Below are 68,845 nucleotides of genomic sequence, written 5' to 3' on the forward strand. Positions count from 1 at the left end.
TGGAGGGTGAATGTGGAGGCCAAAGAGCTTAGATTTGTTGTCTATTATTAGATCAATAGAGCAATTGCAGGTGAGCGTTTTAGTTGCGACTCCAGTGCCATCCACTCCTTCTCCTATTCCAAATTGATGAACTCCCGCCATCTGAAAATGGGATTTTTAGTTATGTAATTAATTATTTATTATGTGTGTGTGTGTGTGTGTGTGTGTGTGTCATTTACTCCATACATACAAAATTCTTACAATCTCCTCCCTGTGATTAGTTATGTATACAAATATATAGAGAAACAACGTTTTCAAAGCAAGGAAAGATTTCCATTAGAGACCGTAAGTAAAGGCCACTGTAATTATGGGCCCAATAAAAGGCCGACTTTTAGTTCAAAGCCCAAAGTCGGAAACGAAAGCTCAACTAAAATATGTACCTTGATGGAAATCTTTGGCGGTGGAGGCTTCGAAGCCATGCAAAAAAGAAGCAATGCAACTCCCAAACTCAGCAAAAGCTTCCAACTTATTCGGAAACAAATCAACAAACACTTATGAATACTCCCGTGATACCACCCATCGCCATCATCATCATGAGGATCAACAATGATCAGACGGTTCTGGGTAGCCTCACCCGCAGGGAGCTCATCATGCAAGAAAGAGTTACTATTGTTGGATCCGCGAGAAGAGGAGTAGGGTGAGAGAGTAGTGAATCGTGAGAGTACTTCTGTTTCGGAGCAAGAAGGGGAGCGGGAGTGGATTGCCGACGATTCATGATCATTAATGGTGGTGTTTGCATGGGAGTTTGTGGAGGGGCGTTTTACGTAGTAACCACAAACTACAGGGCATGTGTTCAACATATTTTTTGGTTTCTTGCTCTTCGCGCTACAATGCAATCTTTCAATGTGATTAATTCGGTTGATTTGTGAGTTCTTAATGGGGGGTTTTCAGAGGTTTTTAAACTGAACAAAAAGATAAAATGGAGGGGACTTTAGTCAATTGCTAGCTAATAATTATTCATGATTTTTTTGTACAAAATAATTATTCATTATTAATTGGCTTAAGTGACTTTCATAAAACAAGCCATAGTCTATAGCCAAATGTCGATACTACATATGAGGGATGAAATTACTTTATTATACATAAAATTAATAATAATGGTATGGATCTTAACATTTGAGTCTCAATGATATGTGTTACTCATTTATAACTTGTAAAGTTATTTAACCGTTATCCAATGAAAAAATGCTACATTATTTAGGATTTAAATTATGGTTTAGATATTGGGTTGCCTAGAATTGCTCTAAAATTGATCCCTTTATATTGATTCTAAATGTGGGGGCTAGTAGTTAAGCTTAACCTCTAATAAAAACTCTTATGGTGGTATTATAAGATTTGTTTTAGTTCAGATCTTGCTCACATAAACATAAATGAAATTGGATTGCATTGTATATAATTTCTTTTAAAAAAAATAAAATTGTTTTGGATATACTGTGAAAGATGCATGCGACAAGAGGGATTTTCAGCTCCAAATAGTTTAGAATTTGCTTTTGTGGAGAGGATATTACCTAAATCTTCTCGAACACATGTAATTCGCCTGTAAAAACACACATATTCTCCTGGATAAGAAGAGGTAAATTTGTCTTTTTATTTATCCTTTTGCTGTCTATTCAAAGAACATAAAAGTACTGGTATGAAAATAATTGAAACATTATGGAAAATGGGTGATTTCAACAAACATCGAAATGTAATTTTTAACATTTTCTCATTCCAAGGTAGAAATATTGGTTAACATTATCGATAGGAAAAATATGGACCGAGAATTTCGGGCGAGCTCGAGATATTCTCATCTTAGCCTTAGGCAGCCCTAACCCTTTACGTTTGCTTTACATCGAATAGTCTTTTGTCTTTTACATCTTAGGAATGATGGAAAACTAAGCACGCTTTGGCATGCATTTCTGTTAATTAATTAAATCCCTCTTTTAGTTTGTATTATTTTTACTTTAATATATAAAAAAAAAGTTCATATCTTAGCCAAAAAGGATCCAGAAAAAGTAATTTGCAGTTGGAAGTTATATGACGATACGGTAGTTAGTGCCCACAGACATTATTGTTCTGAGCAATTGATGTAATTATATCTCTTTGCATTTACAAAATCAATTTCATCACTATATGTAATAACATAAATGAGTAACATCTCTTTTTGATGAGAAAGATTTAAGTGGGTTTTAAATCCAATTGTGGGCGTTGTGAATCTTTTTCTTTCTTAGCTATGAAAATAAGTCAATATTGATTAAATTCAATCTCATGATTACCTCTGGGTGATTTTAGAAAATGTATGTGTGAAGCATAAATAATTAGTCTTAAGAGTGAGAGATTAGAATTGAGCAATCGCCCTGCAAAACTTGTAGGACATTACTTCCTTTAGAAGAGAAGATTGATAGGAAAAATACAAAAGAATTTAGCTACAGTCATGACGCATAAGATTAATATATATATATATATATATATATATATATATAATATCCGAATTGATTGGAGCAGCTTTTGCTTTTACACCAAAACATAATAATGATATAGTTTGCACTACTTACTAGTATTGCAATTAGTTAATTCAATTTCCATTTCTTGACATTTATATCTTATTTCGATCTTCGCATAAATTTGTTTAGGAGATAATCTCCAGTCCATCAATAATAAAACTTAAATATGGATAAATTAATTTGAGATTAAGTCTTACCTTTTGAGCATGAGTTAAATTTATAAATTTTTATATTGTATCTGATTGAACTCACGGATAAACTTGAGAGATAATCTCGCTTTGATTAATAAATCAAGTTAAATATAAATAATCTCGCTTTGAGACAAGTCTTGCCCCTTAAGTTATTTTTTGATAATGTATAAATGTCAATGGGCTAATTCATACTCAAAATCTAATGTTAAAGTTGAAATTTACCCAATCTTAACTATATATTTACTCTTAGATTTATTGTAATTTAGGATTTTAAAGTGCATTCTTTTTTTGTTAATAATATCCTCAACAAATTTGAATTTAATTTTTGTAAAGTGCATTTGAATTTAATTTAATTAGTGTACACAATCTTTAATTAGTGTAAAGTGTAGTTATTGAAAAAGAACATATATCTCAAGTAAGTACGGTGAGGTTTTCACTCAAGCATTTATGATTATTATTTATTGTGCTCGTGGTAAATTGTAGAGGAAAAGGGGAGGTTTCCGTTACTACTATTATTAAGAGAATGAAATACAAATGTTTCTAATTTAAATTAATGTGCCAAATAAATCTGCTTGAAAATCACTAGTCAAATCTTTAAACGGTAAAAATATCAGCAATCTTCATCTCACGTACAAACAATCAAGATTAAGAAATAGTAATGCAAGTGCTATTGTACACTTGAGTTCGATGTTTCTTGTCATACTTTCTATTGAGGAGCAATAGGCACTCAGCTTCGTGATGAAACTCAGGTTTTATGAGGTCCCAAACAACCCTGTAATTTGTTCTGAAGCTCATTCGAATGATCAAAGGCAACCCTTTTCCCAACTCAAGTAAATCTTGCATGTTTCTTCCAGCTCCGTACATTGGCTTGTTTCTCGTTCCCACATATAATCGAAACAGGCTTGAATCATGACTCGCAGCATATAATTTTGGACCCTAGGACAAATTAATTAACATGTTATCTATCAATAAGTATGTGATTATTTTGATGTTTAAATGAAATAAAATATTAGTCTTGGTTAACTCTTACGTGTGATGATGCGATGGGGAGGCGGCCAAAGGACATATCGATGACTGGGGGGCTAATGTGAAGGCCGAAGAGCTTGGATTTGTTGTCTACTAATAGATCAACTGAGCAGTTGCTTGTGAGGATTTTAGTTGCCACTCCAGTGCTATCCACTCCTTCTCCTAGTCCAAATTGGCGAATTCCTGCAATCTGAAATGGGGTTTACTTAATTGAATGAAGTTTTAGAGGATGGCATTATAATTTGTTTGTTTCATATACAAAGTGTGATTAAATATTAAAATACTAGATCCCGTATTCGAACCTAAGATCAATCTTATAATAATAATATCTCTCGGGAATAGTTTGATTGGTTAGTCTTTTGAAAACTAAAAAGAAGTTCTACAAGGATGAATTTTAGGGAGGAAAGTTCTTTAATTTGTGCTTGTGCTAAGAGGAATAGCGTGGAATAAATGTTTGGAAAAGAAAAAAAAAATGGTAAATGACTGTTGAGACACTCAACCAAAACGAAAGCCCATTATAGGCCCACTTGTAGTTCAAAGCCCAAACTTGGGACAGCAATATAAACACAACCTTTGGACTTTTTCAACTGCGGTTGTACATTCAGGCACGAAAGCCGTAGGATTACTGGAAAGAAAGAACAAAGCCATTGCAACCCCACTAACTAATTTCATGCAATGGAAGGATTTTACCTTGATAGTAGTGATGTTTTCTTAGGTAATTAAGGGAGCATCACTAGCCACTACTCAAAGGACTGAAACTAGTCCAGTTAGCAAGAGATTTAACTGATTAAGCGAAGCAAATTGATCAACTCAAAATCAAAGAAGAACGAATTAATAGTACAGAGCTACTCAAAGCCGAGAGATGAAATTAAGTACCTTGATAGAAATCAAAGGAGGCGGTGGCTTAGAAGCCATGTAAAAAACAAGCAATGCAACTCCCAAACTCAGCAAAAGTCTCCAACTTATTTGCAAACAAATCCAAGCACATGAATTAGACCTCTTGAAAGAAAAATACCTCCACCAAAGACCCTTTTTAGCGCTACTCCAATTCCCATAGTGATGGTACCACCCATCATCATTCCCATAGTGATGGTACCACCCATCGTCATCATCATCATCATCATCATCATCATTGTAAACAATTATCAGACGGTTCTGGGGAGCCTCAGCCTCAGCTGCATGTGCATGGAGCTCCTCATCGTCGTCTGCACTAGTTGTAATGACCTTCTTGACGTCATGGGAGAAAGAGCTGTTGGATCCTCGAGAAGAGGAGCCACGAGAGAGAGTAGTGAGTCTTGAGATCGCTTGGAGGTTGTTTTTGGTGGTGGCTGACGCTGTTAATTCGGAGCGAGTCCGGGAGTGGAAAGCCGCCGAATCATAATCATTATTAATAATATTAAATGTGTTTGCATGCGATATTGTTGAGGGGCTCTGAACATAGTAAGCACAAGCTGGGTATGCGTGATTGTGAACATGGAACATTTGCGTTTCTTCCTCTCCACACTCACCCATTGATCTTTCAGTGATCTCATGACTCGACATCATGACTCAGAGAGTAAATTAAGTGATGATGATTCTGATTCTGATTTCTTACTTCTGATATTGGGGTCTTCAGAAGTTTTTAAACTGAAAAAAATAAAAATAAAAATAGAAAGAAACCGTCGATTGCTTTTGTTGCGGCGGAAACTTGATTATTAATTGGCCATCCGGCTTCATAATAACATGACGCACAGGCCATAGCCAAATGTAAATACAACGGATAAAAAGACGTGACTTCATTAAATATTCCATGCATAAAATTAATTCTATTGTGTTCAAGAAAACGAGTTTGAATGGTAAATAAGGATAAATATCATGAAAAAATTTATTGGCTCAAATAGTGTAAATTTTGTTTTTACCATGAGAAACTTTATCTCAGCCTTATTGAACATTTGCAAAATTCACTTTTTGAAAAAATATATGTTATCGGTCTCCTCATAAAAAAAGGGAAAGAAATTTATCTTTTTATTTACCTTTTTTGTTATCCATTCAAAGCGCAAAAAAAATAAACTGTTACTGGTAATTCCAAGCTAAAAACATTGTTTCTTGGGAGCCGTGGGAGACAAATGAAATTCTGGACCGACAATTGCGGGAGAGATTCTCTTCTTAGGTAACCCTAAGTCCCTATGCCTAGCATTTGCTTTACACCGAATTCTCTTTTATCTTTTACATCGTAGGAATGATAGCAAAGCAAGCACATTTGCATTAATTAATTCCCTCTTTTACGTGCATTGTTTTTATTAATTTTATCTTTAGCCAAAAAGAAGGAGAAAAGGTGTTTTTTCAATGAGAAAGGTTTATGACAATACAGTCGTTTGTCCCAACAGGCATTATTGCTCTTAGATAATGCATTTATATCTCTCACACATAATTTCCAAATCAAATTCACTCGTATAAATGAGTAGCATCTTTTTATGTGTAAGATATATGCGTATAAATGGATTCCAATTAACTGTGGGTACCCGGAGGATTTCTATGAAAAGACCCCCAAAAAAAAAAAAAAAAAAAGTCTTTACAAGATAGATCCCAAAGTAAATAATTGATTGGTTAAAATTCAATCACATGATTACTAAGTGGGATTTTATTTTTCTTTAATTGAATTTAAGATTTGAGAGATTAGTATTGAACTATAGGGGTAGCGAATTTATTAGATATATTGCTTACTTTTGAAGAGAAGATGGATTGAAATACAAGTGAAGAATCCATATATACTCATGATGGAAAAGAATAAAGAAATATAATCTGCTAATAGATCGGACCAGCTTTTGCTTTTATATCAAGACCGACATAATGATATAATTTCCACCTCTCACTACTATCATCATCACAAAAAATACAGTATCCATTTCTTCGCAAAACCTAGATCTCATTTAGGAATTGGTATAAATTCTTTTAAAAATGGATATCCCATAGTATTGCCCGTCAACTCACTAATTACCTTTCGCTTGAAAGCGATCACTTAATTTGATTGTCTAGATTAATAAAAGCCTCGTAAGGCTCTTTCTGTTTTTTAATTTTCTAAATTAAAATTGACCATCAACGGGATGTAGTTAATATTTCTTTTATATGATTTTCTTTGAGATTATTTTCTTTTGGATATTCAGGTGAGCTTTTAAATTATAAAATTTATAAAGAGGTAATGATTTGTGGGGCTTATAAGTATAGTAACAAAATAATATTAGAAAGCCCTATTTGGTAGCGCTATTGGATAATTACAGCTTTCTCACTTTATAGTTTAGAAATTGAGTTAATTTAGTTTTATACTTATACGTGAAAACATATAATATCTTTGTAATTTTTATGAAAATTATTATTTAAAAATTATATTTATCATACACTATCAATTTTTATTTTATATTTATAACTTCTTTTTTTCTCATTTACAGCCCCTTTTAACACCAAATAGAGCTTAACTCAATCCTTTCAAAATGAATATGCCATATACTTAACTTGCCCATCAACACATAATTACCTTTTCACTTGAAAGCAATCGCTCTAAACATTTGACCATCAAGATCAGCAAAAGCCTCAAAAGGTTGTTTCTGTTTTTCAATTTACCGGACTAACAATTGACCATCCGGATGTAGTTTAGATTTTATTTTATTTTTTTATGGTTCTCTTTGAGATTAATTCCTGTGGATTTTTAGGTGAGCTGTGAAATTACAAAAATTTATGAAGTGGCAATGGTTGCGGGGCATATATAGATAGTAACAAAATGATGTGAAGGTCATATTGATAGTGTAATTGGAGAGTTGTATAATATAATTTGAAAGACCGCACATTACTAACTTTTATTTCATAATTATTTTCTTTTACTATTCACATATCTCAGCACCAAACAGGATTTAACTCAATCATTTCAAAACGAGTATGCTATATACTTTCACATCAACACATTAATTACCTTTCACCTGAAAGTGATCACTTTAAAGATTTGACCATCAAGATCAACAAAAGCCTCACAAGATTCTTTGTGTTTTCAAATTTACTAGACGAAAATTGACCGTGAACGGGCTTGTAGTTAGGTTTTATTTTTTATTTTTTATGTAGTTTCTTTAAGATTAATTCCTATGGATATTTTAGGGGAGCTATTAAATTATAGAAATTTATGAAGAGGTAATAACTTGCAGGACTTTTAAAGATAGCACCAAAATGATATTAAGTCCTTATTTGATAGTGTAATTGGATAGTTATAGCTTTTTTAACGTGTGATTTGAAAGTTGAGTTGATTTAATCTCATGCATATGTGTAAAAAATTTATAATATTTTTTTTATTAAAATTATTATTTAAAAGACATTTACCATACACTATCAATTTTTATTTTATTACTATAAATTTTTTTTCATTCACAACACCTCAACACCAAACAGTATTTAACTCAATTATAATTGATCTTTCATGTAAATTTAAATAGAGATAGATTTATAAATGTAAAAGCCTAAAAGGTGGCGTCTTATAGGAAATTTGGAGGGGTGCCAGTAGTATCCTATTTTATATAGTTTTTGCAGATGCAATGGATCAGTCCACCTTCAAACTATTCCAATGAACGAAATCGGGCTGTGTTTCCGGAGTCTCTTGTAAATTTAAAAGAAATATTAAAAACAGCAACCATGGTTAACAACGACGCTTTGGCCGAGTGGTTAAGGCGTGTGCCTGCTAAGTACATGGGGTTTCCCCGCGAGAGTTCGAATCTCTCAGGCGTCGTCCGTCATTTCTTTTCCATTTTTACAAATTTGACTTTTGAGAGGCTACCATTTTTCCTTGCGCATTCTTTTTGCATGAAACTCACGAGTTGCCTATTAATTATGCACTCAGCAATTATACTTCTCCTAAGAAGAGTCAAGATAAGTAAATTTTTTTTCAATGAGTTTTGAATACTGTAATAGTAAGCCAAGAGACAGAGAGAGGGCCAGGAATTTCAATTTACTTCTTTATTATGATCATCTGGTTACAGTGCAAAGTGCATGCGTTACAAGTATAATCCTCCTCATCTCCCACTTACAACTTATTTCCGACATGTACACGAAACTACAACTCATGATCAACTAAGCTTTATTATTCAACTCTACAATTTCTACACCACTACTCGCATTTCCCTCTTCTCAGGAACTATGACTATATGTTTCAACAACGATCCCACTGCTCCTGAAATAATGACCGGAGTGCCTCAAATTGAAACTGAAATTTACATACAAGAAATTATGCTAGCTGGGTAGTCACGGCGCCTTGCAGCATTTATTGATTGCAGAAATTTTTTGCTGTTTGAATGAACAAAAAGAGGAGATTTTGAGAGAACAAAGAGGACACATATAAAGATGAAAGAAGTTCGAATTTGGTGTTTTCTTTTTAAAAGAATTTTCGCCCAAAATTTCCTAGGCTTTATTGGGTCCAAACTAAAAGGGTGGCCAATTATTCAACTTGGAAATCAAGAAAAGGAAAGGAGGAAATGTTATCCATGAAGCCCTCAAGATCCCATTCTCCAACTCTTAAGTTTTCTCCTTGCCAATTATTTTCCAACCCCAACATGTCCCCTACTTTAATTCCTTGATCAATTGTATTATTGAAGCAAGAATTATTAGTGTAGTGGTTGTTGTTATTGCCTTTCAAATCAACATTGTAGTTGTGGTTGTTTTTGGCGGCATTAGAATTGTTTTCTTCAATACTTCTACTCTCTAGTGGAGGAAGAGAAAGGTCACCTTCTAATCCCATTTTACTAGGCTCTAAAATCCCGTAATCCTCGTAGAATAATCCATCCCCCGTATGATCAACTTGAGCTATGCATGTAGGCATATTATTGAATAAACATGACGCACTTGTCATGTCATAGCGGGTATCAAGCATCGAGAAAGGATCAATTAACTGGCTATTATTGGATGTGACCATAGTTTGTATGGAAGTCGATGACGAGGAAGACGAGTCCATGCACATGGTCATGATGTCATGATCATTAGGCATGGGCATGATCCCTGCTATCACACCTCTTGGCTCTGATGAATCACTATTGTTTGGTGAAGGTGTAGGTGCATTGGGGTTGGTTTTTAATATTTTCTTCAATGTGGAATTCCAAAAATTCTTTATTTCATTGTCAGTTCTTCCTGGAAGACGGGCCGCAATTTGAGACCACCTAAATTGTTTGAAACAAATGAAGGTAATTAAAAAATTGCAGACAATGTATATTAACTATAAGCGAAGAGTTTTATTGTACTTTTATTAAAGCAGGCTTTGCATGGATACTTGAGGTCTAAAACTAGAGAAAGCTTGCCTTGATCAATTGTATTATTAATGCATGCTTTGCATGTAGGCACATTGTTGAACAAAGGGAGGATTGTACACGTATGGATGCTTTACATGTTTCATTGTCTGTGTGGATGAAGATTCAAAGTTCGAAATTTTATTTTTCAGACCAAAAAGGGGCAAAAACTCAAATTTGCAGAAAGAGAAAGGTGGGGTTGTAGGGGGAGAGTTAAAAAAAGATAGAGCAAGCAAGCATATATACATTGTAATAATATCATAATTAATGGACCTGGGTATCTCCTGAGCTGTTTCAGAGAATTTTGCCTGGGATGCACACTTTTCGTTTTACATCTCCCATTAAATAATTAAGGAAATTGCTTGATAAAAGTATGAAAAGGTAGAGACTAAATAAAATGCAAAGATGGATCACATTTCATTAATTTGAGAATAAAAAATGTAAAAAACCAATAATATGGGATCAAAATCCGGGATAAGAATGAGCAGCAAATTAATGAGCAATGGTTATAACAAGTTAGCTTAATAAGGATAGTTAAATGCAAGGTGCTTCCTAGCATGAAAATATGTAGCCTCTTGTGATTAGGCGATTATGCTTCTCTAAGCAAAAGAAAGAAGACAATTCACTTTCAAGCAGTTCTCTCGATATTTATTCTATTATTTACTTAGTTTTTAAATTTTAACTATATTTTTAAGGTATGCAATCACAACTAATAATCTCACTCACATAAAAAATAATTAAACAAATTCTCTAGAACAAGAGAAATATATTATTATAATGAGCAAAAGATTGATTCAGTTTATTCAAAAAAAAAAAAAATTATAGCAGTCACAAACTAATTCATGCTGGCAATTGCTAAAGCTCAATGTATACTGCTTTTGGTTTGTTTAATAATTACCTGTTGCCAAGAATGGAATGCAAATGAATGATGAGCTCCTCTTCTTGTGGTGAAAACGCGCCGCGTTTGAGATCAGGTCTCAAGTAATTGATCCAACGAAGACGACAACTCTTGCCACATCTCTGGAGGCCAGCATTCCTAGCAATGTCGCTCCAACATCCTTGTCCATTTGTTAACATGTACTTGATGAGTTTATCATCTTCTTCTGGTGACCATAAGCCCTTTCTAAGCTTATTAGCTTTAGCATTGATGTTGCTACCATTAACTAGTCTCTCTTTCCCCATTAGATCTGGCTTCCTCATTGATAAGATACTTTGGAAGTTTTGTGCTGTTGGGGTTATATAAGAGCGAATGATATGTTTAGTTTGTTTGTGTGTGTGTGTGTGTGTGAGAGAGAGAGAGAGAATGAGGAGGCTTGATGGGGCGGTAATGGTGATGATGATGGTGATGGTTGTGGGGTTTGCTTAGAAATATGAATAATGAGTATGAGAGTTTACATATATATACAAATAATTAATCAGAGAGAGAGAGAGAGAGAGAGAGAGAGAGGAATTGTGTTTGTTGGTACGATGGGTAGAGTGGAAAACGGATCGGAGGGGGACCTCTCTTTTATGAATAATATTATTGAGAAAAGGAAAGAGAGGGATGGTTGGTCTTCTTGTCTTTGACTCTATGTAGTCTTTATCGATTCATTTTGATTTCTTCACTCACAAGGTAATCATCATATGTCTATGAGACATAACAATTTTGCTTCCACTTCACATAATAATCTCTCTCTCTCTCTCTCTCTGTTCTCTAGGGTTAGCCTTGTAAAACACGTGTGGTTTGAGAATGTGAGAGTACAAAAGTTTAAAAAGTACTGTCGGTACACTTTCTCAATTACCCAAAATGTCACACGTTTAATATATAATGAATAGCTCTGAGGATTAAGCAACTTCTATGGCATGTATTTCTCAAGCAATTCACGGGCCGTTTTGGTCAAATATTCAAGCATTTATCTTTTTCCTCAAGTCATGATTCTGTTAACAGTAACAAATTTGGATGAATAAGCAAGTAGTTTGTATTAAATTAATATCAGTTACTTCTTAAAATTGTATTAAACTTAAAGGACACTTCATTTTGTTGTTAGAAAACGGAAGGACTCCATGCAAATTAACTAGAGGAACACTCAAGAAATTTATGAAAATAATAAGGATATATCAATTAAGTTGCATTCTCTAATGAAGATTTGTCAGACAACGTTCATAGACGGCAAGTTTCTTTCGATGCCCTGTTTGCTCACATAACAAACGATGGAACAGGAACAAATTCGGATCACTTCATTCAATAATTAATAGGGTAATTATCTACCAACCACCTGCTTTTTTAAACTTTTTCAAAAGGACACATTTTTTTTTTGGAGCGCTCCTCCTGAAGTTAATATTTTTTTCACCAGTCCATTCTTGTTATAACACTGTTAGAACTTTGCTGACATCAGAAGGTAAAATTGTCATTTCACAAGGACATTGTTTGAAAACAGAAGTGGACAAGTGCAAAATAATATAACTTCAAGTGGAGTTCAGTGAAAAAAAATTAAAGAATTGTGTATTTTTAAAAAAAATGTAAAAAAACATGTGGTCGGTGGATAATTGTCCTTTTATATTTGGGGGTAAAAAAAATCATTTATACAATATTCTATTAGTTCTCTTAACAGTTTGAAGACGAAAATGGACTGGTGCAAAATAATATAACTTTAAGTGGAGTTCAGCAAAAAAAATTAAAAATTATATATTTTTAAAAAAGTATGAAAAAATAAGTTGTCGGTAGATAATTGCCCTAATTAATATTGTTCATTATACCAACAACTTTTCAAAATCTGATAAGCGTTTGCAACGATTAAAAATATTCGGTATCGATTTTGTGCTGTCGGTCAGATTCAATCTTTAATTAAATTTGGCTGCACAAAATCCAAATATATATTAAATCAGACCAAGCAGAAGAAGAGATCAAAATTCCTAAGGTTTCTATTAACTTTCTGCAAAAGCATATTTACGTTGATATCAATAAAAAATTATGGTGCCCCAGAATTTATTTACTTGGGAATTAATAAAAATATAATTTCCAAAAGTGTCCATGTTACAGCTAGAATGGTGGGCATCAAGATACAACAACACCCCCCTACCCCCACAAAATTTCATTGTCTAAATGAGTTGTCATAGTAATCTTCCCGTGTGATTCCTTTTCTTTACCTAATTTTCTCTGTACATGGCAATGGGACAAGTTCCCAGAGAAGAATTCACGTATCATGATAAAATCAAAAGATATTCCAAGTCATTGTCCAATCAAAATTCAGTTTTTACAAATAGGGTCTCAGTCAAGTGAAACGATCATCAAAAACAAAAGGGGGCAAACAAAATTTTGATATAGATAATTCATAAGTTACTGGGACCCTATTAGCCGATGGGGACTGCCGCGATTTTCTGGGAAAAAGGATGAGTGGAAAATAAACTCACAAGCTACTCAAATGCTTCGAAAAGCATTCTCTTTCTCTTTTATCTTTATCTCAACAGCTGTCCTAGAAATGTAGCTCTTTCATATATGCTTGTGTGGCTCAACAAAGCAACATAGCTACTTTGTTATAAAGACAAGAAATAACAACTAAGACCAGATGGTTGTTAGTTATACTTTGTACTAGATTCTACAATATTGCTCATTTCAATCTATATATAAACCCTATCTATATTATCAGGACAATATTGTTAAAATACTAGGCCATCAGAACCCAAAATAGTAAGCTGTAAGCCCGAGGGGCTTCATCAAATAATTATATGAAAAGTTCGCACACTCATGAATTCTCTACTATTACCATGGCTATATAAGACTAGCCACGGCATCATCTTTCATGGTTTTTTTTCTTTTTTTTCAGGATAAGAGCTAATGCAATTGAACCGAAAAAAGAAAAACGGGGCCGGGGAAAAAAAATCTGCTACTGAGCTAAGTGTTTCTATTAATTTGTTCAATCATGGACTGCTTTAAGCAATTCCTCAGATGCCGCCATGCCTGTATCATAAGCAAACAAATTCGACGAAATTCTTTATTATTATTATTATTGTTTAAAAAAGAAATCAGGTAAAAACAGTCTGATAAGTATGAACTATGAACGTACGAGACAGTTGGTAACTTTGCTTTCATTATAAAGCAAGTCACATCACTATCGGATTTTCAGGTTAATAATATACACACACTTTTTTCTATTTTTTGGCCTGACAGGACATTTCTTGGAAGCTTTATCCTTTTACTGAGAAATTGTAATGAAACCCCTTTCCAGTTTCCACTCCATAATGCTCCTGTTGTTTTCAATTTTTTATATATAACGTGTGTGCGGGCAGACGGGCGCATTTCCACTTCAAAGAAATTTCAAGAGTACATCAGAAAGTATTATATTATATAATATATATATATATATATATATATATATATATATATTAAAAAAAATTATAATATAATTAGTAATTATATTTAATTAAATTATACATAACATACGTGTATTAATTAAATATAATATCTCTTATATATTTTAAAATTTCTCCAACAATATTGATTTGAAATATTGATAATTTCTTATATTTTCTTATTATCGTTATTATTTTTAACACAGCATCATGCTGCAAAGCTATCATCGTATCATTTACAAGTCCTAGGAACAATGTTTTCTTCTTAATTTTTTACGGCCGATATCGGGCAAGGTTTTAAATACCATCCATACCTTATTGGCCTTCAAGGGGCTGTGCTGCAGCCTGCAGAATCTCTCTCAAGATTATAAGCCAAAGCCAATCATCTTGCCTTAAGAGAGGATCAAGAGCATATATTAATAAAATGCGAACACTGTCTTAGCAACACTATGTTCATCAAAAGAGCTTTTGTCCTTAAGAACCGTATCATGTGCAGGACCGAGTAATTATTTGAACACACAAATTATACCCTTAAAAGATAATGGTCCGAACCGAAACCCAAACAAAAAATGTTGCCGTCCATCAGAACCATTTGCCATGAAAGCAAAGTGATCAAGATGTGAATTTTATTTTGCCAATGATTCAATTCATTCAGAAATGGCGGAGCACAAGCAAACAGCACCAAACAAAAGCATGAATGGTTCTTTTACTTCTTGGAGCGTTCCAGTTGTTGCATAATCATCTTGAAAATTTGGGCCCTGGGGCTGTGGCAGCCTTTTTAGAGGGTGCCAAAATGAATGGGCTCACGTAGGAACCTCTCCATCTGCCGCGCCCTAGACTTAATGGACATGTCAAACACCTTTTGCCCAAACTCTACTACGAGCCCACCAAGAATGCTAGGATCAACCTGTGGCACAAACAGAATAGATTTAGATTTGCTTCTTCCCTCATAATCTTTAGTTTTGCATTGACGTTAAAATCATAAAGGGTGATATTGAGTACCTTCTGTTCAACCTTGACTTTCTTCCCTTGGCCAAGTGTCTCTTGCAGTGTCTCTTTCAACTCTTTCTCTTCTTCTGGGGGAAGTGGCTAGTACAAAAATACCACAGTTAATTAAGGGGGAAAGGGAAATTTACGAGTAATGATGCAGTCAATCATCAGGTAGATTCTCAAATTCCATAAACCATGCCCATGAAAAGAGTTATTTCCTTAAACAAACCAAGCCCAAGAAAGAGTTACTTGCGTAAACCAATCCAAATTTTCTATAGAGGAATAGAAAGCTTCAGACACGTCCATATCACAATAACATTCATACACATCAACTGAATGCACATGAGAACGCATTTCAAAGGTCTATAAATTCTAGAGGTGCAACAACACAGTGCTTAAACCACTTTAAGATTAATCAAGAAATTTTGAGAAAATTGGTTAGAGAAATGTTACGCTCAAAAGACTAGTTTTATAAGTATCTTAAAGACAGTGTAACAAGCTCTTTCCGATAGAAATTTACAATTGGAGGAAACTTACAATAACGGATGTAACAGTAACTTTTACTTCGCCCTTGTGTGCCATGGTTAACTCCACAAACCTCTTAGCGATGGTGTCTAAGTTTCTAAGCCTCCCATTCTCAGCCAAAACAACTGGTAGGAAATTATAAGCGTACTAGTGGTTAACAACTTTTCAAACATACAAATTTCAAGGAAAAGGGTAGAAGCAAAATTAGTATAGCCTTGTGTAATAACCCAGATAAGATCCAACAGTGATGAATAAAAGAATTACAAAAACAATTAGGACCAAAGTAACAATAACATAACTGCTATGCAATCGTAATGATATCAAGCAACCAATGCAGATAAACAGAAACTCCTAAGGCTGTGATCTAAATGCCTCACAATTTACAGCCTACATATTAAAAAAAAGAAAAAACTCACAATATAAAAAAAAGAAAGTACTATCAACTTGAATTTTATGCAAACCACCAAAACAAAATCCAAAATTTGTCTGAATAAAGCGCTAATCAATACTAAACATTTCTACAGCCCTTAATTCTCATTTTGGTGTTAATATCATACTTTTATAGCCTCGTTTATGTCAAAAAGCTGCCAAATGAAACCAAGATGCTGGGTGAAACTAATAGCAAGTACCTACTACTTATAGAACTTGTACAAATAATGGTAACCATTGAATAATCTTCTTAACATGATTCCGATCAACTGTCAGTCAACTGATGGAACGAAGAGTTGACTGGACCCGAACTCAGAAAGCCATCAATTTCAGAAAAATCAAGTACATATAGAGTCAAGGACTCAAAAGTAAATGATCACAAGAAATGGAGAAATTATGTCTTGCCCTAAGTAGAGAGAGAGAGAGAGAGATATAAGAACAGATGCCCCTAAAGAGAGAAATAGGAAGTTTGAACCAGAGCTATCTAATGAATTTACCAAAGAGATTCAAAACTTTACACATGAAAAGTAGCCAAACAAGAAAAAGGAAAATAGAAGGAAGTCCACAGTCTTGTCTGCTATAATGCAAGAAGAAACAGACTATACTTGAAAAAAAAAAAAATTACTATTCACGTATCATTTCAATATATATTCACATTCAGGAAGAATAAGAAGAAAAATAAGATTAAAATTCAGTAAAGAACAATTCCCAATTTTATGCAGCAAATATCAGTTACTACTACATACCCAAGAAGTGCTTCGTAACATCTGAAAATTTAGCCTGAGTACAGATTTCGTTAATGGCATTAACTCTCGTCTCTGCAGGCACAGACAAGTCCTTTGTGAACTGAAAATATGTATCAGCCTTCTTTGAAGCCTCAACAAGGTCAAGAATCTCAGACTCAACCTTCTCCAGTGCGTTAGTTTTCACTGCCGCAATGTACAGAGCAGAAGCATAATTTCCTGAACCTCCAAACAAAGCCAGGGGCACCTAAAATGAAACGAAGGACAACCAAATCATGGTTTAAACAAATTCCCAAGTCATAAAACCCTCAATGATAAAAACACATGCAAAGACATACTTAAGCCTCTTGCAAATTTCTATGTTCACAGACAAACTAATTCACAACAACAATGTAATCATCATCATGCATTGTGTTAACTAGAGTCTTATTGAAATCCCATTTCTTTTGGGATAAATAGAACAAAATAAGACAAAATAAGCTTGTCATTTACCTTAACTTTCTGCTCCTTCTGCAACGACGAAGTGGAAAAACCTTTCGATAACTGTAAGAAAAACAACAGGCCACGAATTAGAAAGTGATTTTTGGTCGCTAAGAAAATATATTTATTCATCTACGAGAATATTTAGCTCAGTCAAATGAAATCATTCCTCATAAAACTGTGAAATAATAGATTTCACCTAAGGTATTAATCGACGGATCAAATTCGCAAAACGGTAAAAACGAAGGAAACGTTTTGTGTGTTGCGATAGTTACCTGTGGATGAAGAGGGGATAGCTGAGAATTGGATCTGAGAATCTTGTTGAATACAGAGAGGCTCGATCTGATACGACTTACCGTTGCCATGTCCTAAATTTAAAAACCCTAATCTGCCCAGTTCAGGTATTTCTTTTTTACGGGAAGTGAATATGGGGGAAGGCTTTGAAGCAGAGGATAGTGAATTCGAGAGAGCTGCTTCAGTACTGCAGCGTGTATTGGAGTCGTTCGTGCAAGGGTAAATGGATTCTGACACGTTCACAGAATAGGCAGTCATCGGTCTCTTATCACTTAGACCCCTGATAGTTTATGTTTTTTCAGAATAAGATATGATTTGACAATGTTTTATTATGTAGATCCCTTTGTACAACGGCCTTCGTGGCTCATGAAGAGGCCGTCAATTTCTTACTCTCAGAAATTGCCACATGGGATTCTCCATTACCACAATTTTTAGATTCCAAAAAAAAGAAATGGTCCTACTTTCGTGTTCCTTTTTTCTTTCTTTTTTTTTTTTTTTAATCTGCACAAGACAAATATAAGAAATAATATATTTATAAACTGGTAGACAATTTCCTATTTATTGTATTGACCACTGCCACTCTACAATTGTCGTGCATTCAATAATAATTAATGTTTTATATCATCTCATTCATAACAAATAATTTAATAATATTAATAAATAAATGACACACCAATTAATCTTCTATTAAAATATTAAATTTTATCTTAATTTTATAAGGATTAGGATTCTCTTAGCTCTTTTTTTTTTTTTTTTACAAATCTTGTATTATTTATATTTTAATGCTAGTGTATGATTATAATTTAATTATTTTTATTTTTTAATTTATTAACTATTACCACATTAATAAAATTTACTCAGAAAAAAAATCATATTCAATTTTATAAACATATAATTAGCATGTCAATATCAGGATCTATCCATTTATAGTGGCACTCACATGAAAGTTTACATCCTTTACAATTTGCAGTGATACAACAATGGGAAAAATTCCAAAATGGCTTTAAATACTTAAGCACGGTGACAGCGTCTATCCACCACATTGACATGGGCAAGATAGTTTTGTCCTGTTGGAAGGATATTATTATCATGATCATCTAAAAAGAGAGCTGATAACTGTTATAGCAATAAAAACTATATTATAAATTGGGATATTAATTTTATATAATTTTTAAAATTTTCCAAACAAAGAGTTATCCTTTAGGTTTTTTTTTTTCCCCTCATTAAATTATGAATCGTAATGTCAGTACAATCAATAAGCGACACTTAATCCTTGTTATTCTTATCATGAGAAGCAAATACATTTAATATATATATATATATATAAATAGGAGTTGACTCAGATCATCGGCAGGTAATTGCCAGCCCCCCACAACGCAATCACCGGTCATGCGCGCACCTAGCAATGAACTTTCTTCAACTTTTCATCTTTCTCTAAATTTCCAGAACTCTTTTCCTCTTCTTTGAAGCTTCTCTCTCTCTCTCTTTTTTTTTTTCTTTTAAATTAAAATATTTATATACAAATCCAAATGTTTATGCTCAGAAGGCCAAAGTGAAATTTCCCAAATCATTTCTTTTTCAAAAACTTGAAAAAAAACAAGAGCTCCGAAATCTCTCTGTACTGGTTGTGTGGGCTTATTAATTTATTGATAATGCTGCAGCTGTTTTTCACAGTGGCTTTCTCAGCAGTTCCTTTGACTCTGTACATTCCTCCACTCAGAAGCCTCAATCTCTTTGTAGAGACCATGGAAGATTTCTTGAGGGAGTCAAGAATTTACACCAACAGGCTCTATCCACGAGCACGCTTTGTTTGGTCTAGGGTCTTGGATTGCATCCTCTGCAACCTGCGTTTAGATTAGATTGATTATTGGGTCAACAAGATCTAAATGTTTTACTTAATACACGTGTTAGGCTTGTCTTAATCTCTTGAGTGTTAATTTTGTTGCTGTTGCAGCTTTGTCTTTGTTGTAATTGCGGGAGTATTAATAATGTTTGAGCAACGAATGTTCATTCATATTCTTTTCTTTTGATCTTTATGTAGTAGTGAACTGGGTGGTTTATTTTGGTTGGTGATCCATGTATGGAAGCAAGAATAAAACTATGGCCTTTTGTTTGATTAGACTTTGGAGATTAATAATTATGATGTTTTTTTCCCCAAGTTCAATCAGCTATTATCATTTGCCATCTGCAGGTACATGATAAGCACGGCCAGGTTTGGTTGTTTACAGAGCTTGGGTGGTGGGTTTGGATAAGGGTTCCTGAGTTAGGGTTCAGGTTCAGAACTTGTCTCTATGCTGCTGCTAATATTAGAAAAAGAAAAGAGAGAGAAAAGGGGACACCTCTAGATGTGGCTGGCTTTATCTCGAATAAAAGTGAATTTCTTTGTTATTGCTCTTGCAAATTAAATACGGCGTTAGGCACCTAGCCACCTAGAGTTGAAGTTTATCATCAGTTCATTCACCCAACTTTTTATTCTATTAATTCTGCCTTACTAGTTGAGAATCCAAAAAATTTACGAATCATAATGAGTTGAAAAGCTGAATGGGTTTGAATCAGATCAAATGGACAGAAATTATAATAAATTAGAATGATAAATGTGTTGAAATAAATAGTAATCAGAATAAGTTAGAGAATAAAAGTGGAGAATAAGAATTAAAATAAATTGTTTATTTAAACAGTTAGAATTAGAATCAGATTGAAAATAAGTAAAGTGGAGAATAAGAATTAAAATAAGTTGTTTATTTAAACAGTTAGAATTAGAATCAGATTGAAAATAAGTATTATTATTATTATTATTAACAATCAGAAGAATAAGGATAATAACAATAACAACAATATAATAATACTTTAATTGAGGACAAAAGTGGAGTTATAAAATTTAAGTGAGGTAAAATAGTGAGTTCAAGTAATGATAAATTAACTCTCTATCCCTGTGAAAATTAAATTTTTATTCTTTAATCCAAAAAATATATGAGTCCCATATATTTCATTCTTATTCTCCTTTTATTTTAATAAATAAACATACTATGAGAGTAATGATGGATGATATTCTTACATTTCGACATCTCAGATTATCCTTCAATTTTTTTTCATCTTTAAGTTATAAATTATATCGTCACAGTTAATTAAGTTTTCTTTTTCATCTTATACATACTATTAAAAGATGGCAATCGTCCTAAAATACTTATTAAATCCACTTATAATTTTTTTTTTCCGAGAAGGCCCTTATATTGTACTTAAATGAAGGTTTAAACTTATCACTCTTAGGTCATCGTCCTACTAGAAACAGCGGATGGAGGGCAAATAGATATTCATCGGAGGTGATTGAGTGAGGTTTGAAAGATTTCTTTTATACTTAATTATATGTTTACAATCATCAGTTTCCTATCTCTGCATTCTCTAGCTTTCATGGGAATTACAGAGAAGATGAATACATGTTGATAGATATTGCTATTTTTCAATCCTTCAGCCCTCATCTGTTTATTCTTATGGTCCATTTGGCATATTGTATTAAATTATGTCTAAATCTCATGAAAAAAGGAAACTAGTAATGAAGCCCATTTGAGAAAGTTCTATTCAATTACTTACTAAATTCAGCACAAGCGAAAGTCGAAGATAATGTTTTGCAAGTTCACATGCATTGATTTGGACGCGCTACTAAAATTTCTCATTATCTTGAAGGATTTGATGGTAATCTTTTCTTTTTTTAATGTCTTCTAATAAGTATAAACGAATATAGGATGTGTTTTTAACTTCATTTATATTATGCGATGAACCTTTTGATCTATTTTGCAATGGGTAAATATGGCTAAAAAATGACTCAACCGGCATAAGCTGCTTGCTTAATGACTCAACTTCATCCAGGACAAAAGTGATGGTAAAAGGGTACAAACAATAATTTTTTATTCACTGAAAATGAATTTCGGTATAATTATTGAATACTTAGTTACAATTATAAGTAACGAATGAATCAGTGAGGACCAAGGACTACATGGTAACAAATTAACGGATGGAATAAAATGAAAAGAATAGAGATCTTTCAGGGTTAAAATCAAAGAATGAATGAACTGTATTTCTGGCAGTGTTCAGCCATTTTAGCCAGATAATGTGCAAGGCTTCAAGAACCAAAATACATTCAAAGCTCTTGCTTCTCTTCCTTCGACAACTGAATTTGAAACACTTGTTCCTTTATTGGTAGGTGTTTTCTGCTCGAATACCTCTTGAAGGATTTTCCTCTCCTGATCACCAAATCATCACTCAGTATAACACAGTAAGCGATCGATCAATCAATCAATCAATCAAACAAAGAAAGTACAGAAACATGGAATTAGTTTCCTTATATCCTCACCAAAGCTTAAGATGTTTAATACATTATTTAAAAATCTTGACTTTGAGAATTCAATCTTTGATGCATTTTGAAATTCCTAAACTTCTAGCCTTCCCATGTGAAATAGAATGAAGCGTTTAGCTTGCATACCATAGACCTATAAGTGGAACTCTTTGAAGAGGTGGTTTTGGTGGCTGAACGAGTGACAGAAAAGCATTGAGGAGAGGGAGGATTAGTTCGGATTTGCAACAGGCGCTCATCTCCTTTCTTCTTTACATTCTCTAAATTCAGAGAGACTGGGATGTTCTCCACCTCATCAAATCTTCTGCACAATGTAGTGAACAAATATTTAGTCACTAGTATTATAGCAGACGCAAGCAAGCGGCAAATAAACATGCGTATTGATTTACTTGGAATGTGATCATGAAAAGTCTTTCTGTTCATTATGCAGAAAGCATTTTCAACAACTGAAGAATGTGACAAAAAGTGTTGAGCTGCGCAAAAGACTCCATTGATTTATGGAAATAAAATCAACTCGAAATACTAGCAGCACCACCTATACACAAACATGATATTCATGTAACATACCAATTAAACATAAAGATGGAATGAAATTGAACTTACTTATTCCTTCTCTTCCTGTCCTTGTTACCACTTTCCCCATTGTCTACACCTCCAGAATTCTCTTTATCCATCTCAAGCAATGGCTTCCTCTCCTTTTCTTTCTCACCCACTGCACCTCCAGAATTCTCTTTATCCATCTCAAGCAGTGGCTTCCTCTCCTTTTCTTTCTCACCCGCTGCACCTATAACCTCACAAGGTCTCTCATTCACCACCTCTTTCTTCTCACCCACTTGTCTGTTCTTCTCATTGAACATCTCCGTGTTCTCTCTCTCCCTTGCTCTTGTAGCCAATTTCTTTAACTCATTGCAAAAGTCAGAAATATGATTCAGTATATCCTTCCCCACAAACAAATTCCTAGCTGAAAGTGTGCTCTTTAGTCTTGGCAACAACTCATTATTTTGTGAAGTGTCATCCATCAGTTTATTCTTTTCGCTGGTTGATTTAATGGACATTTTCATGGGCTCAACTTGATTCTGTGGTGTTACTGAATTTGGATTCTGATTTTCACTATTGTCACTGAATTTGAGTTTTTCATTAGATGAAAATGAAGATTGACTCTGTCCTCTTCTCTTCAATCTTGCATCTCTAAACGCAAAAAGCAAGCAAATAAACTAGTAAAGCATGAGAATCTTTTACATGTGCAATTTAATCTTGAATTTACTTGGACAGATAAAATAAAAGAAGAAAAGTCTCATATTGGTACCTTAGGTTCCTATCTCCAAATGGAAGCCTTTCCAGCGATCTTAGAAACTACACCAAAGATAAAATGAGAAAAATCATTTAGTCCAAGAGTTTGCTCAGCAAGATTTATGTGAAACTAGAGAAAGAAAGAAAGAAGGAAAGAAGGGCGTATAGAATTTGAGATTAAAACCTTGGAACTTGGTGGGGTTTTAAGGAAATCCTCAGCTGTCTTGGGATGGTTACAATCTGTAATTAACAACGAAGCATCACATTGATTTAATGAAACATGTTAACAATTTTAACACACGAAATGAAAATTGCAAGAAAAAAACTGGTTACCGGGCCTACAAAACCAGGCTACATCATCGACAGAAGCTTGATCAGGGGCCAAGAGATCAACCCATTTGGGTGCGTTGATGTTCTCATAGACACTGTCTTCTACAAACACCGACTCTATTCTTTTCCAGTCAATTTTCGCTGGTTCCATTTCACAGAGAGAGAGAGAGAGAGAGACGGACGAAGGTTTCAGAGAAAAGAACGAAGCACCCAGAAGTCAAGAAGCAAATGCTGGGTAGAGAAAGATTGGATCTCTAGAGAAAGAAACAGTAGACCCACAAGTTAAGGTAGCTGTATTGAACAATGAAGAGAGAGGTGTAACGGTCATTGCCTCTGGCAGAGACGAGGGAACGTTAGTACAGTTTCTAACCGTTGGAGGATTTGTTAAGTTTTTTTTTTCTAACTCTTTCTCTTTCGTGAGCATTATTAATTTAATTGTAATGGATCTGGGAATACTCGTACCTACTGATTGTTTAACAAAAGATGATGTAATTAACAATGTCACTCGATTAGCGAAGAAATTTCTACTCTCTTTATTTTTTACCCTCCAAAAAAGGGAAAAAAAATTACACATTCGGCTTTCTGATGGAACGAGGGCCGGCTCCAGGGTATTGAGGCCTTTAGGCAAAAAATTTATATAAGGCCTCCTTATATTTAGTAGTTTCAACACTCAAAGAAATATAAAAAAATTCAAAATTTAATTAATTATTTATATATTAAATAACAATTAATAATATAGTAAGAAAATTTAAAAAAGAAAAGTAATCAATAATTTTTTTTTCTTTTAAAAGTGAATCAATAAATATAATAATTTTCTTTATAGAGAAAAGCATAAGAAATTCTATAATGTTAAATAATTAAAGTTTTTAATTAGATAAAAAATTTAATTTTTTTGGAGGAAAAACTGATAATGAATTAGTAGTTAATACTATTAATTATAAGTTTTTGACATTACGGTTTTTTAAAATCTTAATTGCAAGATAATTATCAATTAAAGAGAGGCCTAAAAATATGATTTTTTATTATACTATATTAATTTGAGCATATTGAGGAAATACTACAAGAAAAAATCTTTTAACATATCAAGACTAGGCAACCACGATGAAGCATTTTTAATATATGGACCCTAGACGACCGTATAATTTGCCTATACTTAAAAGCTACTTATGACCACAATGGGACCTTCTTAATATACGAGCCCTAGGCAACCGCATACTTTGCTTATACTTAAAGCCACTCCTAGATGGAATAATACTAATGAATAGTAAGCCAACGACGGCCGCAATGATTTTCGTCATTGGCCCATTAAAACATGCCTTTAATCAGTTCTGCTTGATGTTAGTTATGACTTTAATCATGAATTTAATGAGAGCCGAACATAATGCACATCTCAACCCTTATATTTTACTTGTACCCAAACAAGATCAAGTTTTAGTGAAACAAAAACTTAATATAATAATAGCCACTTCGAAAGACTGCATAGACAGGGGCATTCACATCTGTACTATCACTAATAAACACAAAATCAGATTTGAAATTCACATTCTCTTACTATAGGAGTGAGATGAGGGGGCTTTCTTTTTCTTTTCTACTGAACAGTGTACGAGCGGGATATGATCATGGTCCTTGACTGGCCCTATGTGTACAAATTGATAAAAAGGGGAACAGTGAAAAGGAAAAAGAACATCTGGTTTTGAATTGATGCATTAATGCCTTGATTCGTCGCCAAATACCTCGTTGTTGCAGATTGGACATATCTGGCACAGAATGTTTAAGATTAGTCACCTGATGAAGGCATCAAAGAATGTAATTGTGTTTCAAAGCTAAACCAGTAACCTTGTTAATGCCAAGCCATTTGGTGATGCATTCAGAGTGATAAACATGCCTGCATGGCAACTTCATTTGTCGGTCTCCCCTTTTGTACTTCATTTGGCAAATCACACACCTATTTTGAAGAATAACACCATGTCCATCAAAGACATATCTAGAAAAATAAACAAGCAATACCGGCTGTTTCATGCAATTATGTTCTAGGTTTATGGTTAAGATAATAAAATGTGACAGGGACAATGAGGTGAATCCACAATGTCAAGCGTGAACGAGCCATTCAGTCAAATATCAAGTACGACAATGGTTCTGCAGAAACATTTGAATCAAATAAATATACATTCATTTAAAGACGGAAGTAAAAGATGGTGGCAATTGAGATTGTAGCATGATGAAAAAGTATAATAACGGGAGCCAAGTCATAAATACTGGATTTTAGATGTAATTGAGAATGGCATTTTTCAGTAACATTTTCATAAGCAAGAATGCTACCTCTCCCCAGATCTTTTCCTTAAGAATAGGTTTCCAAACTTGTATTTTGAAGTCGGAAGCAAATTAATTTGCTCCTGTGAAAGACCTCGGCTTTGAGTTCCAACTGTCTCGCCCAAGTCAAGTAATTCCTGCAAACGGAAAAAAGGTGACAAATCAATATGATCATGTGCAGGCTGCAAGATTCATGAAAAATTCCAACATCGAAAGACAACCCAACTTAAAGGGAAACATGCATCTCTGATTGAACATCACTGGCCCATTAAATAGTTTCTTTCCAACTTTTATCCATTAACAATTTTATTCAACTTGAAACCAAACTGGTGGTCCTAAACAACGGTAAATATCAGCTCTATTTCTGGGAGATAGCATATAACAATAAAGTAGCACAGATAGATATCATATCATATGCTCCTCCACAAATGCTAGGACAGGGAGAACAGTAATAGTTTCATGAAGCTTTCCAGATGAAGAATGACAAAATGTCCTGTTCACTAAGAGATGAAATGTGATGCATCATAAGCAAGGGGGTGGGGAACCAAAAGCAAACCTCATAGGTCATGTTATCAGGATCAACGTTATCTTGCCAAACAACCTGATACAAGTAGATAAAATTATGATCAATTTTCTGTATAAACTCATGAATGAAACATTTGCAGTACTGGTTTCTTGTCTGTTTATACTGATATTAGCATCTGGAACTTAGGTTTTTGTAGCTCAATTATAAGCCAACACCAACATGGTGTACATCAGCAAGCATGTTTCATACCTGAGAACTGTTGCTACTCTGATGATGTGGACTACCTGCAAAAGAAAATTATCAAAAGACTAAAACAGCAATTAAGTCATGAGATCTTGAAGGAGTAAAAATTGACAAGAATTGAATAATAGTGACCCCCCCCCCCCCACCCCCCCAAAAAAAAAGAAAAAGTCCTCAGAAACCAAAATGATAAAACACTGCTTTCAGCAGGCAGATATGAAATATCCTCAACAGCTTTTACTGGCTATTATACTCGAATGTTTAATTTTTTTTTTTTTTTTTTACTAACATTCTTCAGGGGCAGTGTGCACACCCATGACTGCTTCTCCTTCGGATTGCACATCTGTTGTTGAGGGCTCTACATTGTTCATTGTTGAAGCATACTCCCAAGTCCTCCTGCTTGCTTCTATTCTCGGCAAATGATCATTTACCTCATATGACCCATAATAGTAATTACTCTCCGGACCTGAAAATCCAAACTTGTATGGATGCATATTCATTGACCAGTACACATTTTCCTGAGGAAAGAACATAGATATTTTGAGTAGAAGTAATATCATAGACCATGTAATTAAATGTAAATATAAAGTTTTTCAAAAAAAAAATGCAAATAGAAAGAATTCCACACTGACAATTAGAAGATATACACAGTAAATCCTTTGTGAAAAATTGAACACTGGAGTTCAGTTGAAAGCAAAACCACCATCAATGACCATCAACACTAGTCAATTCCAGGAATCACCATGAATGATTTTCAAACTTTTTGGTAATAGCTTCACAAACAACCGCATACAGATCATTGAATTTACTTCTCAGTTTCAAGAAAAAAAAAATGAAGTCATAAAAGCATCAGTGCAAGAATCGACCAGCATGGATCTGACAACCTTCCACCAAAATAAACGCCAAAAGCATGAACAACCTAATGGTAACCTTATGTAATACAAATTGCAAAATTTTCAGTGCTTATGCACAAAATCAGAATACCTGATCATGAATTGGTCCTGTCTGTGCATAGTTTACCGGTGCGTGAGTCAAACCTTCAAAGAAATCCATAAAACTTTCCGTGACAGTGTAAGCAAAGCCAGTATCTATGTAATGCACCTCCATCTGTCTACTACTGTTTCCGTTCATTTTGAACCAACTATTTCTACCCCCAACTACGAAACAAGCTGCAAAACTAATCATAAAAATGAATGACACCAAACAAAATGAAATATAACAATGTTGGGAAAAGAAGGAACGTTTTTGACAAAGCAAATCATTTTCATAGAGTTTCGTATTTCTTACATTATACTATAGGGGGTTTTGAGCTCATTCAATGTCAAAGCAAGCTACGCAACTGCAAAAGGACAAAATCCATATCAAGAAAGCAAGCTACACAACTGCAAAAGGACAATCCGTATTAAGACCAAAGCCACTTAATTTTTAAATCATAATATGTATATTTAATTGAATCATTTCCTGAAAAGAAAATGCAAGTACATTAAAAAAAAAAAAAGGAACTAATCCTAAAATGTATCATATTTAAATAAATGCATAAGGCTAAACACAGAAAAATTAAAGCCAAAGTGACAGCTCCTTCCCCCTCGAAACTCACAGGAAAAATAAAACAGAAGCATAGTGAAAAATCATGACTTGAAAAAAAGAAGAAGTTATTTTCCTCAGTTTTCCCCGTAGCCAAATACTGAAAAAAAAGAAAAAAAAAAAAGAGAGGAGTTTTTTCGAAAAAAGGAAAAAGAACTATTTTGAGCATTAATTGCAATCACATTCATAAACATTGACACAAAATCATCAATAGTTACTCCAATTAATTAAGAAAAGGACTCAAAGGGACAAGTTAAAAAATCAACAAAAAATTCACAATATATCGCCACTCACCGTGCGTAAACAATTTTAGAGCAGCGGAGAGCGAGAGAAACTAAGATCGAAATAAACCAAAGAAAATTTAAGAAGAAAAAATAACGAGCAATTACGGCGCCGTTTGTTCAGAAATTTCGACTACATTCGTGTAGAAGAATAGAACTATGTGTAATTTATTTATTTTTTCGTTAAAGGAACCGACGACAGAAAAAGAAATAGAGCAAAACCAGACCAAAAAAATTAAATTAAAAAAAAAGAGAGAGTAAAAAAGGAGAAATTACGGCGCCGTTTTGGTCAGAGGTTCCGACTGCATTCGACAATGTTTCATGAATTAATAACTTATAAGAAGAGGAAAAAGCAGAGGGAGACGAGAGAGAGAGAGAACCGACAATGAACAAGAAGAAGAGCTTGCTTGCGTTGGCGTTGTGTGTGAAGAGAGAGAGAGAGAGAGAGAGAGAGAGAGAGAGAGAGGAGAGCATCAAAGTGAAAGTGAAGGAGGAAGTGTAGCGTCGTGTGTTCTGTTTTTGTTTTTCACTTACTCTCTTTCTCTCATTAAATCCACTTGCCTCTTTTTGATTTTCTGTTCTGGCTCTTCCTCGCGTCGCTTTTGACGCTGCTGCTGTAGTTTTCCAATTTTCCGGCACGTTATGTTTTTATTTTTTTTACCCCCTTCTCACACGTGTCTTCTTCTTCTTCTTCTTTTTCTAATATTAAAATTCTACTAATATTTACGATCAAAAATTAAAACTCTCCTTAATATTTTTTATGTTTGTCATTGAAAATCGTTTGAAACTCTACATTATAATTTTATTGCGATACAGTTCGAAAATTAATCTTCATTTAACAGCAGAAAGAGATCTACTCTCATTTTAATATTAGAAGAAGAGTTGTCCTTTTAAATATAGATTTTCTTTTAATAGAACAATAGATATTATTATTTTTTAACTAAAAATATAAATTTCATGTAAATACAGGTAAAAGATAGTAAAAAAAAAAATAGTGTATTAAAATATTAATTACATCTGAAAAGCTCTGTCATAACAAGAGTAAATAGTTTGATCACTGGGTCTGGGTTAGTACACTCTCATCGTAGAAATGTTCAAAGTTTGACATAACACAACGAGCAGAGAAAAAAAAAATGATTATGTTTTGGAAAATTAAACAAAGCTAATACAGCTATTTATTATGATTTCTTGGGAGAAAAAGAAAAAGAAAAAGAAAAAGAAATAGTAATCCAGAAAGAAAGATAAAGCCATTTCCACAGCTTGTGAAGGTGAAATCTATTCTCTGGCAGCATGCATTGACCAAGATCAAGGATACGTACACCCTTCAGAAGCTTACAAACTGCTCACCTAAAATCATCACAAATAAACCAGTTTGGTCCCCATACTGCAGCGGCAGCTTTGTAGTTGTAAACAAACAGGATAGAGGATACCGTTTAAATATTTTCTTTGCTTTTTTATTTTTTTATTTAAACAGTTGAAGCTATCACTTTTAATAAACTCTGCCTGCTTTTGTATTTAATTGGTTAATGTTAAGTAAAATTTGGTGGGAACGAAAATAATGGTTGGCCCCAACTGATGGCTGATGCAATTAAATCAGATTAAAGTTTCTGGTATGTTTTAAGGACTTTGGATTGTTAATAATTAATAATGTTTGTCCTTCTTTTTTTTTCCCATTTTGTTTTTCTTTCTTTCTTTACGGAAGCATTTTTCCCGAAGAGGAAAAATTAACAAACCCAACATACTTTATGGAGTAATGGGAAATTGGAATTATCAGTAAACACTAGCTGTCTCGCCAAAAATATGTAAAAGGAACCCAATTCATATATGGTTCACATCAATGTTTTGTTTGTTACACCCTAAAGTTTCATTTTTGATACTCTAAATGTTATGATATTATGCATAACATATGTATATCATAAGTTAAGAAATGGTAATGAAAATTTGAGAGATTTTAAAACCTTCAGATTTTTTTCAACGAAAAGTGGAATAGTGCAGCCATTTTCATTTTCTTCTTTTCTCATAAGTCATACCTCATAAAAGAAAAGAAAAGAAAAGAAAAGGAAACCATTGTATTATTGGCACGACTAATGATATGGGAAATTGGTACAGTTCAAAATCCATTTCTTTGTTTTTATATAGTAATTGCATATGGTTGAAAACGGATCACCAAACCAGCTGAAATCATTAAGGGTTTCAAGATTATTAGGTCACGGGGCTTGGCATTTGGCAAGTTGTCATTTTCACTTTTCAACAATTGAGGTGAGCAGAAAACGTATATTTTATCTCTTAGAGAATGCAATAACTAGAAATTAAAAAAAAAAAAAAAAGCAGTGAGTTTTATACTTTTATCTCTTAGAGAATCCCAAGGAAAATAACATATATTTCTCTATGCAAAAATGGCTTATGCATTAAACTATATATATATATATATAAAAGTTAAAAAATGGTTAAAGAATTAGAAAACCAAATATGGCTGGCCGAACAAGCTTTTGATTTGGCATTCCATGAGAAAACTGTATTTTGGTTAAATTATTTTTTTGCAATAAAGTTGAAGATGTATCTTCATGGACTACAGTAACAATGCAAGATTAGGGTCCACAAAAAATTCATTAAAAGAATACCCATGAACAAAAATTAATTAGAGTTAGATTCTAATGTTATGAGATTTATGGGACCAAGGAAGCCTTGGCTGCACGCAAGGAATTGATAATTTTTTTTAAGCAGTTACTTTTCTCACACATACACATGGAAATTGGATTTGCAAGCACTGAGAAAGAGCTGTCTATCAGTGTATGTATTTGTTTAGGACTGTAATGTTTCTTTTTCCTTTTCTGGACACAAGAATAAATCAATGGAACATCAAAAGCTAGTCAAAAATAGGCAAAAGAATGGTAATGGGCATAGGAATAGGATACACGAGACAGATGACTCTTCGAAGAAGCAGCAGTAAATCTCCAAGGTGATGTATTCTCAGTCAACTCCAATTAAAGCAAAGATTAGTTTATACAGTGGGAATAAAATCAGAGTTGAATTCTTCTTATTCCAGCATCTATTATGGGCCCATACACCACTAAAGGTACAAAATTCCCTATCGTTGCTTTCAATTTTTGCACAGGTCCAACCCCAAAAAGTAAAAGAGACACGGTGAATCAAAACCAACCAAAAAATATTTGGCAAGTGCAATTTGGGCCCACTCAGTTGCCAAGCCTAATGAGTCCATCAAATCATCATGCTTTAACGATGGAGATTGGCTTTACCACTTTGCAAATTCTCAAGTCCATATTAGTTTAGTTCTCAACTCGTTTCTCTTTAACTTGCGGAAAGAAACAGAAAATAGTACATTAACTGGCAGTAAAAATTTGAAAACATGAGATTATTCAACGGGTTCGTGTTTCTCAGATTGTAGAGCAACATGTCATTGTGAATCAACTGGCTCAGAACAGAAAATTCGTTAAATAGTTTTGAAAATTCTACAAAATCAAGAACTATCTTTTAAGACATGAAAAGTCTGACAAAATCTATCTTCCGAAGATAAAAGTATCTGGACATCGATCAACTGTTCTCGAAACATTCCTCTTATCGAGTAAAAACTGACGATAAGTTTTTTCGATAACACAAGTTGGAACAAATTTGGCATGACCAAATTTCAAGCAAACTAATAACAAATGAGAGCTGGGATCCTGCAAGCGGAGGCACAAACTTAAAAGCAAAATGATGTTTAACTGATCAGAAAAAATCACTAGTACATTGAAAATATTCCTCAAATCATGTCGAGCTGTGTAACTCGAGTGAATCAGGTTTATGCAAAACAAAATTTCCATCCAAAACTAAATTGTTCAGGGGGTTCTTGCTCCCCCCAAAAGAGTGAATTATTAAAGAAGACTCCTCTGCCGGAAAAATTCTCTGAGTATCAGATTTTCATCAATATCTAAAGCTAAAAAAACCAAAGGGAATATGCCTTAGGCACCGCCAGAGCCATATTTCTTCCCAAAGACAATTAACTGCAATTTGTCATAACCAGCAAGCACACCGGCACCTGCAACAGCTCGGAGGATGTTTGCTCCAGCACCCTTGAAGAGAGACTTAGCACCCTCATTCTTCAGGATCTGAGAGAATGCATCAAGAGAGCTCTTGTACTTGACAGCCTCACCAGATGTCATCATCATCCTTCTACGGACAGTGTCAATTGGGTAGGAAGCAAGACCAGCACCATTAGTGATGAGCCACCCAAGGGCGAAGCTAGCAAAGAAACTATCCTGAAATAACCAACACCAGAAAATATGTCAAGAACATGAAAAGATAAGGTTGATTATTCCATTAATCAAAACAGTATAAATGCTTAAGATTGCCCCCACTGTGTAATTCCATCCCACTAATTTTACACAAACGATGAATCAAAATCTAAAACATTCTACATGAAAACCAACTTGCTTGCATCCACTGACTTAAGACTTCCTAGAACAAAACACAAGAATCTAGATCACCACTCAACTAACATTGAAAATGAAAACATCACTCAGTCTCAAAGGAAGGCAAAAGATGCATAACTTGATTAAAACAAGAAGTGTGTAACATCCGTTCTAAACAACAACTTTGGAAAATGATCGAAAAGTCAAACAGGACAAAAAAAAGGTTTGGAAATCATAACAAATCACATCCAAGGTACTTGCCTGCAATAATTATTGCTATAAAAGAAAAATAAGTAGGTTAAAGGGGCACCACATGAATTTCAACATGCAAATATTGCTGCACTGAAACCATGATTAATACCCATTGCCAATGTACAAGCAAACAGAAATTGCAATAATAAAATATAATGTATAAATATAAGCCTATTCTCTACCAAATAATCACATAAATCAATAAACAAAACATATCAAATTAATGTACCCACCTGCAACTTTCCAGTCAAGACCACTGGCTTCAGAGAATCATACATGCCGAAGTAAAGACCACGGTACACAATGATTCCAACACATGAAATGTTGAAACCACGGTAAAGCCCAGCAATGCCATCAGATTTCAATGTCTTTCTGTAGACATCAACCAGCCCATTGAATTGCCTCTCTCCTCCCTTCTTCGCAGCTTTGGCATCATTGGCCAGACGGGTACGAGCATAGTCCAAGGAGTAAACAAAGAGAAGGGATGAAGCACCAGCAGCACCTCCTGATCCCAAATTACCAGCAAACCATTTCCAGTAACCATCCCTGTCTTTCTTGAAGTTGAAGAGCCTCTTGAAGTAATCCTTGAATGCAAAGTTCAGGGCCTGATACAAAATTTGAGATAAATATGAGCATAAAATTAGTCAGGAAACATACATTAAATAAATAGTTTTAACAAAAGGTTACCTGAGTGGGGAAGTAACGGATAACATTAGCGGTATTTCCTCTCCACAAAGCAACAATACCCTCATCCTTCATTGTACGCTTAAAACAATCACCAATGCCCTTGTAGGGTTCAGATAGCCTACCACTCTTGATCATCTCATCTTGGTTTTGAATCAAAAGCTTAACACGCTCAATGGGAGCAGCAGCTGTTTTGGACACAGCAGCAGAAACTCCACCCATAAGGAAATCGATAGCAAAGCCTGCAAAGCCTTTCTCAGCTGGGGCTTGGACGCAAATAGCAGATGCAGTTGACGGCACCATAGATAGATCGGTTGTAGCTGCACTGACTATGGGGTATTGGAATGCAGCATTGGAGTAGTTCCCATAAGCACCACGTCTTTGGTACATGGTTGGCCTTTCATAATCCTGAATATTTTGGGAAAGGCTGGAATGAAGGAGCTGTCCAGCTACCTTCTGCATGACGGAAGGATGTTGAACCTGATCAATCATTGTGACTTTTCCTGCAGAATTGCAACAAACTTTCATTCAAAAATTGGGTTGATACAATGTAGAAACCTACGCATATCAATTCATAACACACCAACAAGCAATAGTAAATGTGCTAAAATAGTTTATAAGCGGAACAAAAGACCTCTTAGCAATTACAAAAAGTTATCAAGAATGTTAATTGGAGTAAAATATCGGAGTGAACAAGAACCCGTTAAGCAATCATTGAAACATACATTATCACGATTTTCAAATAAGCTCTCAAATGTTGACTGGGGAATAATATAAAAGGTAATGTAAAATTTCAAAAAGGTGTGTCTAGTTGTTGTGCTAACAATAACCTACGATGATCTAGAAACCAGCACTTGTGATATGGGAAACAAATACATATCATCTATCTAATTTTATGACTGAATCCTCCCAAGTTAAAAGTAGCACTATTGCCTACGACGTAAGGAAAAGCAACATCCGAACAGCAAACTTATCACGACAAGAAAACAACAGAAGCATAAACAGATCTGAATCCTCCATACAGTAAGACCGCGTGATTGTGATCTGAACATAACAAAAACTTGAGAAACTATGAATATTGAGAAAATTCTAAATGTAGCACTCAGCATATTTGATTAGTCACGCTAACACTCACAAAAACTTCCCGATCAAATATTGTGTAAAATAGATCTAGACAAGTATATAACTAATTAATTAACAAATTTAAAGACAATCTGTGACAAATTTTGGAAAAAAAAAAGAATGAAACACAAAAAACACAAAATGACAAAATAATAAAAATCATAGAACCACATACAAGAGATAACAATAGATCTATTTAATCTCATTGACTAATAATAAGATCTGAACAAGCTTACAAATAAAAATTACGCTCAACTAAATTTCAGCAAAGACAAAGATCTAACAAACTATTAAGCATGTCATTCACGCGCGTTTCAAAGAAGCATTAAAAAAAAAAAACATTAGCAGATCTGAAGCAGAAACGAGTCGACAACCAAGTAAAATAACAGATCTGATAGAATGAGATCGGACGGTGGAGAGTGATTAATGTGTTTACCTTTGAAAAATGACAGATTGGTGTCCGCCTCCCGCTCTGCTTAGAAAGGAAAGGCGTGCGAAAAGCGAGAGAAGCAGAGATATTTTGCTATTTTGTGGTTGGAGGCCGGCGTGCTTTGAAATGAGCAATACTCGCTTTTTATTGCCGCTACATGTGCGGTTTTGCATGCTTTCACGCGTGTGAGGGTGAGAGGGGGGGTTATTCGTTGTATCCGGCGGGCTACGTGCGGGATTTCTGGAGCGTTGAATTTGAATATTAGATGCGTCTATTACCGTCTATCTTCGTTCTCATTTGTAGGCCTTGACCTAAGTGAAAATTTTGAAAAGTTGACTTGTTGATTAAAAAGCAGCTTGACGGTGACGTTTTGATGCAATTTTGCTTGTGATCATTTGCGCGGTGGCTAATAGATATCCCATGTGGGTGAGCTAAGACTTTTCTTTTTTCCGGCTTTTTTTAGAAGGTGAGCTACAGTACTTAATTTAGACCTAGCAAAATTTGTGAGCGCTTAATTATTTGATACGAATACAACATAAATAAATATTATTAAATTTGATAAATTTATTAAATAAGTAGGGTTTGAGTCGACGCGATTTGTTCTGATGTCTGGTTAGAGTTAAGGTTATTGATCTATTTGTTTGATTAATGACAAGATTATATTTTGTATTCTAAATTAATTTGTAAGTTCTTATCATCAAAACTCATATATTAGACATGATTTTTTTTTATAAGGATAAACATATACATAGTTTTTCATTTATAAAATTTTATTTAATTTTAAAATTACAATTGTATAAATGTATAAAATATTAGTAGACATGTTTGTTCTATAATATTGATATATAAGCTTGATTTGTCAATTTTGTGTCTAAAAAGGAGAAAAGTGGAAATTGAAACTTAATTCAGGAATCAGGCTGATTGAGGAGATCCTATTACTCTTCAGCCTCGTTTTGTTATTGTTTTATTTATTTATTTATTTTTAATGGCAACATTACAAATCTTCTAATGCCTCATATTATAAAATCTATTAAAACTTTCTAAAATAATTATAATATACCTTTTTAGATTATTAATTTTATACAAAACAATTTCAATATAAGCTCTTAGAAATACTCAATTAAAACTTAAGAAACCAAAGACTAAGTGTGTGTTTGGTAATGTTTTTCAAATTCTATTTTCTGTTTTTTGAATTCAGAAAACACCAAGTACGTGTCTGGCAGATTGTTTCTGAAAATATTTTCAAAAATATAAAATTCATTATAAACTTTTAACAAAGGAAATAAGAAAACAACTTTTTCTTATTTTCCTTATTTCCCAGTACAGTATTAAATTTCAAAATGAACAACTTCACCATCTCTCAAAATAATAATAATATCAACAACAAGTTGTTGTCGTCGTTATCATCATCTAAAAAATTAATTTCCTCAAAATAATCTTTTCTTTTTACATACATTATGATATTTATGTTTTTATATATTGATTAAATCAAATAGGTAGATTTTATCATTTTTCTTTAAACAAAAAAATAAGATCACCCAATTTATTCTTGAAAAAATAATAATCAAATTAATTAAATAATAAAAATGATTATACATTACTTAATATGAAATTTATGAAAATTATTCTGATAATAATTCTTTAAGAATATTCCTTCCGAACGTGTTTTTTTTTTCTCATTTTCAAGATTATTTTTGAAAATGATACTGTACACATTTTTTAAATTTTAAAATATTATTTTCATTCTCATTTTTATTTTATAAAAACAACAGTAAGAAAAAAAATACCAAATGGACCCTAAGACTCTAAAGAGTCTAAAGAAAATAAACTCTCATTGTGACTGATGAAACTCAAATGTACAGGAGGTGCAAGCCAATCTGCTCAAGAAGCTTTGGCAAATTAGTTACATCATACTTGATTGTTACCCAATGTGAATATTCGACTCTTTCTCACATCAATGGACAAGAAAATAGTATACCACGAGGTTATGGATGGTTATAGTGTTTAAATTATATCCTGAACATTAAAAATTATATTATAATTTAAAATTTTGACATTGGATTATCTATCAAAACACATTGGTATCTAACTATTATTACACATACAAATGCAAATAAACAATATTATATTTTAAAAGTATGTTTGAAAATGAAATGCTCTGAGTGCAAATCCACATTTGTTATAAAATTGAATGATCATTGGTTAAATATAGGTAGATGATTAGTGGCTAAAATAATTTATTATTGAGGAGGGATTTTTACTTCACCACATTTTTTAAATTTTGAAGTGGGGTTGGGTTAGATAATTGGGTATGGCATGGTTTGACAATAGTTCACACAAATAGAAAAAAGGTTTTCTCAAATATTAAGGGATTGAGTTAACTGTTCGATCAAATAATATCGAGCATTTTTCTTACCTCTTCTTGAGAAATAAGTGAGCTGTTTATTTGTAAAATTATGACAATTTTACATGTGACAATCCTACCAAGATATCTTTGTTAGTTCGAAGAATCAAATTTTATGAGGAATATAGCGCGAGATAATTGAATTTGGTTAGATATTATATAATTGGTAAATAAGGATCAATTTTTTGCCAAAGTACCAATTTTTTTAGGAACATAGCAAGAGAGAATTGGAATATATTGTCAATCATTCAAAAAAGAGAAAAGTACAAATTTTTTAGGAATATAACTAAGAATTGGATTTGATTAGATAGACCATGGTTGGTAAACAAAGATCCTTTTTTTTTTTTTACTGAAGTATGGACAATAAAAAAAAGATGGAGATGCGGGGGATCGAACCCCGTGCCTCTCGCATGCAAAGCGAGCGCTCTACCATTTGAGCTACATCCCCCTTTGAAATTGAGTTTAATGCTTATTTTATTAGTTAATGTAGTTCTCCCACTAACGAATTCTTTTGAATCGTGTGTTCACCAGTTATATAGAATGAATGTTGGGCTTCAATTTGAAGAAAGTCATCCTTTATTACCTAATTGTCAGCCGTTGATGTTAATATGTGAAGAAAATAACATTCTTAGTTTGCAGATTTAATAGTTTGTTAACTTCACTCATACATGGAAAACGCCATAATGATTGTTGTGTGAGACTTGAATCAGTCCCTTACTCAACAAGTATCTATAAATAAATACTCAACAAGGTTTGAGCGGTGCCCTCTTCGCTATTTGTTGATTCTCCAATCTTGATTGGGTCCATATGAATCAGCTATTCGACTACAAGTTGGAGTTTGGACCCATTGAAATGACAAAATGAACCGTCCAAGTCCCAACGAGAAAATTTTCTATGAATGTCAAAGGGCCAGGGAGCAAGATATGTAGGATGATTTGGGTAATTAATTAACCGTTGTTTCAGTAATTACAACTCGGTACAGTACTTCAATTTGCATATGAAATATAATCAAAATTAGAGGTAATCACCTCTCATGCACTCTTTCTCGATGTCGTATAAATGTGAGGATTGAGTGTAAGTAAAAAGTGCATCTAATTTACTCACACATAGCTTCAGGAAAGAAGAACAAATTAAAGAAGTGTTCGGCACTGTATCTCGTACGACTTGTCTGTTAAAATTATGAGATTTTGTAATTAAATTAGTTTAATTTTGTTCCCCACCATGGGTTACTTAGAACTAAGATTAATAGTATAATCAATAGCAAGATGAGAATAATTGGGAATTCGATGAGATCGACCGAGACCATCAAATTGACCAGCTGGCAAGCACGACCTCGACGCTGTCAGTCATACCAATAATTTGTATGTATTTTCTCAAGTGCACGCTTTAGTTGTTGTGCTTCACAAAATTTTAATTTACAAGTAGTTGTTAGTTGTTACAGTCATACTAAAAAATTAAATATATGCATATTTCGAATGAGAGTATTTAGAATCTCCAGATAGTTTTTATATGTGCCACCGTTTCAGTTTTCATTCTTTGAGAAAGGTATTGTTAATGATTTGTATAAAGAAATTAGAGGGTAATTATTCATCGATCACTCGTCTTTTATTATGTTTTCTTTAAAAATATACAATTTTTTTTTCTTTATAGAATTCTGTCTAAAATTTATAAAATGTATCATTATTCTATTACTTTCTAAACTCTGCATGAGATTTTAACTGAATATTAGTAAATAACTATTTTACCTCTTTATGTAAAATTACTATTGCATCCCTAGGTAAATGATAAAAAATTAGATGATTTCGATTATTCTTTGCAACTTAGATATTAAATAATAAATGAAACAAAATAGTTAAAATAAAGATGAAAATAATTAAAAGAATTAAAATCCCAACCTAATCCCAAAATCAATCCAATAACCAAATTAAAAACAAATGCTAAACAAAAAAATTAAAAGAATTCAAGCAAAGCAATAGAGAGAGAGAAAAAAAAAAAGGCATCACTGCAGTAAGACACAACGCTAATCTTTAATCTTATTCAAAACAAAACCAGTCTCTTTTTGTTCTCTAACAAAAATTATATATCTTTACTTTTTTTTAACAAGAAAAAAAAATTGTAGCCTCTTCTCTTGCCTCTCACTCATTGCTGACTTCAACCACGATCAGCCACCATGGCATAGCGCCACATCGTTGGATGCTAGATTTGATAAGATCTAGCACCTTCATTCCTCACTCTGCCATGCCTTACCACACCCCGCCACTGCCACCAGCTGATGTTTGCCAACCATGCATCTTTTTATTATTATTTGATTGTAAATTAAATAAATTTTAATTTTAATTTTGGTAGTGTGTGGTTGTTGAGTCAAGGTTAGGGCTGAGCACTGTTCTTTCAATTGAATTAAAGGATTTTCATTTTGATAAATTGTGGCATTTTTTTTGTTTGATTTAGAGATTATTTTTATTTGTTAAAATTAAATGAGAATTCTATCTTTTTGACGTCATTAAATTTTTAACACAATTTAGACAATAGTGGATGATTGAAAATGATTTCCACTGAAGGTGGAATAGTACCAAAAAAAAGATTTATATATTTTGAAAAATGTCCTAAAAAAGGGTGGTTCGTACAACTGTCCGAGATTGAATTATAGTCCGATTATGTTGGAACTGCTCCACGGTGGAACGCTCATTTATAACCACACGATTAAAGTAATAATGTGTTTTTTACTATTTATTACTTTGAGTGTGTGGCTGTGATTCGCGCTCTAACATAGCCATGACCATTGAATTATTTTCAATTGTGTACTTTTCAAAGAATTAGATTGCCTTCCTCGATCGCGGCTAGTTGATCAATTACCGCCCCTTTAGGCATAGAGCGGAATTCAAAAGAGAAGTTGGGCTTTTAACATTCTACTTGCCCACGCCCAATATAACCGGCCGTCAATTGTATTTTCCATTAGTAGCGTGATCAGTAATGCACATCAATATTTTCCGGCTGATGTCAAGGCAAAGCAAGTCATTAATTATTCCTTAATTGCCATACATATACCTATGTACATACACACACACACATGAGAGATTCTAAAATACCTTTGTTATACTACACCCTTATGGCATATATGCATATATGCAAGTCATTTCACACTCGATACGCGGGATTTGTCTATTCTTGATGTCTATATGCCTCAGACTTCGACTGTTAATTAATTAATTGTTACATTGAAGAAATTAAAATAACATTAATTTTCTTTCTCAGCGTTGCAGATCGATGTTTGTTGTTTTGTTAACTTCATATATGAAAAACATCATAGTGCATGAATTGAACGTTAATATATATGCTCTTAATTTGTACTATTGTGTGATACATCTGAATCATAATTTATATATATTCCGATGTAGAGTCTTTCGTCTTATATTTAATGGAATATAATATAAACAAATTCTTACACGAGAAAGGGCTTTACGGTTACATCTCTTTCAGTTATAATTCCAATTAAAGCTGAGACTTGAGACTAATCAACTGGAATTCAAGTTGTCTTGATCATCCTTTCATGGGTCCTCATTGGGAGGTCAACTTTCTGCCACACTATCCTTCTACTAAGTATCTTAAGTGCTAACGACTTGAAGTAATAAGCTAATTTTTTGTCTTCTTTGTAGGGACTATAGTCGTTGGCAAAATGATATGTTAATGTTAGCCTTCTTGACCATCCATTTACTGCACCCCTATGTCTTCATGTGTTGTGAATTTTGATGGAGAGAAATTAGAAAATTGCTGGTGCTGCCACAAGCCAATTGCATGCATTTAAGCTAAGAGCTTGCTAGAAGTTAATAAAACACCTTACTTAACAGCTAGGCTTAATTGAACTGATGAGATCAATCATAGAGACATCATCTATCGATTATTAATTTTGACAAATTCCTCAGCAAAGTGCAAAAGGTGATGGTAAATGAAATCTAGAAAAATATTTTTTTTAAAATTTTATAAAATCAGCAGAAGCCAAGAATTTTTTATTTTATTTTATGCATACATGCATAAGGTTAGAGAACTACCTTGATTTCATGTTGAAGATTTGAAGAAGATGACTGCAATCTTTTTCACTGCCACTATTGAGATCTACAAAATATGGTTGCAATCTTCTCTGTCATCTTCAATTATCTCTCTCACATATGTGGGCATGTAGACAACTCTAATTATCGAGGTATGTAGAGAACCTTAATTATTGGGCGTGTGGAGAATCCTAGTTACCGTGCAGGAGAAGGAAAACCTAGAATTGTATCTTTTCTTTTTCAAGAAAACTTGTAAAAGTCATATTTCTATTCTAATTTCGTCTCCTTTATATATGCATTTATTAGAGTCAAAGTTTAAATAGGAATTGAGCTAGTAGAGGAACTGCAAATCTATGAGCTTTCTAACTTCAACTTAATAGTTAAGACCTAATGATCTCATAACAAACTAAAACTACTAAGTTAATTTCAGGCTATTCCACTAAAAATCCAAAGTTACACTCTAGTACCCATACAATTAAATAGAAACTCAATTAATTAAAACTCTTTTCAATTAAATTTAGCCTTGCTTTTAGGCCAATAATAACCACTTATTAGATCATATATATGATGCTTATAATTAAAGCTAGGTTGATGCTAAATGTCATGTTTCTATAATTATGCATTTACCCCTAAGTCATTATTTGTTCTAGCTATCACTTTCAATAAACCTATATTTGTAAAAAAAAAATTACAAATAAATATTATTATTCAGTAAACAATGTAGTGAATAAACTGCTGCCACAAATTTAAATGATCAAGTACCACAGTAACTAAGGTAAGCATCATTAGTATAGATTTCATCTTTTAAGTATATATGTTTCCTCAATTCATAAAATTACATCTCCAATCTATCGAGGTTTTGACTGTTTATATGGATCTCAATCCATGATAACTCAAACGGCATAATACATGAATGCAAGTTCATTACTCACATAGGATTAAGGTCGATTAAGCTTATTAAAGCTTATATGAGTTATGATTAATGACATTCGTTAAACTAGATCATTATCCACTGTAGTCTAGTTCAATATATATGCATATTAACTATTCTACTCGAAATCTCTACTTCGGTAATTAAGATAAAATCAAATCACTCATAATAGAAGTTGAAAAGTTATAGCCTTGCATAATGAAATACCCATTTCATCAATAGTTGTGAATAACTTTTTATTTATAAAGAACCTATGATTTATATCTTGTAGTATACATAAATCACATATTTTATAAATAAGGACTAATAATGTACGCTCAAAATAAATAACGAATATATAAATTTTATGAAATTCTAAAATTGTTTATTTATCGCATGGTTTTAGGGTACAAAATAACAATAAGTCTAACAAAAGGACGGGAGGGTACATATACACTCGCTTAAATTGAAGTTATTGATGAGATCATTTACATTTTAGAGGACCAGGAGAATGCAGTGGAACAATGGAAGTGCATGCGATAATATTGATAGTTTTGCTGGACATCTTTTTTGCAGAGTTGAAGGCTTTTGCAGAATTGAAGGCAATAATAATATCATATATTCCAATTGCTTATATTTTCTGGGTTCTTTTAGAACCGTGCATGCATAGCGATCTCTGTGGACCATTCGGACCAATACATCTGATTGTTTCTCATCCGTCCTTATTGATGAAAGAATACCAATTGGGCCACCCAGTCAGAAATGATCAGAGTACTGTGTAGTTTTAATTGGTTTTCCCATGGGTTGGTTAGAATCAAAAGAATCAGTTACTCCACATCCATTTGGCCCAAAGACTTTATAATCTTTGGGCGGGCACGAGAGTGAATATTGTGAATTCAATGAGATTGATTGAGAGTTTGAGACGAAGAAATTACCCAGGGTTTAAGTACGGTGACCTTGATTTTGATAATATTTTTACAGATACATTTACACTAGTATTAAGTCAAATCCGAGAAACAGAGTTGAATTGTATTAATCTTAACTTTTTCCTTGTGAATTCGAATACTACACGTGCCCACCAATCCTACCAATCAAGTTTCTATTTCCATCTAATCGGATATATTTTCTCAAAAATATAAATTCTTTTTGCTCAAAAAATGTTGCAAAATAAGAAAGGGATTTTTCCTGTGGGGAAATTGACATTAACGTGCCATTAATTAGCCAAGCAGGATTGCTACTCGGCTACCTATGAACCTGCATCTGTATTACTGTTACTGATGTTGAGTGGAGGAATTGCCACTTGCAAGCAAAGTCCGAAGCAAGATAAGCCCATTTCTATCTGGCCAGCCATTTCATTTTCATCTACTCTTGACACTAACTCTAGTGTAGATAGTAGAGCGAGCCAGCAACTAAAGAATTCGAACTAATTTTTGGCCCTTTGCCATGATTATGAATGGGGGTGACGTCGTGTTCGTATGCGAACAGTGAGTTCCAATCATGCTGTTTATATAATAATGGAAAATGTATACATATATCTATCGATCAGTTTATGCTAACTTATCCCTCTCATTCGTGTTGTTGCATTCCATGCAGCTGGTCACCGGTCACCTTCATCATCATTTTCTCTCGCATTACCTACTGTTGGCTCCTTATTCACCCAATCGCTTTCCATCTTATCAAAGTTTGGATTATTAACTTAACCAAGTGTACGTGTGAGTTTAAGAACAATCATAAATTTATGGACGTGTATGGAGAAAGAGAAAGAGAGAGACAAGTGCTTATTTCTGCGACATGGAAATGGCGGTGGGCCGCGGGATTTTTGCCAAATTCAGCTTTATTGGTCTTAAAAGAATATGAAAGATCCAAGCTGAAATTCTTTTCTGAATTGATCAAAGTGCATTTACATATGACATGCTTTGTTCTTTTTTAATATAAAAATATACGTTACAATTTGGAAATTTACCAAAATTGTCTGGATTGGCTATGAATTTGTGAAGTCAAAGATTTGGAACCAGGATAAGCGCTAAGTATCAAATTAACAATTAAGATTTGTTTGAAATGAGTTTCGAGGGTTTTCAGAATTAATTTCTGATTATTAATTTGGTGCTCACCACAAGTTCACCGAGCACCCAATTCTCATCCCATAATTTGAGCCTTCCGTTTAAAAATATCACAATTTCTAGACCTAAAACATGTGACACCTATTTTAAAAGTACATATATAAAATTAAAATAAGTCATATTTATTTTAAATATTTAGAAAAAAATTAACTCCACTAGCACAGAAAATACCTTCAATATATTTCTACATAAATATATGAAAAAAAAAATTTATCACCGTGGTAATAGGTGGTTCTAAGAGGGTATTATGTTGCTTGAGATTTAACACCACAAAGGAGGGGATGCATGCCTTGACTTTTTGCAATGGGGCTCTTTGTTAACTAGGTAGAAAGAATTAATTAAAACAATTCGGAAACAAACAATAGTGGTTTGATTTTTGAGTCCTCATGGGAATTCGAATTTAGGAGGCAGAATTGTTTGGGAAAGCCAAAATAGCTCTTGGACATGGAGACTCTAAAGACTCTCAAGCTCAGTTCCCAAACGCACACTCGTGCAATCTTGGAAACATTAAATTATGGGACATGGACTGTGGTCAAAATAAACTCTTAAAAAAAATTTGAAATAGTTAAGATGTGGGTAAGGGCTATGGTCAAAAGCAATTAAAGACTCTTCATCAATAACCATAAATAACAAATAAAATGAAACATATCGCTTCGCTTACGTTTTGTTTATTTCTTCAATCAATACCTACATTTCGTTGAAGATTAAAAAATCGCCATTACCAACCAAAGTTGGTTAGTGTGAGTAGTTCGGCACTCTCACTTCTTAAGAGAGGTCAGGAGTTTAAGCTCCGCTCTCATATGGAGTCACCACTTTGGCCAACACTTTATCTCTTATGGGCCGACCCGGTGCGAGCGGGGATTAGTCTGGGTTGTGGTACGGGCTTAAAGATACCTCCCATAATTGGGGCCCACTTAGGACCACTTCGTGGTTCAGACAAAAAAAAAAAATCGCCATTACCACTGAATGAATTGAAAGTATAACAATTTTATATGGTAAAAATTTGCACCTAGTGGATTCTTGATGAACACATTAATTTATTTGGTATATTATAGTGGAAGATCTTAGATTTCGGGAAAAATCTGTAAATGTTGATGCATTCGATCGTGCCTTAGCGAAGTTCTCTGCATATTGAAAACATGAATCATTGATCTGAATGAACGTATGAATTGTTAATAACTAGGTTTCAATTCCCCCATGAATTTTGCTTTGTTTATCGCAAGGAGTGGCTTTGAGCTAAGTTAAACTCTTTGATTGAAACGAGAGTACATTTGCTTCTTCAATATCTTCAATAGTCAACAAAGCACCAACGTGGCCTTCATACAGGACGAGTAGTAATTACGGTTTGAGTAAAACGAAAATATTGTTTCCACTGTAACAATTTCATTTTGAGCAATAAAAAAATGAGTTTAAATATAAATTAACAATTTGTTCATGATTTAGTTTTAATTGAGGAATTGAGAAAATGAATGGAAGTTTGATTAAGAAACCTTATAAAACTGAATATTGATGCATCCTTTTCTCTTATTCATTCTTGGCAACTACTGAAAATCCCATTGAAGGAAACTAACACACTCTGGCGACAAATTGAAAGCTCGTTAGCTGCTGAGAATTAATATGTGGCTGAGACTGCGCATTATATAACTTTGTGATCAATACTAAAAGCTTTGGGCCAATGAGAAATTATTATTTATTTTTTGTTATTGTAGTCACACAAGACACCCCAATAATTTGAATTGTCTCAAACTTTTTTGTCGCTTTGCCTTTGCCTCCAAAATCTAAATTGCTAAAAAGTCCAACCCCTTCCGCTTCTTCTGGCTGAAGAGGGTCCCTTCTCTCAAAATCAGCTAAAATTTAGAAGCATCTAGGTGCAATAGTGATGTGCCAAAGAAAATAATTAATAAAAGCCGCACTTGCAGGAATTTTTTTTTTTTCCTTTTTCCTATGTTCATATAGTTTTCTCTAATACATACATATGCAAGTTCTAATATATGAATTTAACATTATGAATAATGTTATCTAATTACAGTGCGATAATTTTTAATTATAGATAGACAACATTAAATAGTTTCAACGTACGTACGTGCTTTCTCTTTGGTTTTAATTTTACCTACAAGTTAATTACTTGCATCTCAGAGTACCATAAATTATGAGAGAGGCAGGCATGTAACTTCTGTATCTATCATTATCCTTGCCGGCTTCACCGCCAACTAGCCACTAGCTTCGCATTTGCATTTCGTTTTCAAACTTTTATTTTTGGTTTTCCACACGGCAAAAGTTTTGATTTTATAAAATATAAAGGATCATGCCGACACAAGCAATACCACTTAAATTGTACTATTCATTTTTTCATGTTGAATTTTGGTTCCACGTGTCGATTTCGTGTTAATACTTGAAGCTTCTCCTTGTACTTTGGACAAGGATTTGAATTTACGGGGAGCCGCTAGGTGGTAGGCACAAAATTTCGCTTAAAACAAGAGACACCAAAGACAATATGAATGTCGTTGTCTTGCTACAGCAGCCAGGTGATTAAGGTAATGAATGAGTTAAGAGATGGGAATAAGATTGTGATGTTTGTTTATTAGCTAGCATAAGAACCTTCTAATTAAAAGCTAATTAAACATGCACGACTAATTAATGCAAACGAATTAACTTTATGCTGACGTGACTTCACATGAATTCAATTCATCTTCATGGATACATAAGATATTTGTATTCTTTAGCAAGTTTGTGTACAAAGGGTTGCTGCCATGTATCCGTATAAGAGGATTCGAACTAAGTGATGATATAAAAACTGAAAAACCCTAGTTATAGTAAATAAAGTGAAATGGGTTTGTGAGTTTGTTGACTGAAGCAAGAAAGATCAAGAAGATGGAGTGATGGTGGAATAGAAACAGTGGATGCAGGAAGGGATGTGCATGAAAATGGAACATTGAACACGCGCACCAAAGCAAATGCCGGATGGCCTCTACCCTAAAACCTCTTGAGTTACTGGAAGTAAGATAGCATTGATCACAAAAATAAAATTTGGAAAAAAATTCAGAGAAAAAGAAAAAAAGAATGTTTCTCTCTCTATCTCTCTCTTTAATCTTTATGTATGTGATGCAACAATCTCTTGGGAGACAAGCTGCTGCAGGTCTAATCTCTGACTTTCTCCTTCGGCTTTTACTTTCTAATATTAACCCCTTTCTGTTTGCTGCAGCAGGGGGTAATTTCTTGACTTTCAACACTCTTTTATTTTTACCAACCACTAATGAATCTGTTCTTTTCCTCTATCAAATTTACCCTAAGCTCTCGCTCTCTCTCTCTCTCCCTCTCTCCCTCAACTCATCCACGCACACAAAAATGTTTATGTATGTGTATATAAATCATCACTGTGGTCGATGGTAGCCAAAGTAGTGTAGCTAGCTGATCTCTCTTCTTTTGTCCTCGTCAGATTTCAATATGACAGATCCTTATTCATCAAATCTCTTCAATGGGTGGTTCAATTTCAAGCCTCTTCATCCTCACTACTCTCCTAACATCATAAGCAACAAGTCTATCTTTCAAAGCCAAAATTATCTTCCTCCTCCTCCTCCTCCTCCTCCTTCACCTCCTCTGAAAGAAGCACTTCCTCTAATAAACTGCTTAAGCCCTGCTCGGAGACAAGAAGAAGATCAACAAGAACCTTTCGTTAGTACTGCCAAGGAAGAGGACAAGGTAAACTGTACTAATGATGATGGTGAAGAAACTGTAACTGTGGCACTACACATAGGGCTCCCTAACCCTAGCAGCAGCTCTGATCATGATTTGGACTCAATAAGGCTCTCATCATCTGCAGATGTGACGGCAATAACAGAGGATAAGATTAAGGAAGGAGTAGTCATGAGTTTGGAAAGATTAAACAAAGGCCAGTACTGGATTCCTACCGCTTCTCAGATTCTCATTGGTCCAACACAATTCTCATGTCCTATTTGCTCCAAGAACTTTAATCGTTACAACAACTTGCAGGTTTGTACATATAGTCTTCTCCCTTTTTCTGAATTTAATTTGTACGTCATCTTTTTATTAATTAATTTTATACTAACAAGATACGAAGCTAATTTGTTTCTCCTACATAGTTTTAATTTTTGCACGTTCATTTCCCGGTTTTAGATTTGATACATGAGCATGTCATCTATAGCTTCAACAGAAACTCAGCTCAAAGCTGGGGCTTCTTGTGTGTGATAGTTGCAAAAGTTCATGAGATGTTCCTCATATGCTTTCAATATTGCTTTGAAGATTGTGCATGCTCACCACCCATTTCCATAATGTTTTAAAGGAAGACTGATGAAAATTTTTGGTGCTTCCAGGGTTCAGATGATGATCTTAGATCATCAAGAACCTGTACCGTTCTCAATCTGCACACTCCAGCTCTGCACCCAATGTTTTTTTTTTTTTTTCTTTTAAGTGTTGCACAATTAAATTCACAAACACCAATTCCTCAAGAGTTAAATTCACAAACCCCAATTCCTCACGTCTGTTAAACATAAACCCTGAACTCAGATGCCTTCGGCTTTGTATGATTAGTAGAAAATAATCCCAATCTGACAAACCAAACTTACCTGGAAATGGTCACAACAAATTAGGATTTGACATTGCTTCGTATTCGAGAGTACCCATTACAAACCCTTTGCAAGTCATGTTCTTATTGAGATGCATTTTAAAGAAACTTAGAACTATTCAAAGTAGAATTTTATACAATAAGATGAATAGTTTAGAGTCTAGGAGGTGTTGTCAGATAATCAAAATGCATTTCACAATTATCAATGATCAAAGAAGTTTAAAGTCAAGTTGCTGTATTAAAATTTAATTTATTTTTTTTCACTACTCTCTAATCTCTATAGATGGGTTTGCTCAGTTTATGTTCTTTTGAATGTCCACTAACGTACCTTTTTGTTTCTTCTATCAATTTAGGGTTGCTAAATGCTGTAACATATATACATAATTGAGTGTGTCTTTCTCCTTCTCTCTCAATGTGGCATATTGCAAAACTTTTAGCTGCTTTATTCTAATATTCTTAGCTCTGGCAGTCTGGCTATATCATGTGTGCCTCCTCTTTTTGCTCGCTCTCTCTCTCTCTCTCTCATCATCATGGGCTTGTTTGCTTGCTTGCTTCAATATTATTGCAGATGCACATGTGGGGCCATGGATCTCAGTACAGAAAAGGACCTGACTCTTTAAGAGGATCCCAGCCATCAGCCATGTTAAAACTCCCTTGCTACTGCTGTGCACAAGGATGTAAGCATAACATTGATCATCCAAGAGCTAGGCCTCTCAAAGACTTTAGAACTCTCCAAACACATTACAAGAGAAAGCATGGGATCAAACCTTTCATGTGCAGAAAATGTGGCAAGCCATTTGCAGTTAAAGGTGATTGGAGAACTCATGAGAAAAATTGTGGCAGAATTTGGTATTGCGTTTGTGGATCGGATTTTAAGCACAAAAGGTCTTTAAAAGATCACATTAAAGCCTTTGGCCATGGCCATGCGGCATTAGGTATTGAATGCTTTGAAGAAGATGATGAGCCAGCTTCTGAAATTGAGCATGATGGTGAGTGCTCAGTGTGATACACACACTCACACATGCAATTAATGGATTTAATTAAAGGAATTATGCCACCAATTTTTTCTATCTTGTGCATCTTTTGCACTCAAGGCTGATTAATTTGTTCCCATCGTCATGTAAAGCCTAGTGTAAATTTGAGGATGAAGTAGCGAGTGAAGTGTGAAGTTTAATTAAGGATTGTCCGTTTGGACAAGTACTAAGTACGTACGATGATTTCAAGTAATTACTGCTTTTTAGTAAAGTGCTTAATTTTATGTAGTTACTGGCAATCGAGTTGTAAAAAAGTGTTCTTTTTTCCCCCAAATATTTGTTGTGAGAGTTACGAATTAACCAATTATTAATTAATTATTAGTGGGATGATAAAATTTTCTATGGGTTTGTAACCTCTAGATGGCATATTAGAGTGAGCTTCTCAACAACTCCCCCCCCCCCCCCCCCCCATCAAAACCTCCCACCATATATATGGGTGACGGACCTAAACACTTATGCAATACTCTTATCACTAGACTATACGTATTTTATTATATGGAAAATATGTCCAAAAATAGTTTATTTAACTCTTTCATAAGAGACTTCAGGCTCACAGAGAAAAAAATGACCTAAGAGGAGAAACTGGGTTCGCCTCTGTGTGTGTGTATAGAGAGAGGATCAGGAGCTCTTTTTTTCAAACAAATCTTCAATCCTAATAAATCCAGTGGTTAAAATTATTATGGACGTGGATTTCTTTTTTAAAGAAAAACTAATAAAATTTGGCCCCACCAAAATTTACATTTACTTCTATTATCTTTCTCTCTCTTATTTTTGCCTATTTTGATACTTTTCTTATTTCTTTCTTTTCTATATATTCTTCTCTCGATGGTTTCTACATGGAGAAATAATAAGTTCAAGCGTTACCTTCTTAAATCCAATTATGCTCTTAAAAAAAATAGTGTTGTATTATAAATTAAAGAATATGGAAGGAAAAAGAAGTGTTATTCACATTAAAAGGTGAAGAAAAGCTTAGATATACTGTATAATTTTCTTTTTATTTCTTATTAAAAAAATCTTAGCCATAAAAAGTTTGCAGTCATGTACACTTGTTTGTGGAGTTATTATTATGTTAAGTAGTTCTTATTATTAACACCCCCCTCAAGAGAGAGAGAGAGAGAGAGATTAATGCATAGTTTTGTATGACTATACGGGTATATTTGTAAGGCAATATAATTTTGTCTTGGGGCTTGAAATTGGAATATTAGATCATCCAGGATTATTTAAAAAAAAAATTGTTACTATTATACAAATCATTTTGGAAGAAGAAGATCATGCAGTAAAGAGTGAAATGTGATGAAAGGAATTAATAATATTTAAACTTTAAAAGAAATTCATATAATCAATTAATTTTAACCATTAGATTGATTATGATTTGATGACTATGGGTCTGTTTTGAATTGTTTTTAGAAAGTTTTAAAATGATTTTGAAAAGCCAAAAGTTAATTTTGGTGTTCAATATCTTTTAATCTCTCTTATATTTAACACAATTCCATATATATCATAATGTAGAAATATTTCGATCCAAAATCTTGAATTTGTTAAAGTCTGAAAAGGCTATTAAGCCATATAGTTAATAGTATAATGGTATTTATACTATTAAACCATATTACTTAATAGCATTTCTAAATTTTAAAAAGGTTTAAGATCTTAAACCAGTACTCTATCATCACATATATTATAGAAATCCAACCTTATCCTCATTAACTTTAAACATATTCTTATTATTATTATATTGAGATAAAAAGTTTAAAATATATATATAATTGATAATATAAACTATTTATTTTAGTTATCATTATTAAATATACACAATTAAAAATATTTTTATATATATTTATAAATGTGTAAATAAATTTTATTAAGTTCAGTTCAATTATCTATATTCTTACCATAATTTAACAATAATATTTATTAAACACATATGATTATTTTTAAAACTTACAATAGCTTTAAAGTAAATTTTACGAAACATTTAACTGATCATTTTCAAAGTTAATTATTTTTACAACATAATTAATAATAATTATTTCAAAAGCTGCTGCTTACCAAACTGCCCCTAAAATTTTGTATAAAAATTAATGTTAAAAAGAGGGTTCCCCTATCCCATCCCATGTCTATATACAAAATTTTAAACAAAATCTCAACCCTTAAATCACAATCAGTCTAACGGTTAAAGTTAACCATTGTATATGTACATAAACAAATACAGTCTCACGATAATTTAACACTAATATTAATTAGCGTATATTCATCAACAGCTTTAAACAGAAATCAAATAACAATAAGCTCTTAGAGGGTTTTGTTTATTAATAAAGATCGCAAGGATAGATTTATTTATTCGACTAAATTTAAACGAAGACGTATTCTATGTCGTTAACTTGTTATAGGAACTAGGAAGGACTACTGAAAAAGATTTAAAAAAATAATAAAAGAATAATTAACAGTATCTACCCTGCCGCCAGTAGTAAAACTTCATCTGATTCTCTCTCTCTCTTCATGGCACCCCCTCCAACACTTGAACCAAGTCAATTTTTTAATTGATTCCGAAGTAATTAGATTTATTTGATCTTTGGCACTTAGTTAGCAGGTGGTAGATTTGTGTTTGAGAGGTCGCAACTTTCAGAAAATCAACGGATGAAATTTAAAGAAGAGATGCACTTGACAAGTTGAAGAATACAGTAGAAAAAGAATCCACAACTAATCATGAAGTTAATCAGTTCTACGCATATGGGGTTGTATCTAGAAATTCAAAAAAAGAAAAAAAAGAAAAAAAAATCAGTTCAAAAAGGCACAGCCAGGTTTAAATTTTAAAATATGTAAAAGCTTTAAGCCACTGTTCAGTTTAGCTTCAAATACACATTTTAAAATGTGAAGGCGATAGTAATTCTGTCATACTGAAATATTAATGGAGTATTCAATACTTTTGGATTCATTAACCACCTACATTTTTGCCCGAGGTGACGTGATGAAGAAAGGAAGGAAGCCGTGCATTGACCAGTCTTTCCCTCCTAGTCTTCATTTTGTTAATCTTATGTTTATTTTAAAGTAACGATAGATTTATTAAAGTTTAGGGTACAATTTCCAACCACCGAATTTACCAAGATAAATTTTGGTATGTCATACAGCAGGAAAAGAAAAAAAAAAGTTATTTTATTTATAATTAAAAAATGTTTTGAAGATAATAAACTGGCCACTTCTTATTATGATTGTTTTTATCTTCAAGCTCGGTGATTGGAAAACTTTGTGTAAACAAACTAGTAGTTAGGCCCTGTTTGGTACGGAGGAAGCTACAGCAATTGTGAAAAAAAATAATTATAACTATAAAATAAAAATTATTAATTTATAGTAAATACAATTTTTAAGTAATAATTTTAATAAAATTAGTAATATATAATAGATTTTTCACCTAACAAGTATAAAATCAAATCAACTTAACTTTTAAGTTACAGCAACTAATGTTTACTAAATACTTTATTGCTGTAACTTTTAAACTATATCTGTTCAACTTTAATCCCAAACAAAACCTTAATCACAATAAAAAAAAACCAACCATCATGTTAAAATAATAATAATAATAATAATAAATAATATGCCAAAATCCAAAGAAAAATCAGTTATGCACACATCTAACTATTATCACACTGACATTTCCTACAAAATGTGCAATCAGCCTTGGTAAAGAACCAATATTGTTAGGCATGGAATGGCCGGAACCCTCTAAAACTAAATGGTAAGTAGCCAAAATTTCTCGATCTTATCAAGAGGGGGCTAGGAGTGACACAAGAGGATTGAGAAACCAATAAGTTTAGGCAATCAATGTGTTTTATGTATCATTGAAACAAATGACAGTCACATTCCAGCATGCATGCAAGTATTGAATTACGGCAAAGACACCAGTACTCTTTGTATGGGATGAACATCCAAGGCATTGTTGAAGGAAGCTTGGTCCCCAAAGTAAACGAAATTCTGAGATTTGAGGAAAAGAAACACACAAGAAAAGAGATAGATTCAGTTGAAAATCACAGTTTGAAAGATCCACACCTGCACACGAATCAGTAAAACATAAAGCTTGGATAGGGAAGACAACTCACCTTTTCCCAGTAAGAACTCCATAAGCTGATGTGGCAAAATATGATCTTGAAACCCTAGTAAAAACCTTTCTGTAGTGAGGTATGACTATTTGTCCTGCAGGATATTTTCGTATTCGTGTTAGCGCAAAGTCAAAAAGAAATACAATCCAGTAAATAAAAAACCAGAACAGCCAATCCTTCTTATGCAACAAGCATAATCAAACACTTCTACATTTTAGTCCAGTGTGTCCTTGGAAGAAATAGGAAATTTGCACAAGGCCCCTCACCTATAGTAAAAAAGTTGCTCTGAAGAATTGAAACCAGAGCATGAGATCTTCCACTTATATTCTCTTGGTGCAGTGAATTTTTAGAAGGTGAAATGATTTTATCAAGGCTAACAATCTCTGGAGAATTAACGCTATTGCTATGACAAGTTACAATCTCAAACCATATCCCAGCTGGAAATCTTCTTCGTCTCACCAACCAGAGTACAATTTTAATATAAGGTGTGGCATGGATAATAGATATAATGACTTCGATCAGCATGCAGATAAGGCTGATGCTTGTGTTCATCATGGTGAAGAAAATATAGAAAACAGAAGTTGTTGGTAACAGAAGTAGCAGTGGCGTAAAGAGAAGAGATCCGACAATATGTTGCTTCACAGTGTACTCATAGCTATCTAGTCTTTGTCGAAGAGGATTACACTTACGACCCCTGCCAAAATAATTCAGCAACTGTATGAAGAACTTGAAGCAAAGAAACATCAAAATCACAGAGACAACTAAATCTCAAGACATTTTCCTGTTTTCTACCAAAAAAAAAAAAATATCAAGCACCCATTAATTATGTAAAAGAAGGGCCTAGTCATACGAGTAGGTTTCATTTGTAATTGCAACCTATAATGCAGTAAAGTTGAAATATGCCCGTCCCACAAAAACAAACAGTCACCAGCCAACCTCTTTCAGAAATAATACTACTTCAAAGTACATAATAACAATTTATGTGATCAATAGATATGAAGCACTCATTAGATCATGTAAAAAGAAGGGCCTAGTCTTAATAGTAGGTTTCATCTGTAATTGCAACTTGCAAGTGAGAATCTTAATGATTTTAATCAGAAAAAGTTTTAGTTCAGGCTAACCTGAACAAGCGCCACAAAGCTGCTAATGCCTGTATCTGCTGAGAGTACAAAAGTGATATCATCCAATGGAGGGTTGAAACATGCAACGTCACTACCACAATCATGTCTCTAACCAAGGCAGCAGGTACAGTCATCCCAAAAAGAATTCCTAACATAGCAAGTCCTTTCACCAAATAAACCAAGAGGGAATCAACAAAGAACCAGAGTGTAGACCATATTTGGATGGCATTAAGGGAAATCATGCCAAGAACTCCAGCCAACTCGGTATTCAACTTGAAACCTGCTGGCACTCCCATCAACCATACACAACCTGTACGCAACAGCTCATTTGTAGTATCATTGGCAAAGTCCGAAACCCATAAGCAGACTGATTCCGCATTAAACAACAGTGAAAAACCAATCAAGTTTCCCAAAAGCAAATCGACAGCTAAGCTTGACCACATGGAGTGCTTACGTAATGCAGCTTTCTCAGCATATTCAACACATGACTGAGACCTTACAAAAAATAAAAAATAAAATAAAATAAATTATGCTACAAGAAATAAAAGGGCCTGTTCCAGAAAATGAAGACAACAATAGATCAAATGTAATACACTTAAGATCATGGTATCCAGTCCATCTAGGTTGGACCAAATAGGCTAACAATTCAACTGGTTAACCATGAGCTTTCCGAATAAGAAAAACAGAGAAATAAATTTTATTTTTTTCTTTTTCTTGGTAGGAATTACAAGCTCCTTTTGTAAATGAGAGAATAGAGAAATAAACAACATTTTAAATGATTCTAAATTAAATAATCAAAGTATATAATTTCATTTTCTACCACAAAGGAAAACCTCATAAATAAAAAAACTCCAATATATGTTACCGAGAGCCTCTTGTCACCTGGAGTCATTGTCCTGAAGAAGGATAGGCCAAAACAAGATCTGACCACAACGAATTTGGATATTTATCCAAGCAGTGTTGAATAAACTTTTTGATGTAGTGTATATCCACGATTGTGATCCAAAACCCAGAAGGCTATGAAGAAACTGAAGAAAAATATAGAATATAGTGGACAACGAAGCCATAGACACAGCCAATAACTGCCACACCAGAGCAATAAGCCTAAAAACAACACATGCCATTAGAAAGTGCACAGGAAACTAGGATAGTGTAATCACCAAAGACTAGAGAAATACATGCAAATAATAGAAAACTTAGTGAAAGGCCTGCTGGAGCCAACATGTCTCTCAAAGACCATTTTGGAAGCAGTGGCACTATTCATTGCTAGAATCACTGCATCCTGAATTGAGGAAGACAAAAATACAAATTTTCAGTCACTAAAGAATTTTTGAAACATGGTATATAGCACAAAGGGCAATCTTGCAAACTACTTTACCAAGTCATTGAGAGGTTGCTTCTGGTGAAGTTCATCAATCCACTTGGGTTCCTTGAGAGGAATTTTCACCTTTTTGAAAGAATTCCAACAACTCAAGGAGAAATGGCGTGCACCATATGTGGGAGTTTCATAAAGTATCACCTAAAATTTTCAAACAGAAAGGAGATTTACCACAACTGAAAAAAACAACTTAAACATATATCAAGCAGTAAAGTAATCATGACTTATCTTTAAAAATTGAAAAAAAAAAAGGGTAATCATGACTTACATACGTGGACATCGCACTGAGACACCAATCGCCCGTTCCAGTGAATGTGATGCAATTTGGGAATACAGTGAATATTTCTACCATGAATTTCATAAGGATCATATGCCATCTCAATCCAGTGATTGCTTCCAGTAGCAGCTTGCGTATGTTTCTCTAGTAAGCCATCAAGTTTGTGGCACCCACAATAGTATCTTCTATTTCTCTTTCTTAGCATACCCTCACTGTTTAGTGCACAAGCAATATGACAAGTAGAATACTTTTTTTTATCATTATCTCCCACTCCAATCCCGAACAACTGATCATTATCGCTGGGACATGCGGCACACTGACCAAGCAAAGAAAACATTGACTTATCCTGTAAAGTTATAGACATGCTCCTGTTTGTATCGCAGAGGATTTCCTGATAACAAGAAATAGTGCACACTGTAAGATATAATCTAGAACTAAAATCCTTCATATATCCACTTCAAATGCACGAAAATATGCTTCATTAACTCCATAAAGCCTTTAACACACAAAAAATCAGAGCAACCTCCATTGCAGCTTCATTACCCCTCCGGACAGACCAATATCCATCAAAAGAGTTTAGCGTAATCAAACCTCATCACAACATCTCCCCAAACTCAATAACGTGTTACTAAGAAAACAATATGAAAGTAATACAGTGAGAAACAGGAATATAAGAAAATAATCTGAAAACATCAATAGCTCTAATCCAATTAAATCTCTATGATACCATTTCTCCTAGCTCTAACTGAACATAGTATACTCACCAATGTATCATAATATCAGAGTTCTACAAGTTTCAAAGTGAACATTGTATACTCATCAATGCTTCATAATATAACGTTACAACATTGTCCAATGTTGTTGAACAAACCACTGTCAAAATCATCTAAACTTGATATGTACTGTGAGAGTTACACAATTAAAAGAAATGCAACTAAAATACTTGGTGCTTGGAGAATTAGATGTTCTTTACAAACTTCTAATTGCCAAAAAAGATTAAAACAATTATTCTTTATACCTTAAGACTGTATTGGCAGCCAGAGAAAGAGGATTCATCACAAGCGAATGCCACAACAATGTCGAGAGATGCCGATGCGCAAGAGACGAACCAGCCAAACAAGAAAGTGTACGATGAAGAAGGCTCAGTTGATGACAGGTGCTTCGGCCACCAAATTCTACATTGTTTTCTCATTTTTCACCTCATGATCATCTCATAGAATCAACTAATTATTCGATCATCAATCACTCTCCTATCCACAAAAGCCAGCACACTAGATTAAATTAAATTAAATTATCCGTTATTTACAATATTATGCAACGTAGGGTAATAGATCCAAAACTTTATTGTTTTCTCCCCGAAATTTCTCGAGAAACAAAAACAGGATTGTGATTAGAATAAATTAGCCGTAGTTAATTAGATAATTAAAGTCCATTGTTAGAAATAAAGAGATAATAAATAAGTATACAAAGAATTATCAATCGTAAAATTTGGACACGGGTAAACAGGTAGAAAGAGAGAGCTCTTACAAGCTGAAGAAATCGGTGCCATTACTTCTGGATTATTCAGCCAAGAGCGAAAGAAAGCAAAAGGAAAAATCTGAGACAAAGTGGTGAGTGTTAGCTCGACTCCATATCTCTGTACCTCTGTCTGCCAAATCTCAAAAATAAAATTAATATAAGATGATGGGCTGTGGCATTTACAGGGGTGGGCGTTTTGGTTTTCGGTTCGCTTTTTACGGATTTCGGTTCGGTTTACAATCCGTTCGGGTTTGATAATTCAACCCAAACGGTTTGAAAAGCTACTATGGTTCTGTACGGTTCCGTTTTAAATTCGGTTTGGGATCGATTCGATTTGAAATTCGGTTCGGCTTCAGGTTCGGATTTTCGATTTCAATTCCGGTTTAGATCGTAAGAGGTCGAATTGTATTCATTTTACATAAATACAGAATATAACACCTAGAACAGCTTTAATCACACTATAAAAATGAATACAAATATATTCAATTCAACAACCTTACAAAGTATATGTCAAAATATGAGATTTTCAATTATATTTTATTCATAATCCTCAATCTTAAACTTAAATTTGAGAGCAACATGAATATACAAAATTTAGAAAGCCAAATCTCAAAAAGAAGGCAAAAAAAATAACAACTGATTAGCTAAAAACACCACCATCATAAGAATTACATAAGCATAAAACAAGAAAACCTCATAAATTTTTCTTTTTTACCGGCAAGATCAAGTCAACCATATGTCTTAAGCCCAAAATGCTACAATAAAAAGATTCTCAACCAACAAAGATACAAATTTTACACACCCAAAATATTCTACAGCAAACTAAGAATCAGGAATCAAAAGAAAAAGAAACAAACCCAGAAGAAAGAAAGCCAAGAGAAGCAAGAACGGAAGAAATAAAAAGGACAAGCCTTTAAAACCGAACCGAACAGTAAACCCGATCGGGTTATATTAGGGGAAAACAAACCTAAATTACTAGAAACCAAACCCCGTCCCCCTCAAAATTAAGCGAAGCCTCATCTCTCTTTGCAAGTATTCTGCATTTAGGAAGATGCTTTCGATTTTGGGCTTAGAAAAGCCCGGCCCATAAGCCTCATCAGTATTCGTTACACAATCATAATGTTCCACGTGGACTTCATCGCTTCCTCTGAATCAAAAACAAGAGAAGCTGCCTCATTTCGTCCTTGAATTGAATTGAACACGTACATCATCAAGTATTGATGGCTTTAGCGTACAATCATTACTCCAATCTTGTTCTTTTCAAACAATCAAACGAAGTAAAATTCAAGTGTTTCACGAGTATTAGATGTCAAATACAAACGAAAAAACGATGCTTGAGATGCAACACTCTTTATCTTGACAAAGATAATTCCCCAACTGCATGCTCCTTCCACGGCCACACAACTGGTACCATATTTCTTACCTCTAATATAGCTTTAGCATTTGGCACCAACTTGCCAATTGAGATTCTTTCTTTTCGATATTTTCTTTCGGTACTTTACTAATTAGTGTTTAACTGCAGGGGAGAAAGGGTTGTTTGCCCTGGCGCCACCACACCAAGGGATTGATGGGGAGTGGAGCGATCGCTCTGGGGTGATCGTTTATAAGTGGAATGAAAAGGATGATAGGCCAAACACTGGAAGTGCTAACTGGAAGAAAAGATGGAGCTGCTGTGCTGAGTATGATAAAAATGCCCCGCCTTGTCGGACAGGGTGGCATGTTTCTTACGATGATGGCTTCACATTGTACTAGTCAGTGTTTGAGTTGAATGTGGACGCCAGATTGTAAAATTCATCTGAAGAAGAAACGATGACATGTTTTCTTACTAGTGTAGCATCTTGCATATATTTCTTGCTATCTATGCATCTCAGATTGATGTTGGTTGAATTGAATATGGAGAACATCTCATGTTTTGTTGCTACTACCTTGTATGATGTCATGCATCTCATTGTGGTTTGTCACTGACTCGGAAATAAGGTTTTATTTTCTTACTTAAAATTGTAATTCGTTGTATTAGCAATGCTCCATCGATGCAACAGCTTTTGGTATATACCAAATTCAAAATGGCCTACTCTAAAATTTACTCTGGATTCATTCACATATTAGTCAATCTTGGAGTAAATTTTTCCTTCAATTGGTTGAGGTAAATGCATTGATTCCTGGAAAACGAAAAGAGTCAATACTTGATTTCTTGGATTTTGGGAGATAATTTGTTTGCTCCTCACATCAATTCACAAGTTCTCAACCTAAATTGTTCTAATTAAACTTTTGTCAGTTGCTAGTAACTCTGCTCCTACTGAACCAGTGTCATACCTCCTCTCTCATATAATGTAGTAACAAGAAGCAATGAAACAAGAGCAAGATACTATCATATTTGCTGTAGTTTCATCGAACCACTCACTCAGCCATCGGGTGGTAAAGGTTACCGCACCAACACTGACCTGATTGCTTCACTGCTCATATCTTAATTTGTTGTGATAAAATGAAGATCATCTTCTAACACGAAAAGCAGAAACATAATAATTTTTAAAAAATGTAACAACAAAATCTTGTTCAAATTTTATAATTGAAGATTATTTATAATGGCAGATTAAAAAGACTGAATATTACACATAAACGAACATATCGAATAAACTTCATTTCACTCAATTAAATGACCACACCAAACTCTTACTGAACAGTCTTAAAAGATTCATGAACATGCCTCAAGGTCTCTTCGTCTCGATTCCACTCGGGCGTCGGTGCATTAACAAAATGTGCATAAAGCTTATTGTTAGCGCAAGTAACACTTATCAAGCTATGAGAACCAACACCATCAATCTCATACACATAATAAAGCTGTCCTTTATCATCCTTCTTCTCCTCAGAAGCCACCTTATCAGCGCTCGCTAGCAAGTCCTGCAAATCCACATCACTCAAAGCAAGATTATTCAACACAGCATCTTTTGGCGCGAGCTGCCGAAACCCCGCCAAGAACGTCAAGTACTCTTTCTCAGTTCTCTTCTTAGGGTTATAAAACTCACTGTCTGTTCCATTTGTACCCTTCTCAACTTTCGACACCAAGCGCTCTTTCCATCCATCTGGGACATCGTAAATGTACTCAGCGGAGGCTTTCTTGTCGGAGTTGCCGCCGTAGCCGCCGTAGTTTGCTGCGCTGGCGGCTGTGCCGTAGTAGATGTGGTATGTTTGTGCAGGCTCAGCTAATGATGGCGAAGCTGTTAAGAGCGTGGTGGTTGCTAAAGTAGCCGTCAGTAGGGAAGTGAGAGATTGTTTGGTGGATGTGAAGAGAGAAGAGTGGGGTGGTTTTGTTGGGGTTTTGCAGGCGGTGGTTGTGGCGGACGAGGAGATGACGGGGGACGACGGTGAGAATATCGCGGCCATGGAATGTGGGCTTAGATTAGTGGATGTGGTAGCTGCTGTTGGTTGATTTTTATGCGATTTATTTTATTTATTTATTTATTTTAATTACCTGATAAGATGATTATTTTCCTTATCCAATCAAGCGGGGGTAAAGCTTCAGATGTTATGTTGTCGGCCCTTTAAAAGGCCTGCCTGCCTGCCTCGTCATGAATCTAGGGATGATATTGGGCCAAGCCCGAGTCCGCCCATAATTTTTAAAATTTTTTTATTTTGATATTTAAATAATTTAAATTTAAAAAAAAAAAAAACATAACCTTCTCTAATATATTACTTGTCAACAAAATTCCTTTTTATTACTTTTCAAGTTAGGAAGTCATGCGTTGAAGGGGTTAAATGATAATGTTAAGTTATTTGAGAATTGCGATTCGTGAGATTCATTAAATTTGTATTATGCCAAATAAAATGAATGAAATTGTTTTGATTGGGTCACACGAGAAATTTTTGACGTGCCAACTAATTTATTGATCGGCGTGGTTAATTGTCTTGGGTAAAGGTAAAGTATGTAATATACGTGATATGAATCTTTTAGAAAAGGAATTTTATTGCTGTTGTTATTAGATGATGTCTCATGATGATGATGATTATTTAGCATTATTGCAACTAAATTTCTTCCGTATTTTTTTGTGTGGGGTTTCAACTCCATAGCTATCGTTTTCTACTTAAAAATTTTACCAACAAGATTAGCGGCCCCCCACAATGCAGAGATTCATATACCTTACATATATATTTAGTTTTCTGTTATCAAATTCATGATTGTGTTATTTTTTTTGAAAATTGTCCTTCAAAATAATTGTATTCCACTTCCACAACATATTTTTTTCAGATAATTTTATAGCATTATTACATCTAAATGGTACATAAAGATCATAAGTTAGATATTACATGTAATCAATATAGTTACTCCTAATGAGAATCTAGCAATGGTTACACTGGTCTGTAAATGCAGCAACAATACCCCCCAAGAAAAGGGGGAGAAAAAAATAACTAAGATTGTTTTTGTGTTTTGAGAGTGTGAGTTGTGTCACATGTGTGAATGTGCGAGGCGTGTGTGATTGTTCTTTTTCTCCCTTAAGTTTTCAGGTCGGGACAAGTAAGGCCCATACCCTGATCTAAATTAGTATTTAAGCTATAAAGCGACCCTTAACTCTTAAATTAGGTCAAAATAAGAAAATTTTGGATAAGATCAATCAGTCCAAAAATCGAGTTTGATTTTTTTGTCATCCCTAATCATGATTGCTTGAAAAGCAAAACTTTGTTATAATTTGGTCATAATTATTTACATGTATTCAAGTTTTAGATTATTATTTATTTATTTATTAACACAAATTATCACTGCTCAGTACAAGATTAGATTATGAGATAATTTTAATTCAAATAGTTCCTACACTATGAATATCCATTTTTGAGGGCTTTGATTTTTTAACAACTTTCTTTAAGGATAATAGAGACTAAAAAATAAATTAGATCTCATTTCAATATTTCTGAGAGGTACATGTACCATATTAAAAAAAATTTGAATAAGAGATAAAATGAGTCCCTAGCATTGGGGCTATAAACCCAAAAATAGTACCTATGAGTAATCCAATTCTCTTCTCATATACATTTATATCTACCTGAGGTCCTGAGCTAAGACACGCTTCATTCACATGCACATATATATTAAATTGCGTCATAACAAACATACCCAAATAATTTGTCAACAAAATTGTTATGATATATAATTTTAAAAAATTAGCTTCAACCAATGAGAATACTTCTCAAGTCCCAAATTTGGTAATACCAAAATTCTGAAATTCATTCCGACCCTCACCGAAAACAATAATAAATTTTGGCATAATTGCAATAGATAGGGGGCAGGGGCAATAATGTACTTGCAGTCCCAAAAAGACACATCGACCGCCAAAAACCCTAGGGATAGGGAGCGGGTACTCTCTTGTTTCTAACATGAATCAATGATGGAAATTCACGTGCCCCCTTCATTGTCGCTTCAATTTCTCTCTCCCCATTTTAGCTTTCCATTAAAACAATCAATCAATTGAATGATTTTAAGTTTCTAGGGTTTCAATTGATTCATCGGAAGCAAATAAAAAGGACTCGTTTCGAACACTTTAATTTATTTGCGTCTTTCACAAATTCAAGAACGACACGACATGTCCAAGAGGTGATCTTCTTCTTCAATTCCTTTCAGTTTTGTTTAATATTGCTTTTAGATCGTAGTTTCTGTTTAGCTAATCTAAAATTTATTGCCTTTTTATGCTTGGTTGCTGGGAAAATATGCGCGTTTGAAGAATGTTATAATTTAGCTATTACTGATTTATGAATTGACTTTGTAGCTATTAATGATCTCATTGCATTAGGTATCTGCCCCTTGTGGTCTTGCTTATTTCTTGGTTTAAGGTACTGTTATTGTCATAATAATATCTTGTGGCTCTTCGATTCTTTCAGGGTCCTTTGCAAGTTCTTTGCTCATGGAGCATGTCTGAAAGGCGAGCATTGTGAATTTTCACATGATTGGAAGGATCCACCGAATAATGTAAAAATCTCTTGTTCTATCACTTTTTTCACTTGGTTATTGACGTTTGTTTAACTGATTGCTTTTTTAATCCGAAAATTGTTTCTTATGGTTTGTTAATTGTTATCTTAGATATGCACTTATTATCAGAAAGGGTTCTGCTCTTATGCTAGTCGGTGCAGATATGAGCATGTCAAACCTTCTCGGTCAGAGTTGGCTGCTTCATCTTCCTCATCAGTTTCTCATCCTTCAAGAGCTACATCAAGTGGGATAACTAAAGTTCCAGGTGTCATGCCAGAGCTATCTGCATTGAGTAGACCTTTTCTTCCTCCTAACAAGACAGCATGGAATCCGGAGTCTGTGTGCAATGATTCTTTAGAGAATGATGAGGTTGACGAGCCCAGGAATCTAAAACCTGCTGACCGTTCTATCTGTTCATTTGCTGCTGCTGGTAATTGTCCTCGTGGGGAAAAATGTCCTCATATTCATGGAGACACATGCCCAACTTGTGGGAAGCAATGCTTGCATCCTTTCAGACCTGAAGAAAGAGAAGAGCATATGAAATCTTGTGAGAAAAAGCAAAAGCACCTTGAAGCTCTAAGACGTAGCCAAGAAATTGAATGCAGTGTGTGTTTGGATCGTGTATTATCAAAGCCTACGGCAGCTGAACGAAAATTTGGGTTGCTATCTGAATGTGATCATCCATTCTGTATATCCTGTATCAGGAATTGGCGTAGTAGTTCTCCAACCTCTGGAATGGATGTCAATACTGCACTGAGGGCTTGTCCAATTTGCCGGAAGCTATCATATTTTGTAATTCCAAGTGTCATTTGGTATTACACACCAGAAGAAAAACAGGAAATTATTGATAGCTACAAGTCGAAACTCAAGTAATTCTGGAATCTATTGACCCATTGCTCATCATTGTTTTCTAATTTATTGTTATGCATTTTACACGATTTTAGACAATTTTTTTTAAATTTTACAGCAGGGCAGTTTACATAATTATAGACTTGAGGTGCTTTTCTTTTAGTCATGGCTTTGGACATAACCTTTTTTTTTTTTTGGTTTCGTTTCTTGCAGGTCAATCGATTGCAAGCACTTTAACTTTGGTAATGGCAACTGCCCATTTGGAACTAGTTGTTTCTACAAGGTAACTTAACTGTCAATATCAGTTGCAGCTATGTAGTTATTTATTTTTACCCTTTTACCCCTTAGTAGTGTGAAGCTGGTTATAAATGCTTGTTGAAGGCATGAAATTTTGCAAGTTCTTTATTATTGCTATGCTGTTTTCCTCCTCTTTTATGTTCAATGAGTGTCAATTGGATGTCTTTTTCGGTGCTTTAATTTTTCTTTTTTTTTCCCCCCTGATCAAAGATCAGGGAAATAATGTTTTCGAAATCTGTATCATGTGCTGTAGGTGAATGCTATGGTAGGGTTTTAGTCATTTGGATGATCATTTTGAACTCAACAACTGGGCTTTTGAGCCAATAAAGCATTTGTATCAGTGAACATGAGTTCAGCCCATGACCTCAATTTGGGAGTTCAGTGTGAAAACTTATTTTGAAACAGGAGTTCTGGTCCCAGCTATGTATGGGAGTAACATTGCTGTTGGAGAGTGGGAACTGTCTATATACTGTATGTCAGATCCATATCCATTTCCACGTCTGCTATATAATAAGGGTGTGTTGTTATCTTTTCATGTGGCTTTAAAGATCTTGTCTTGTGCTATGTTTGTTTTGTTATAATTCATGTCCATGCGAAATCTGTCAAGGTCAGTTATTTAGCTCTTCAACAATTGGTACAACGTTGCCATGTTAAGATTTGAATTGGCCAAAAGAGCATGAAAATGAAAGATGGGACTGAAATGGAGCAAGTCTGTTACTCTTGATTAGTTATGGTAATGTAGAAGGTGGATGTTGGTAATCTTAAGAATTTTCTTGGAGTTAAAAGGCAACAATAGTTTGCAGTGCTTTGGAGAAAGTGTTATTACAATAATCAAATTGAAATACATTTTAAAATATGTTGAATCTCATTGTTGAGGGTAGTGAAATTCGTACCACCCTTATGTTTGTGCCGCCATCTCTCCCTCTCTTCTTGAGTTATTGTAGTAATCAGTTTATGTTGCATTTTTTTTTTCCTTGTAATGATTTTCATTGATAGTTGTAGAATACGTGTAGAGCATAAATGTGCTGTTTGTTTTATCAGTCGCATCTATTTGCTGCTGTTCCTTGAGGTTCTGTTGAAATGGATCACCTGAGTAATGACTTCTCTGTTCCAAGTGTTGTGCGCCATATGTTCTTCCTTTTTTTTTTTCATTTATTTATTTTCATAGCTACTAGTAGCAGAGAACGTTGGCTTTATGTCTCCATTAATAGATATAATGTTGTGTTGTGTTCCAGCATATGGTCAAGCCTGGTTCTTACATGTGGAAATATCACAGGCCACCTCCACGCAGGCCACCTCCATTCAGGCCACCTCCATCAAGATCCAATGTTGTGGATATGGATTCATTTATTGATGCGTTCGGGGACTTACTTGGGGAAGATGAACCTGATTTTTTTGATGCTGAAAATGAAGTTAGAATGGCTTTGGATGTGGAGATGGCTTTGTTATTAACGCAACTAGATTTTGACTCAAGTGACTCGAGTGATTATGAGAGTTATTTAGATTAAGTTATTAGAACTCGCTATGATATCTCTAGTCCATTCTGTGTTGGACATTTGAGTTGTCGTTCATCTTGGTGTTTTGATAGTCCACTACATTTTGCATCATGGAATAAGATGAAGCTTTTGGTTTGTTTCCTTTGAATATATAATGAATTCTAGTTTATTATGGTTTGGATTTCTCTCTCTAGTGGAATTTAGTAGTAAGTTGATGTTGGCATTGTCTTGCCTGGAAATTATGTGTATGATTTTCTGACGCCTGTTGCTAACCATTGATTACTATTCATCTGTGAAGTTTTGGCTGTTATTTTGTTGTGTTTATTGACATTCCATCTTTGCAGCATGCCTATACAGATGGTCGTTTGGAGGAAGTTGTTCTGCGTCACCTTGGGTCAGACGATGGAAGCACTGTGATAGCTAAAGATATCAGGTTCACTAATTTATCTCAATTAACAGTTACTCTGGTTTAAAAGCTCATTTTTCTTTTATCTTTTTTGAAATATATTTTCCTACTAAATTTTTTCAGGTTGTCAGAGTTCCTTACTAATATGCACATAAGGTGAAAAGAGTTGTTAAAGCATTCCAGCGTAAGTTATCAAGAAATGAATCCTCTTTTGTGTTTTCAACAACTAATTAAGTGCAGTGGCATCCTAGGCATTTGGTAATCAACAATGGCATTGACTACGGTCCATCTAGAGATATCACTTACTCATTTAATTTAACATTTATGAGAAGTCTCCAGTTATAGCAACCTGTCATATGCTTAGTTATGGCTTGCTGACACCCTTTCTTCATGTATGCAGGATATCTAATAATGTCAAGATATATTAGCAACATTGATGTGGAAGTCGTCCTACATAGTCAGTGTCATGCTCTTGTAATCTTTTGAGGTAAGGTGCAGTTATCTGATATTCTATGGCTTTTTAACTTCTGGTAACACAATCATGATATTCTATGTGTTCAATTGTGGAGATTGAAAGAATCAGTTTTGATGAAACTGTATTTGGAAAGCATTTAGATTAACAAAAACTTGTTCAATTATGTATGCCCTGCAATTTCATTCTTGTGATTCTTGGAATTCAGAATATTTGTGATTGTTGACAATTTGCACTCTCTATTAGGTGTATACTGAAGCAATAACTGT

General features: G+C 33.9%; 11 protein-coding genes and 2 non-coding genes across 22 annotated transcripts in view; 4 read left to right on the top strand and 9 right to left on the bottom strand.

Moving 5' to 3' along the window:
* Positions 1-3,358: 3,358 nt before the first annotated feature.
* Positions 3,359-5,281, bottom strand: LOC18043443. The gene is made up of 3 exons (XM_006439058.2): positions 4,616-5,281; positions 3,744-3,929; positions 3,359-3,649 (listed from the first exon to the last, which is right to left on the bottom strand). The coding sequence occupies exons 1-3, from the start codon at positions 5,279-5,281 to the stop codon at positions 3,359-3,361; spliced, it is 1,143 nt and encodes a 380-aa protein (XP_006439121.2).
* A 3,120-nt stretch (positions 5,282-8,401) lies between these two features.
* On the top strand, positions 8,402-8,483 carry TRNAS-GCU. Its single transcript has one exon. It is a non-coding gene; the product is annotated as a tRNA-Ser (tRNA).
* A 508-nt stretch (positions 8,484-8,991) lies between these two features.
* LOC18043444 (transcription factor MYB83) lies at positions 8,992-11,229 on the bottom strand. Its single transcript, XM_006439059.2, has 2 exons — positions 10,928-11,229; positions 8,992-9,903 (listed from the first exon to the last, which is right to left on the bottom strand). Exons 1-2 carry the CDS (start codon positions 11,227-11,229, stop codon positions 9,189-9,191), a joined length of 1,017 nt encoding a protein of 338 aa, XP_006439122.2. The 3' UTR covers positions 8,992-9,188.
* A 3,516-nt stretch (positions 11,230-14,745) lies between these two features.
* Positions 14,746-18,017, bottom strand: LOC18043445 (ATP synthase subunit O, mitochondrial). Its single transcript, XM_006439060.2, has 6 exons — positions 17,801-18,017; positions 17,538-17,588; positions 17,049-17,292; positions 15,886-15,998; positions 15,361-15,447; positions 14,746-15,265 (listed from the first exon to the last, which is right to left on the bottom strand). Exons 1-6 carry the CDS (start codon positions 17,888-17,890, stop codon positions 15,137-15,139), a joined length of 714 nt encoding a protein of 237 aa, XP_006439123.1. The 5' UTR covers positions 17,891-18,017; the 3' UTR covers positions 14,746-15,136.
* A 1,059-nt stretch (positions 18,018-19,076) lies between these two features.
* On the top strand, positions 19,077-19,938 carry LOC18043446. The gene has a single exon (XM_024186403.1). The coding sequence runs from the start codon at positions 19,472-19,474 to the stop codon at positions 19,676-19,678; it is 207 nt and encodes a 68-aa protein (XP_024042171.1). The 5' UTR covers positions 19,077-19,471; the 3' UTR covers positions 19,679-19,938.
* Positions 19,939-21,714: 1,776 nt separating this feature from the next.
* On the bottom strand, positions 21,715-24,178 carry LOC18043448 (splicing regulatory glutamine/lysine-rich protein 1). Its single transcript, XM_024186054.1, has 6 exons — positions 23,791-24,178; positions 23,642-23,697; positions 23,474-23,520; positions 22,771-23,355; positions 22,297-22,471; positions 21,715-22,057 (listed from the first exon to the last, which is right to left on the bottom strand). Exons 1-6 carry the CDS (start codon positions 23,936-23,938, stop codon positions 21,914-21,916), a joined length of 1,155 nt encoding a protein of 384 aa, XP_024041822.1. The 5' UTR covers positions 23,939-24,178; the 3' UTR covers positions 21,715-21,913.
* Positions 24,179-25,254: 1,076 nt separating this feature from the next.
* LOC18043449 (E3 ubiquitin ligase BIG BROTHER) lies at positions 25,255-29,231 on the bottom strand. 5 transcript variants are annotated; one of them, XM_024186369.1, is made up of 9 exons: positions 29,113-29,231; positions 28,151-28,202; positions 27,848-28,032; positions 27,153-27,381; positions 26,873-26,907; positions 26,654-26,698; positions 26,107-26,234; positions 25,624-25,732; positions 25,255-25,544 (listed from the first exon to the last, which is right to left on the bottom strand). In XM_024186369.1, exons 3-9 carry the CDS (start codon positions 27,992-27,994, stop codon positions 25,494-25,496), a joined length of 744 nt encoding a protein of 247 aa, XP_024042137.1. In that variant the 5' UTR covers positions 27,995-28,032; positions 28,151-28,202; positions 29,113-29,231; the 3' UTR covers positions 25,255-25,493. The 5 variants fall into 5 exon arrangements, with proteins under 5 accessions (XP_024042137.1, XP_024042135.1, XP_024042136.1 ...); XM_024186367.1 differs by having other exon boundaries at positions 27,848-28,040; XM_024186368.1 differs by having other exon boundaries at positions 28,151-28,245.
* A 3,197-nt stretch (positions 29,232-32,428) lies between these two features.
* LOC18043450 (ADP,ATP carrier protein 1, mitochondrial) lies at positions 32,429-35,755 on the bottom strand. The gene is made up of 4 exons (XM_006439065.2): positions 35,632-35,755; positions 34,077-34,576; positions 33,623-33,994; positions 32,429-32,984 (listed from the first exon to the last, which is right to left on the bottom strand). Exons 2-4 carry the CDS (start codon positions 34,563-34,565, stop codon positions 32,688-32,690), a joined length of 1,158 nt encoding a protein of 385 aa, XP_006439128.1. The 5' UTR covers positions 34,566-34,576; positions 35,632-35,755; the 3' UTR covers positions 32,429-32,687.
* Positions 35,756-38,404: 2,649 nt separating this feature from the next.
* Positions 38,405-38,477, bottom strand: TRNAA-UGC. The gene has a single exon. It is a non-coding gene; the product is annotated as a tRNA-Ala (tRNA).
* Positions 38,478-48,516: 10,039 nt separating this feature from the next.
* On the top strand, positions 48,517-50,809 carry LOC112099258 (zinc finger protein WIP2-like). Its single transcript, XM_024186503.1, has 2 exons — positions 48,517-49,092; positions 50,253-50,809. The coding sequence occupies exons 1-2, from the start codon at positions 48,547-48,549 to the stop codon at positions 50,688-50,690; spliced, it is 984 nt and encodes a 327-aa protein (XP_024042271.1). The 5' UTR covers positions 48,517-48,546; the 3' UTR covers positions 50,691-50,809.
* A 3,507-nt stretch (positions 50,810-54,316) lies between these two features.
* Positions 54,317-59,278, bottom strand: LOC18045617. Its single transcript, XM_024186566.1, has 10 exons — positions 59,113-59,278; positions 58,604-58,835; positions 57,581-57,976; positions 57,309-57,449; positions 57,109-57,212; positions 56,813-57,034; positions 55,931-56,425; positions 55,076-55,503; positions 54,810-54,903; positions 54,317-54,684 (listed from the first exon to the last, which is right to left on the bottom strand). Exons 2-10 carry the CDS (start codon positions 58,775-58,777, stop codon positions 54,549-54,551), a joined length of 2,190 nt encoding a protein of 729 aa, XP_024042334.1. The 5' UTR covers positions 58,778-58,835; positions 59,113-59,278; the 3' UTR covers positions 54,317-54,548.
* A 2,400-nt stretch (positions 59,279-61,678) lies between these two features.
* Positions 61,679-62,538, bottom strand: LOC18045619 (thylakoid lumenal 19 kDa protein, chloroplastic). The gene has a single exon (XM_006439069.2). The coding sequence runs from the start codon at positions 62,482-62,484 to the stop codon at positions 61,774-61,776; it is 711 nt and encodes a 236-aa protein (XP_006439132.1). The 5' UTR covers positions 62,485-62,538; the 3' UTR covers positions 61,679-61,773.
* Positions 62,539-64,388: 1,850 nt separating this feature from the next.
* LOC18045620 (putative RING-type E3 ubiquitin transferase C3H69) overlaps positions 64,389-68,845 on the top strand; it is a 4,885-nt gene continuing 428 nt past the window's right edge. The window contains exons 1-8 of one of the 6 annotated variants that reach the window (XR_002905966.1): positions 64,389-64,684; positions 64,969-65,056; positions 65,168-65,925; positions 66,119-66,188; positions 68,043-68,131; positions 68,228-68,288; positions 68,505-68,591; positions 68,823-68,845. The exon at positions 68,823-68,845 is cut by the window's right edge and continues 428 nt beyond it. Coding sequence is in view for 4 of the 6 variants with exons in the window: in XM_024185789.1 (XP_024041557.1) it covers positions 64,674-64,684; positions 64,969-65,056; positions 65,168-65,925; positions 66,119-66,188; positions 66,608-66,718; positions 67,438-67,710 (1,311 nt within the window). In the remaining 2 variants the exon portion in view is untranslated. Of the gene's footprint in view, positions 64,685-64,968; positions 65,057-65,167; positions 65,926-66,118; positions 66,189-66,607; positions 66,719-67,437; positions 67,840-68,042; positions 68,132-68,227; positions 68,289-68,504; positions 68,592-68,822 lie in introns of those variants that run through there. The other 5 variants (XR_002905967.1, XM_024185789.1, XM_024185791.1 and 2 more) reach the window with 5 other exon arrangements.

Source organism: Citrus clementina, unplaced genomic scaffold (assembly GCF_000493195.1).
Source record: "Citrus clementina cultivar Clemenules unplaced genomic scaffold, Citrus_clementina_v1.0 scaffold_4, whole genome shotgun sequence".
In the NCBI taxonomy this organism is placed as follows: domain Eukaryota; kingdom Viridiplantae; phylum Streptophyta; class Magnoliopsida; order Sapindales; family Rutaceae; genus Citrus; species Citrus x clementina.

Coding starts and splice junctions, on each gene's coding strand:
- LOC18043443 (XM_006439058.2), bottom strand. CDS start 5,281: ATGTCGAGTCATGAGATCACTGAAAGATCAATGGGTGAGTGTGGAGAG. Junction 3,930..4,615: donor CTCCTTTGATTTCTATCAAG/GTACTTAATTTC, acceptor ACCCCATTTCAG/ATTGCAGGAATTCGCCAATT. Junction 3,650..3,743: donor TCCCCATCGCATCATCACAC/GTAAGAGTTAAC, acceptor AATTTGTCCTAG/GGTCCAAAATTATATGCTGC.
- LOC18043444 (XM_006439059.2), bottom strand. CDS start 11,229: ATGAGGAAGCCAGATCTAATGGGGAAAGAGAGACTAGTTAATGGTAGC. Junction 9,904..10,927: donor CATTCCATTCTTGGCAACAG/GTAATTATTAAA, acceptor CAAACAATTTAG/GTGGTCTCAAATTGCGGCCC.
- LOC18043445 (XM_006439060.2), bottom strand. CDS start 17,890: ATGGCAACGGTAAGTCGTATCAGATCGAGCCTCTCTGTATTCAACAAG. Junction 17,589..17,800: donor TATCCCCTCTTCATCCACAG/GTAACTATCGCA, acceptor TTTTTCTTACAG/TTATCGAAAGGTTTTTCCAC. Junction 15,266..15,360: donor AAGTCAAGGTTGAACAGAAG/GTACTCAATATC, acceptor TTTGTGCCACAG/GTTGATCCTAGCATTCTTGG.
- LOC18043446 (XM_024186403.1), top strand. CDS start 19,472: ATGCTGCAGCTGTTTTTCACAGTGGCTTTCTCAGCAGTTCCTTTGACT.
- LOC18043448 (XM_024186054.1), bottom strand. CDS start 23,938: ATGGAACCAGCGAAAATTGACTGGAAAAGAATAGAGTCGGTGTTTGTA. Junction 23,521..23,641: donor AAACCCCACCAAGTTCCAAG/GTTTTAATCTCA, acceptor TCTTTGGTGTAG/TTTCTAAGATCGCTGGAAAG. Junction 22,472..22,770: donor GACAGGAAGAGAAGGAATAA/GTAAGTTCAATT, acceptor TACATTGTGCAG/AAGATTTGATGAGGTGGAGA.
- LOC18043449 (XM_024186369.1), bottom strand. CDS start 27,994: ATGAACGGAAACAGTAGTAGACAGATGGAGGTGCATTACATAGATACT. Junction 26,699..26,872: donor AGAGTAGCAACAGTTCTCAG/GTATGAAACATG, acceptor TACTTGTATCAG/GTTGTTTGGCAAGATAACGT. Junction 25,733..26,106: donor AGGAAAAGATCTGGGGAGAG/GTAGCATTCTTG, acceptor TCTTCAAAATAG/GTGTGTGATTTGCCAAATGA.
- LOC18043450 (XM_006439065.2), bottom strand. CDS start 34,565: ATGATTGATCAGGTTCAACATCCTTCCGTCATGCAGAAGGTAGCTGGA. Junction 33,995..34,076: donor TCCGTTACTTCCCCACTCAG/GTAACCTTTTGT, acceptor ATTTTGTATCAG/GCCCTGAACTTTGCATTCAA. Junction 32,985..33,622: donor TCTTGACTGGAAAGTTGCAG/GTGGGTACATTA, acceptor TGGTTATTTCAG/GATAGTTTCTTTGCTAGCTT.
- LOC112099258 (XM_024186503.1), top strand. CDS start 48,547: ATGACAGATCCTTATTCATCAAATCTCTTCAATGGGTGGTTCAATTTC. Junction 49,093..50,252: donor ATCGTTACAACAACTTGCAG/GTTTGTACATAT, acceptor ATATTATTGCAG/ATGCACATGTGGGGCCATGG.
- LOC18045617 (XM_024186566.1), bottom strand. CDS start 58,777: ATGAGAAAACAATGTAGAATTTGGTGGCCGAAGCACCTGTCATCAACT. Junction 57,977..58,603: donor GCTGCCAATACAGTCTTAAG/GTATAAAGAATA, acceptor TCTTGTTATCAG/GAAATCCTCTGCGATACAAA. Junction 55,504..55,930: donor GCTTTGTGGCGCTTGTTCAG/GTTAGCCTGAAC, acceptor TTATTTTGGCAG/GGGTCGTAAGTGTAATCCTC.
- LOC18045619 (XM_006439069.2), bottom strand. CDS start 62,484: ATGGCCGCGATATTCTCACCGTCGTCCCCCGTCATCTCCTCGTCCGCC.